Genomic DNA, 72089 nt, shown 5'->3' on the forward strand with positions numbered 1-72089 from the left:
CTTCCTCTAATATTCATGGTACTATTTTCTTTGATTATTTTTGAAACTTGCCATGTAGTGACAATCAGTATCCTATCCCATCTTGAGGTCTATGGACATGACCTATAAACAATGATAAGACCTGTAATAATTTTCTAAAGAGGAAATAGTGGGTTTCATGTCTTACTGGTAACCAATAGTTTTGTAATTGAACTTAAAGCCTACTCAACAGGAAGGAAATCATTCCTGGTACTGGAAACCTAGGCAATTACACAGGAATAGTGAAGTCATGGATCTTAGAGGAGAATCTACTACAGTCGCTTTACTAGACTTGCATGATTACTAATTGCATGCAAATGTTATCCTTATATCCACAGATAAGTGTAGTTTCTATCCATCATCAAAGAAACTTCTATTTGCATTGGTTGAAGCCATCACAGAAAATCACAAGTGGTCACATTAGAGTACAACTGACCTTGCAGTGTCCAGCCCCCGATGGATACATAGACAAGACAACTCTTCCAGGTAAGGCTCAAGGGATTTCCCAGAATAGGGACAAAAACATTGCAAGACCTGGAGACCAGAAAGCTTACTTGTGTCTTGTAGAAATTACAGGAACGCTATATTCAAAATAGAATTTAAAAGAAAGATTTAATTCATTACTTTGTTCCTTGATCTTGACTTCATCTGGTACTTTTCTTTGTGCCAATATATAAATCTTCTTTATAAGCAAAACAATTTTGTTTTATAAGATGAAAAAATCAAACATAATTTCATGACTAGGTCATTTACATTTTGAGTATGTTTCATTGTTTATATAATTATTCTTTAAATTTTAAAATAGAGTGTGTTTCATTGTTTATATAATTATTTTTAAAAAATTTTGAATAGTATTTGTTTCCTTGTTTATATTATTATTCTTAAAAATTTTAAATCATATGTTTTATTCCTTGGAAATTTCATGAAAATATGCAATGTATATTGATCACATTCACTCACCACTGCCTGTTTCTACCTCACTTTAGTATTCCTCATCTTCTCCCCTCTGAACTTCATGTTGTGTTTTTATTTTATGTCTTGTTATGTATGTTATGTTAATGTTAAATTATTCTTAGGTGTTTTAAATAAAACCAATATTATTATTTCACTTACATTAACAGAACATGTTAGAATCACCTTTTCTTGAGTATATGAACATTTCTAATAAAAGGCAATTATGCTCTTTGAAATAATATTTAATCTTCTGGACAGGAAAATTAGCATTAAAGAATCTTTCATGTTACTTAAAAGCAAGCTACTTAAATGTGAATTTTTAAAAATAAAGTGATATTTATTTTCAATCATATCTCTGAGCATTTTAGTTTTTGCCTTATACAACAATTCCTTATGAACCATTTTTTAAAATATCAGAGAAATCATGAGATAACGCATATGTGTCCACCTAATTTAATCGTACATTTTCATTAAAATTATGGTAGCTGAAATCATTTCCTGGAAATTGACTAATACCATTTCCCAGTTATTTACACAGTAAAATAGCTTTTCTATAGGAAATCAAAGAACACAGTGTCCCTAACCTAAGGAAAAGAAAGAAATAATTTAAAAACATGCAAAACAATTTTTGAACCATCTTATTTATTAGTGAATTAAAATCAGTAGGTGGGGGCTGTGATGAATAGGGAGCTGGGTTAGGAAGATGGCAAGTTCAGTTCATATTATTTAGTGATAGACTCACACACTGGGAATACAGAGATAGACCTTCAAAGTAATTATTCCTCAAAAGGGATTAATTTGGCATTATCTCCAAATAATTAACTCCACAGTGAGACCTTATCTTAAAAGTAAAAGCTCTACTTAAGAAGCTGAGGCTGGAGGATTGTCACAACTATCAGTTAAACCTAGGTTATATAGTGATTACCAAGCCATCAAGAACTTCATTCCATGACTTCATTTCATAAACATTCATTTTTACAAGTATAGTGAGATAAGGTACTAGGTTAAAAATAACCATTTTGGAGACCAATGAGTGGCACAGGGGTAATGCCTTTGCTATGTAAGCATCAGAACATGAGTTTGGATCCTCAAAATCTACATTACAGCTGGATATAGTGTGTCTGTAACCTAGAGATGCTGATCCTGGGATCTCACTTAGTGGTCAACCAGCCAAGCAAAAACAAGGAGCTTCAGGTTCAATAAGAAGTTGTATCTCAAAATATAGGTTAATTCATCAAGGAAAGACATCCTGATGTTAACCTTTGGCCTCTATACAAGCCTATATGGGTAGGCATATACTTTCATCATTGCCCTCCATACATATTGAAATGAAAAATGCTTTCAAGACCTTTGTAGAAGCACTGTAGCAAATGTGAAATAATATTGTATCTTATGACAATCATTACTTTGGAGATAATGCCAAATTAATCCCTTTTGAGGAATAATTACTTTGAGGGTCTATCTCTGTATTCCCAGTATGTGAGACTATCACTAAGATAACATCTGAATATCCAGTAGAAACATTACTCCTATTTGTTATCTCAAAAGCTATAATGTTCTATATCAATGAATCAAATGAAACTCTGTACAATATGTGACTTTTGAGTGAATATTGGAATAATCTTTATAATTTATTCCTTTATTTAGTATACTTGGGCATCACAACATGCTTGTAAGGCCAGAGTTATCTACTGAGCCTTCTTGCCAGCCTTAGTTTTGGGATAATTTCTTTAATGATCTATGAACACCTAGATGTAAACTTTATTCAGGTATTATTAATTGCTATAGTGTCTATCAGATACTAAACACCACTTTACTGCTTTTTTAAAATTTATTTTCATTAGTTATCCTGCTAGGAAAATTAGTATAATTATAAGCATTTTTCTATATTTTGAAAATATAGAGAAATTATATATAGTCATGTAAGAATCTAGAAATTATGGAGAAAAGTTACAAGGAGATCATATATATATATATGATGTAGTTTGATAAGTCTTATTGAATAATTACAATACAGCAAGTGAACAAATTGATGATTTGTGAATAACATATAGGCACATAGAAGATATTTAATAATATTCAATAATAAATAATTGCTAAGGGAGACTAGAGAAATAGTTCTGAGTCCTTGCTGCACAAGTATCCTTTATCCTGAGTTTAAGGTCCCGGTAGCTGTGTAAAAAAGCTGGGTGTCAACATATGTAGCTATAACCTCTGCCTGTGGGGGCGTGGAGTCAGGAGGCTACTGGGGTCTTGCTGAACACTAGCCTGGATTTAGATTAATTAAAAGACCTTGTCTAAAGTAACAAGGTAGAAAGTGATAGAGCAGGACACTGATCTTCTTGTGCATACACAACATGCACTCACAGATGGACAAGAAGTAATTTATTATACAGAAAAAGAAAGTGAGAAATGATACCTGGTATACAAATTTAACAATTTATTTAACTTAATACACAGGAATAGGGTTGGAAGAATGATACTATAATGGCCCAAGCCCAGGAAAATTCAAAATTGAAAATTTTAAAACATGCTTTCTTTTTAAGCATATTTTTATATCAATTAGTTTCCCTTTCCTTATCAAACCCCTCTAAACCCTCCCATATATCCCTGTCTTATTTTGTTTCAAATTCATTCATTTTTAAATGAATTATTTATGCATATATCAATATATACATGGACTCCTCTAGAGGAATAGAGGAGGATTGAAGGAGCTGAAGGGGAGGACGACCCTACAGGAAGATGAGTGGTCTCAATGAATCCAGAGACCTGGGAGATCCCAGAGACTAAGCCACCAACCAGGCAGCATTCATAGGTGGGTCCAAGGTCTCTGGTACATATGTAAGGACTGCATGGTGTGGCCTTAGTGGGAGAAGATGCACCTAATCTTGGAGAGACTTCAGACCCCAGGGAAGGAGGATACACAGGGTGGGAGGAGAGTGGGAGCATCCTTTTAGAGGCAAAGTAGAGAGGGAATGGAGTGAGAAACTGTGTAGAGGAGAACAGGGGAAGGCAATTACTGAAATGTAAATAAATAAAATAATTAATAAATATGTATGCCTAAATTTCTATTATTTGCAAAAACTATATATAAGCATATAATAAAAACAAAATTTAAAGTAAAATTTCTACTTTTAAAGACTTTAGATTTTTTATTTTTTAATTGACACATACTTTTTAATGAGCTAAACACAGGTGTGGTAGTTTGACTTTGCCTATTCCAAGGAGTGGCAATATTTGAAGGTGTGGGCTTGTTGAAGTAGGAGGGACACTATGAGCTTGGGTTTTAAAATCCTCATTCCTAGGTGCTTAGAAGTCAGTCTTCTTCTAGCTGCGTTTAGATGAAGATGTAGAACTTTCAGCTCTGCTTACACCATGCCTACCTGGACACTGCCATGCTTTCACCTTGATGATAATGGACTGAACCGCTAAAGCTGTAAGCCAGCCCCAATTAAATATCAAAGAGTTGCTTTAGTCATGGTATCTGTTCACAGCAGTAAAACCCTAATTAAGACAATAGGTTAATGTTAGCAGGAGATAATTTTAAAATGATTGTTTGGCAGTCCATAGATAGCTCACTGAATGAAGATGTAGGGGAATTTTAATCCAACCACATGGTTACCATGGCACCTTGAATATAAAGTCCTAGACCATTGTGACCCTACTGGTGGTATACAGACATGCCCTTAATATATATCTTTAATCCTTCTTGCTGGAATACTGATTGGTCTTTAGTACACACCTTTATCTCAAGCAATTAAGTCTAATTGAGGGGGAGACAAAGTGACAGATCAGAGAAAAATTTAACAGAATGTATCAGAAATAAGACAGCCCAAGTCTCGTGAGAACATACAGGAAAGAAAAACTACTTAAGAACAGAGATGGAGAGAAGAGAGTTCAGTTCAGTGTGGTACAGTTCAATTCCTACAGTTTATGGGTAGTTTGTCCAGAAGAAACTACAAGTTTCTACCAATCTTCAGGGGTCCTTGGAGGTGGTCAGAAACCACTAGAATATCACAAAAATTTCTTTGGTGCTGTTTTAAGAGTTCACAGTAAGCTATGATCAGTGAAGAAGGCAAGGTTAACTAATGCCACAATGTCATCAGGAAAGACTAACATCAGCAAAGCCCAATAAAGATTAGTGAGGAGTGGCAAGGTGAACCATTGCCACCCCATTGTCCACTGTTTGTTGGGTTAACTTATACCCTTTTCAAACATCAAGTGTCTTCTCAAGCATCTGCTCTAGCAAAACACCACATACCCTTTTCTAGGTAGCTTCTAGGAAAACACCACATGTCTATTGTCAGCAAAATATTGTCCTGCTTGTCTGCTTCAGCAAAACACCCTCTCATAAGAAAGTCTCCAAAAAACATTACATGACACAACTGAGTCTCCAAAGAAATGAGAAATTTACATTACACACACACACACACACACACACACACACACACACACACACATGCATACATATCACAGCACAAATAAATGTGATACAAAAATTAATATACTGTAGAATTATTGTGTTTGATATAGTAAAAATACTAAGGCTGCATTTCATTGAGATATATACACGAATAGAAGATTTATGCTGAAAATCATAATAAATGAAATATGTATTTTATTTAAAGAGAGGATTGTCCTATGTAGCCCAGGTTCACCTCAGATTTCTGATTAGAATATACAAAAGTTTATAAATGTTATTCCAAGAATCAGATAGCAGCATCAGGTCACGGGGCATCTCCTATCAATGCCTCAAAATTTCTTGACACCCAAGACACCAGCCTTGTGTCACAGAAGGGATTCCACAGAAGCCAGACTTGGGGAGCTCATGTAGACTTTATTTTTGATGGCATGGGATGAACCCATAAGCACCCTAAGAAGGCTTTAGTACTAGGAACTAAGTCCCAAACAGTCTGGACCATAGATATCAGTTCCAGGAGTGACGAGATGTCGATCTGCCAAGGACCCGGGCATTTGTGTAGTTGGTAGAAGCTTAACATCTATTTTTATTCTAATAATACTGGCTTATATTTTCCTTTTCTCTCAGCTGTCATCCCAACAACTGAATCTAGTGTGTGTTCTCCCTATATCTTTGAGCAGCACCCCTGCTTGCATACTTATCTATTGATATCAACAAAAAATTTGATTGAATTTTGAAATATTTAAAAGTATGATTTCTTTTGTTTAAAGATTAGAATATAATGAGATAATCTCTCCTTCCCCTTTATCCATCCAAACTCTCATCTATATCCATCCATGCCTTTTTAAAAGTCATGGCCTCTTTTATCATTAGTTTCCTGTTATCTACAGTCTTATCTACCATAATCATGTGATATACATATAATCTGGGAAAGCAAATCTGCTAATTAGGAATATTCAGTTGATTCTTGAAAATTAAAATTAGAACAGTTAATAACTTGATATAAAACATACTGTATAATTCCAGATAAGCCTAAAGTGGAATTTTCATTCTGTTTATCTAAATACCCTCTAAATACTAACCATAGATCTCTGCTTTTTCTATAGAGTTAGGTTTGCATTAAAAGGTCTCAGTTTTCACATGACAAATCATTTTCACATTTTCTGAAATTAAAAATGTTTTATAGCACAAAAAGATTCACAGATTTTCAAAAAAGTCTTGTTAAAAATACAATGTCTAGAAGTTAAATATATTTATTAAAGAGGACAATAAAATATATATGAAAATACTGCTTATTATCCTTTTAAAGATTTCCATTAGGATACAGAAAGTTAATTTTGAGTCTCCAATAGACTTTGACCTATACCAGAAAAATCTTGTAAAAAGATTTAATTCTTAAAATGCCTTGTTTTCACTGATGGAATGTAAATCAACATACAGGGAGGTTGATATCTGAGCCATATATCATATATGTACTTCTGTTCATATATATATGTGTGTGTGTAATAATAATAAAATAAAAGAGACTATGAATTTGAGAGTGAGAAAAGAAATGGGAGGATTTAGAGGAAAAAAGGGAAAGAGGTGTTATAATTCTGTTTGGATTAAAATGGATAAAACTAATAAATACATCCAGTTATCATTTTCTTTTATATTTAAATTTTGTTGGAAACTATAATATAATCACATCAGTTATGTCTTTCCTTTTCTCTTCCCATACATTTTTAAATACCTCCCTTGCTCTTTCAAAGTTATGGTCCCTAATCCATATATATATATATATATATATACACACATATATATATACACATATATAAAATATATGTATATAATGTATAAAATATACACATATATTTTATGTGTATGTGTATATGCATATATATGTATATATATACATATATGTATATATATGTTTATATGTATATATATATACATACACATATGTATATATACATATATATATATGCATATACACATAAAATACATATATTCCTAAAGGCATATATAATTATATTTTTATTCAGGGCTGAACATTTGTAATTGGCTAACCAATTGTTGTGCCTTTGCTCATGGAAGATTATTTCTCCAGATCACAACATTCCTTGATTACTGTAGTTCTTTGTTTAGTGGTTAAGCAACCTGAACTTTCTCACTTCAATGTTAGCATGTCTATTGATGTTTCCCTTATTCAGTTCATGTTGGTCAGACTTATAAATATTTGTCTTTATACTCACAGATCATTATACTTGATCTTGTTTAAGAAAACATCTTTTCAACATGCAGAAATATTTACAAAAAAGTATGGTGGATGAAAATCAAAAAATTGTGGTGCACAGACCCAATAGTTATATCTATAGCAGAACTGCTGTGCCAAAGGCTCAAGGCTACTTGCAGAAGAGAGGATGTTTGTAAAAATCAGAGGAAAAGATAGTTGGCTATAAGACTATGCCTCCCAGAAATGCCATTAGCTGCACCCATGAATTCTCATCTACTAGGCTGTCTAAGTATTGTTGGTATTTAATAAACAATCAAAATACTTTCCAGCTAACTTAAATGATATCTTACATCAAACAAAGAGAATTAAGAAGGTTTCAGTATATATATGTTTCTATATATATATATATATATATATATATATATGTATATATATATATATATATATGTTTCAAGGTACACAAATATGATTAAAATATTTCTTCTTAAAAAGATAAAATCTATTTGCAAAATATAAATGGAACTGCACCCATAAAAAATGAATGCTGGGCCAGGGTAGAGGAATACTGAGGATTCCCCACCTGCTCAGAGGAGAAAAGAAGGAGGAATGTGGGAGGAATAGTTGTAGGGGACAGTCAGGGGGGAAGAAGTGAGTAGGCTATAAAGTGAATGAATAAAATAATAATGATAATATTAATAATTATAAAGCAAGAAAATGAATGTTTTTTCATGGAATTTTCAACAACTTCTGAAAACTTTTGTTTATATAGGGGTATTGAAAATGATGGACAAAACCTGGTATAATATTCTCTTAACTTTAGTAAAATAAACATGAAAACTGATAAAATTCTAGTTAAAATTATATTACCTTATTTGGTCACGGTCATAAGTATATGATAATATAATAACTTTTACATTATACTATGCATCATATATCATGTAAATGAATTTTTTTTACTTTTAACTGGAATTTAAAACTGAAATTTTGTTGCTTTTTTGTTGGTGTTAAGGACTTAAACTCAGTCTTTCTACATCCTGTGAAGACATTCTAGTTTTTTGTTATGTTGTAAGTTATAACCTGAATTCTAAGACTGGAGAGACACTGAAAATATATATTTAACCTCTATATAATTAAGAACATACATAGGTTAAATATGTCTTGGAAAATAGAAAAGAAACTTTCTTGCTCACATCAAATTTTTTTTTTGAAAAAGTAGCTTGAAATGATGTATGGTGAAAAGAAGAACAAACAAATGAACAAAAGGAGAATCCTTTTCAAAATTCTGCTAATATATGAATCACCTTACTTCATTTCCTTCATATAATAAAATAATATTGTCATTTCTTTGAGAAAGATGCAGTTCTGTGGATTGTATTAATGAATGCCTTTTTCACTTGCTGATTCCTCAAGGTGTAGATAAAAGGATTCAGAAGTGGAGCCACTGAGGTATTGAGCACAGAAATTCCCTTAGAAATAGATACTCTCTGCTTGAATGAAGGTTTAACGTACATGAAGATGCAGCTGCCATATGAAAGAGATATTACAATCATGTGAGAAGAGCATGTAGAGAAAGCCTTCTTCCTCTGTTCGGTTGAAGGAATTTTTAGAATTGTCAGAGCAATGTAGATGTAAGATATGATCACCATTACCAATGTGAGTAAGAGTGTCACCAAAGCAGACACAAATCCCATCGTCTCCAGGAGCTGTGTGTCTGTACAAGAAAGCTGAAGGAGTGGAGTTGTGTCACAGTAGAAATGATCAATGATGTTAGAAGCACAGAAGTCAAGATCTAAGCCTAACATGAGTGGTGGAAAGATGACAAAGAAGCCAGCAAGCCAACAACTGAGGACCAGCTGCACACAGACCTTATTGTTCATGATGGTCATATCTGTCATAGGACATGGCTGCCAGCAAATAAAATTCTGATGCTCCAAATAAGAAAGCAAAAAACACTTGAGTCAAACAATTACCATAAAAAATGGTTTTGTCCCCTGTTGCCATGATAACAAGCAATTTGGGAATGCATGTAGTAGTGTAGGAAAACTCTAAGAAAGAAAAATTCTGAAGGAAAAAATACATGGGTGTCTTCAGGTGAGTATCCACCAGTGTGAGTGTGATGATGGTCAGATTCCCAGTGATGCTGAGCAGGTAGGTAAGAAGCAGGAAGATGAATAACACAACTTTCCACTGTGGATCATCAGTCAAACCTGCTATAATGAAAACTGTCACCCTTGTATGGTTCTTCATTGTGACCCTCTGTTAGCTGGTCTAAATAAAGTGTGGGGAAGGAGGTTATAATAATGAACTATAATAATGATACGTAATGCCAAAGTATCATCAACATTTCAAAAGCCAGTTTTCAGACAGAGCAACGTCTCTAAAAAGGGATATATTGGAAAAATAGTTGTTTATAGATTTACAGTATCTGGGAAAAAGTAAAAGATATTAATTTACCATCTTAATTATGAATAACATAATGATATTATTTATTTATCTCATATAAATTCACATGGTGAAATTAAAGGAACTGAGAAATACCTTTTTCTTCTTTGCTTAAACCTTAAAATTCAGATGTTATTTTGTTTCTGTTCTTAATTTTGATTGAATAAAATATTAAAAGTTTGCATACAAATCCAAAGTCACTTGAATAACATTAGTGTGTATTTTCAGCTCTCCCCCTCTCTTCTTTCCTGATCCTCTACACATGAACATACACACATGCACACACATGCATGCACACACACACATACACACATACATGTCATCTTCAGATCTTAATATGAAATACTATCATCAATTACTGTAACTAATTCTGTTAAAGGATATCAATAGTTTTGTGACTGTGGTCTTATTTCAGAAGTCTAAATGAAACCTAGAAAGTTCTCTCTTTGCACTTTTAATATAATTCAATTGCTTTAATTTCTACTGTTACCCTATACTCTAGCTACCCTCTATTCCAACATCAAGTCAGTGGAAATAGTCTGGCAAAGCCATTGTTATTAATAAAGTGTTGTGGTTTTCTTCTGGAGTGGCAGTATTGAGAATGCAACAAGTGTTATAAATTAATATTGGGGTAGAAAAACACCAAGAAATATAAACATAGAAATATGGTTATTTGTGGATTTTAGGGATGGCAGACAATATTAAGACAAAGCCACATGGAAATGTACTGAGATAAAGAATTTTAGAGATGAATCATGAACTCGGGGGAAAATGTCAATGAATCTGAATTCCTAAGTAGGAGAAACAAGTATACAATTTTCTCCACCATTTACTAGTTCTTATACACTTCTCTTCTTTGATTAAATGTTTAAAACACCAATAATTTTTATATCTGTGTGGTCTGAAAATCAGGAGCTGAGTTTCAAAAGCACAATGTATTGCATAGCATGTTTTAGGAAACCTAAAATCTCTGGCTACCCTTCAAGTAAAAAGATGTTAAGGAACTGAGGGCACAGATCATTATTGCAGTCCTTCTGTAGCCTGTGTAAGGTGCCAAGTTTGATACTTCTCATGGAGAGAGTGTGCACATACCTCCAAAGGGCTTATTATCAAGTAGATAACTATGAAGTGTATCTTGACAGTGGTATTAAGACATAAAATTGTGACTTGGGCCAGGGAAACGGGTTAGTGCCTTCCTCAGCCATGATCAGAAAAACTTCCTCCTGCAACAGATGGGAACAAACACAGAGACTCAGAGCTAGACATTATGGATAGAGTGAGGGACCTAAGAACACTCAGCTCTAAATGAGATGTCTGCATCAAATCACTTTTGGCAGAGCTCAAGGAACCTCAAGAAAGTGGAAATAGAAAGAGTGTAAGAGCCAGATGAAATGAGGGAAATCAGAATAACAAGGTTCTCACAGAGACTCAATTAGCAAGCTTAGGCCCTGCTTGTGTTTGCAACAGATCATCTTTGTATATATATTATGACTTCAACTGTTGTGTTTATAGAATTCCTGAGTGTAGGAACAATGGTATCTCTGTTTCTTGTACCTTCTCTTGGTCTCATTTCCTTCTGTTTGTTTTGTTCAATCCCAATATGTTACTATTTGTTTCATCTTTTTATATTTTATTTCATTATAAAAAATAAAAGTTACCCCTTCCCTGCAAGAAATATAATTGCTGCCGGGCGATGGTGGTGCATGCCTTTAATCCCAGCACTTGGGAGGCAGAGGCAGGCGGATTTCTGAGTTCGAGGCCAGCCTGGTCTACAGAGTGAGTTCCAGGACAGCCAGGGCTACACAGAGAAACACTGTCTCGAAAAACAAACAAACAAAATTTATATATTTGCTAGGTTTATTCACAGGAAACATACTGAAGGTGAGAATTAAAAGTAATGATAGTTCTACAGAAAATTTTTTCCTGGGGAATCTTCATTATCGAACACATAAACAAGTTAATTTTTATGATAGTCATGACAATATCTGATAATACTTTCTGTCTTAAGACTATCAAGATGATCACTTACCATCTCTAAAATGTTCATTAATATTAACAAATAAAATATTTTAATACTAATGTAAGTACTAAAATCGGTATTCAATGATAAATTAAGCTACTTTTTAAAAATATCAAGCGATGTTTCAAGGAAAATAAATTGAGACATTATCATAGGTGTAAGGTTAAGAGAAGATACTCCAAGAAGAGGAAGTAGCACATACAGAAGAAATGTGAGAGATTCATCATGTCCTTTGGAACAAGGAGCAGAGGTGATGCATCCACAATAACAAGCAAAAGGAAATGTTATTTCTGTAGGACATTTCTTTCACATTCAGATGATAGTGAAGATATCTCTTACACAGTTCCCAGATTTACACAAATAGCCTCATGACTCCAATGACAGCTAAAACACAAAAATTAGAAATTAAACACTTAAGAACATACTTTTATTGTACTTTGTTCAACAGTTACATTCATAAACTATTCCTGGACATACTATCTCCAAATACATTTTATGCTAGAAATTGAATCTATGAGTGAAACTTCATCTAATTATGTTAGCAATTATGAGTATCAACTTAATAAAAAAGAATTTCATTTTTAAATTTTTTGCTATTTCATGGTCTGCTTTCTTCTTGTTCTCTTGAGTAAAATTCAAATTGTTGAATAAAAATATCATAAAGCATAAAAAATACATTTTACAATAGACATGGCAGGAATTTTACTCACTTTGATCTGTTTATATTTAAAATAGATTCATCAAAAATCTTTAAAACACATATATTACTTGAAACATAAGAAGATTACCTTAAAGGAACAAATGTACTGTCATACTTAACAAGGTGATCTGAGTCTTCCTCTTTAACTGTCCTACCGTAATGCTGACTTGAGCACAGGCACTCTTTGCCTCTCAGAATCCATCTGACTATACACCAGAGTCTATGATTTGTTTGTTTTTCTCACTGTGAAGGTAATCTTCATTGTCAATATATTTTAAGTCACTTCCTATTCATTACTGACATGGCCACAAAATGAATTATTCATGCTATTTGAGAGTTTTCCTGATCCTGTTGCTGAAAAAAAAAAATTGAGACAAGAGGGAATAAACATTCTCATGAGATTTTGATAATGTGAGCTTTTATGCTATCCAAATGTCTCCCCCACACCCAAAAACGTGTTTAAAAAGATGCCCCTTCAAAGATTACTATAAACAATTCCCCCCAAAACGCCAATGCACATAACCCTAGTAAGTGCTCAGAAACTTGAAATACCAAACCAAACAAAAACTATTATTTTTATGAAACTTAAGTAAAGCTGGGCTCCTTAAGGTACATTTACTCAAGATCAAGTAATTTATAAAGCAACCGGTTTTGTTTTAGCTGATTTTTAATATTTATTTTTTTCACTTCATATTTTATTCTGCACCCCCACCCCCGTCCAACCCCTGAATGTTCTACATCCCATACCTTCTCCCTACCCACTGTCTCCATGAGGATGTCCCCAACCGCCACCCCACCTGACCTCTAAAAGCCCTGGGGCCTCTTGAGAATTAGGTGCATCCTCTCTGATTTAACACAGACCCAGGAGTCCCCTGCTGTATATGTGTTAGGGGCCTCATATCAGCTGGTGTATGCTCTCTTTTTGGTGGTCCAGTGTTTGAGAGATCTCAGGGTTCCAGATTAATTGAGACTGCTGGTCCTCCTCCAGGGTCACCCCCCTCCTTAGCTTCTTTCGGCCTTTCCCTAATTCAACCACAGGGGTTAGCAGCTTTTGTCCATTGGTTGGGTGCAAATATCTGCATCTGACTCCTTCAGCTGCTTGTTGGGTCTTTCGGAGGGCAGTCATGATATGTCCGTTTTTGTGAGTGCTCCATAGCCTCAGTAATAGTGCTAGGCCTTGAGACCTACCCTTGAGCTGCATCCAACTTTCTGCCTGTGCCTGGACCTTCTTTACCTCAGGCTCCTCTTCATTTCCATCCCTGTAGTTCTTTCAGACAGGAACAATTACGGGTCAGAGTTTTGACTGTGGGATGGCAACTTCCTCCCTCATTTGATGGCCTGTCTTCCTGCTGAAGGTGGGCTCTATAAGTTCCCTCTCCCTACTGTCGGGCATTTCATCTAAGGTCCCTTCCTTGGCTGGTAGCCCCATCCCAAATATGGTGGTTCCATAATAAGAGTCTCATTGATCTTTAACTGGTGACAGAGAGCAGAAGTAAAGGAAAGAGTTGTGATAATTCATCTACTTCTGTGATAAAGGGATTAATTTACTTCAATGATCCAAGCTTATTTCTCAGTCCCACCTCCCAACACCTATGCATTGAAGAACTAAGTTTCTGACATAAGAGTGTCAGAGGACCAACTCAAGTAGTAAATGATCATTTGTGTTGAACTTTCCCTCCAAAGGTAGACCAGACTGATTTCAGTTTTCACTTAGGTCAAAGGATGCACACATCTTCTTCTGGAATAGAATCTTACATTTTCAATATATTTTTGTTGACCTCCCACTTGGTTTTCTTTTTACTACTACCCAGGAAGATGAGTTGAGGAACACATTACAACTACACTCACTGACCTCTGTTACTTGTGGTTCATGTATCTGGAAAGAATTGTCAACCTGCTGATATTATGGAGAGATGAACACATCATTCACATTAATTTCCAGTTCCAAAATTATATAAAATCCTCCAGAAAAACACTGGCAGTAACAGAACTGTTGATTTTTGTGTGTGTAATCATTCTCTATTCTGAAACTTCATAGGGATGGAACCATGAGGTGTATCTTATTTTAATACTCTGAATTTTAATTAATAACATATTTATAATTCATGTCCTTCTGTATTCTTTTTATTTAGTTAGTAAATAGATCAACATAATTATTAATATTTTGAGTCTTAAAATAGTACATTTGATTTATTACATATACAAAAATGCTATTATAGTTGTAAGCTATCAATATATATATATAAGCGAGTGGAAGAATAGTTTCACAGTCCTACTCAGGAACATCATTTTTTTATGTCAACTGTCTTATGTTTTTATGTTAACTGTCATCCAAGTATACAAAGTAAACATCTCTACATGGAAACATGTATCTATGATTCATTAATAATCACAGTTAAACCAAAGATTAAAGATTCTATGTTTTGTATTATTCCTTAATTTAAGCTTTGATTTTTGACACTCAGTAATCTGTATAACCTAATTCATATTACTTAACTTTTTCTTTTTTCTTTTCTTTTCTTTTTTTTTTTTTTTTGGTCTGCAAAAGGAAACAACTAAAGAATTTCTACTATGTACATTGAGGATTTAATTATATAATTAGTCTAGAATATATTACTTTACAATAGGTATCATGTAGGATTCATCTTTTAAGAATTTCATATTAAGGATCTCTGTGTGTGTGTGTATGTTTGTGTGTGTGTTTGTGTGTGTGTGTGTGTTGTCTGGGTGCATTTGCAGACAATCATGAGTATGTGTTTATACTCATGTGTGTTCAACTCAGTGTGTCCTTGTCACTCACAACCTCATTTTGCTGGTGATATTAATATCCCCACATATGTCTATCACTTCACTTATTGAAGAACATATGTATTAATTATGTATTTTGAATCTAATGATTCAAATGTCTTCTAATTTCTATGGAGACATTTATGTATAGATTTAAACATTTGGTAAATAATGGGCACAGTGATATTTTTGTTGTATATAGAGACTCCATTTACCTCTTTAAGAAATTACTAAATTGTGGTAGGCAGTGACTATATTATATTCGTTTTTAAAACTGTTACAGTTTGAATATAAAATATTTTCTATAGACTTCTGTGTGAAAACCTAGTAGATACAGATTTTGGTCCATTGGTGAAGGTTTTCTAAATAGGTTTCTGATGCAGGTAAGAGGTCACTGGAGGGATGTCATTATGTATATCCTGTGATGTATAGATGTATCTTTGTGTGAGTGTGTGCATGTATGTGTGTGTATGTGTGTGTATAGTGTGGTATATGTGGATGCATGTGTTTTATGTGTATGTGTATAATGTAGTATGTATGTGTTATATGTGAACATGACATATGTGTGCCTGTGTGAGTGTGTATAAGCCAAAGAGAATGTTGGGTCTTCTGCTCTATCACTGTCTGACATGGCATTTGATTATCTTCAAATAATCAAATTATCTCTGAAGTGGCATTTGATGCTTGTAAAAGTAACAAACTCCAGTGATTCTCGTATCTATACTCCACACAGTATTTGTTCCTCTGTCCCCTAATTCTGCGATTATGTTCATTTGATCAAGTGTCCATGAACTAACCCCTTTAAGACTATGAGTTAAAATAAGTGGCATTTCAATATCAGGATTATGTTTACATAGGGCATATTTCATACAGGAGAATTTAGCACTATTCAGCTGCTCAATTAAAACAACCCTAATTGATTTAGGGTTGTTTTATGGCCATAATAGCTTCTGTTTAAAGGATACAGAAAAGCATGTTTGTCACGAGGATTATCTGCTAGGTATGAACTTACTAATTTTATGATTCTAGATATATACATTTATTACTTTTGAAGAACAATCTCACTGAATATGAAGTTCTTACATGGTGGTTGACTTTCATTTAAAAACATTTTTTTCATATTTATATATTTTCAACATGTATATAATTTGGAAGACACTGGATTTTGTATTGCTGTTTAATTGACTGAATTTTAGATACTTCTCTTAAGACAAACAAGAATATCTTATTTGTTTAGTATAATAAACATGATTTACATCATTGTTATTAAATAAATTTCAGACTCTTTAAAGTTTGAGCCCTATTATTTAGAGTTCTACTTTGATTTCTCCAGGGAGCTTCATCATTGGGAATTTTAATATCCTAGACAATTAGAGTATTATTAAGATCAATATGAGAATCACCATCAATTAGATTTTTATCATTATTTTTATGCAGTAATAAAAAGAGCTTAACTACAAAGTACCTTAGTAAACATGTTTATAATCATTTACAAAACCACAAAGAAAAGGCAAAACATTTCTCCAGAGTGTCATGTCCCTTTAATCCTACCTAGTACATAGAGACTAATTTAATTTTCTAATACTTGAATTTTAAATTTCAGTGGTTAGTAAATTTGGCTAACATGCAGTGGTGAGAAAGGGATGAAAAAAAAAAAAAAACCTCCTGACATTCCTAATACTGAAAATTGACTAAATCATAATTCAGTAATGAAATTAGCATATTTTCTGTAATGAGTTTTAAATAATATACTTCTAATATTATAAACAATAAAAATAGACATTGATTGTCAAGAAGCAGTTTTAATTTTTTGACTCCTATACAAAGCAAAACTTTTAGAGCTCTGTTTGCAGAAGTGGATGAATGAACACATGAGCAAAGGAGTTCTCTTTCAAAGGTCTGTGATTTGTTGGGGAAAACTAGTTTATTTCAGATAATCCCAGAGCAGAGGTCTTATTTCCCATAGAAATTAATGGATCTTAATTCTAGATGTGTTTCTCTTGGGCTGGTCCTAAGTCACATGTACTTTTCCAAAGGAAAACTGACTCTACCTTGTTGGACAACATTTCCCAGCAAGCATCTGAAATATCTAAAACAATACGATGAGTTAGAGACTTAAGCATTCAAATGACCATGAATTTTAAAAGGACCTACAAATGTAGGATTGTTTAACAAAAAAATGCCAAATGTATCTTGTCACAATCTATCTCCAGCTCTGAGTAGAGCAGGTGACAGAAACCATGACTGACCATGTATGAAATACGTTTTTTTTTTTTGTCTGTTTGTTTTTGTTTCTGTTTTTCAAAAGAGAATGGGCAAATTCTAACTGTTCTGTCCACATACTGCTTTGCTTATTGTCAAAGACCCATTTCAGAGCAAGTAATTACCAGGTCAACATTAATATGCTTTTCCTAGCTGTGTTCTAAAACAGAAGAAAAATTAGAACATTGCCTTCCAGAGTCTTTCTCTTTATGCTGTTAATTAACAGTCAATGAAATGATTTATACAAAATGGAAAGTGGGGTGATAAATTGAGACTACTGTTTGGGAAGGCCATTGGTGGTTAAAATTATGGTCTGACTTGGGGTCTGTAGTTGATTTTACTAAGAGTTTAAGAACAGTCTATATGACCGCAAAGATTACTGGAAAGATTTCTTCAAGACAAGATTAAAACCTATTATCAACTACCTTTAACATTTCTCTGTACTAGGCAGGTTTTCAACTTCATATTAGTTCCTTAAATATTCTTCTGGCAACTCTCAGGCTTTAGCTCCCTTTATTCCTCTTCACAGGAGGTTGAGTGTTGGAACCTAAAGAAAAGTAGGTAAATTGAGTCCTAATTTCCAGCTGAAGTGTGTACTAAGATGAACAGCAGAATGTTGACTGTATATCTACACAGTTTCATTCTTATTCACTAAAGGCAATTTTGTGGGCATTTTTGCCTAAAGAATTGGCCTATCCAGTTTAATTTTCAAGATATGATGATACAGTTGCTCATGACTAATTGCTGATTATCAAGCAGATATTCTATTTAATTTTTCTATAAAGGTATAATAAAAAATAGAGATTTCAGAAAATGTAACTTCTTGTCTCACTTATACCGATTGAACTCATGATTCATTCTTCTAGATTGATTGTTCAAGAAATGAAATTAGCAGTTATTGAGATAAAGAGGGGAAAGTTGGCCATGAGAAGATCACAGTGGCCACACTGCTACAAAAATCAGAGCAGATGTATGAAAAAGTGTAGGAAACTGAAACTCATAAACTGAAGAATGCAGAAAGCTGGAATCTTGCATTTTATGAGAGTTCATAAATGTGAGTCTAATGCACAGATACCCAAGAGTTCCAGATTGAAATGGATAGTAGTATACAGTGACTGGAATAGTCAGAGGGAACAATTCACTATAGTACACTCTAGTTACATGGGTATAAACTTATGTCTAAGCATTGTTTTAAAGTGATTGTATAGTAGTATTTTAAGATATATATTATTTATAAACACTAACAGAGGAAAAATTGATAACATTTTATTTACTAAATTTTGTTTAATAGATAGACATTTCTCCAAAACCAGATACAAATTAATAATAAATGGAAGAATATCTATTTTTGTGTTACCATCTTCTTCAAAATTTAGAAATTGTAATCCAATATGCCAATTGTAAACAAATTGTGATGTTGAATTATCTTAAAGCAATATATTATCTAAGTTAACAAAATTACATATCTTCCATTAATACACTTGTACAAGAGAATGATTTCAGCAACATTCCAACTACCTGGCATATTTTATGTCACTCACCACAGACTCTTAAATGTTTTCCTGGTTAGTGCTTCAATATTTATCAAGAGTGATCTTTCATCTTAGACTATTATTTTCATTATTCAAAATATTAAAATTTTTAATTTGTTATGGCAACTTCAACTATTTTTATGTAATGAATAGCTTTTCTCTGTCCTTTACAATGTACAAAGTAGCCCAGCGAATTTTTTAAATCTAACAAGTTTCAGTTGAATTAAACATAAAAAGCTACAAGAAGAGAATTTATCCATATACATAAAGCTTAAGATTCTGGCTTTGAGAAGGTAGTCACATTCTAAAGTTAGGGAGATTGCTGAAATTATATAAAATGTAAGCATCTTTAGAAGACAATCGTAATGTGATGTAAATCCTCAATGAATGAAATGGGTCACATCACAATCAGTGCAATTGAGAATTGCTATATGTTTTCTCATTAGTAGTTTACAAGCATGTTATTTATGTCTAAAACTTGTGTCACTGTTTTGTAGAGAACAAAATCTATAAAGTACATGTTTGAAAGCTTCCTTCACCTGCTGATTCCTTAGAGTGTAAATGAAAGGATTTAGCAAAGGGGCCACAGAAGTGTTGAGAACAGAGACACCTTTATTTAAAGTCACCCTCTCCTTGGCTGATGTTTTCATGTACATGAAGATACAACTCCCATAAGTAATGGATACAACAACCATGTGTGAAGAGCAGGTGGAAAAGGCCTTTTTCCGTTGTTTAGCTGAAGGGAACTTTAGGATGGTTTTGATGATGAGTGTGTAGGAGAGAATCACTAAAATCAAGGTGATGACAAGTGTCATGACAGCTAAAGCAAAATCCAATAACTCAATAAAATGGGTGTCTGTGCAAGACAGCTGTAGGAGAGGGGAAGTGTCACACAGGAAGTGGTCTATTGTTTTGGAAGCACAGAAATCCAGTTTGAGTCCCAAGAGCAAAGCAGGGAATACAACTAAGAACCCAGTCACCCAGCAGCTGAGGACCAATAGGTGGCACACTTTGTTATTCATGATGATGGGGTAGTGCAGTGGTCTGCAGATGGCTACATAGCGGTCATAGGACATGGCAGCCAGGAGGTAAAACTCTGTGCTTCCTAGTAAGAAAAAGAAGAATAATTGAGCTGCACAAGCATTGTAGGAAATTGTTCTGTCTCCAGTGAGAATGCTTATCAGGAACCTAGGAATGCACACCGTGGTGAATGAAATTTCTAAAAAAGAAAAATTCCGGAGGAAGAAATACATTGGAGTCTTAAGATGGGGATCCAGTAGAGTGAGAGAGATGATCATGAAGTTCCCCAGGAGGCTCAAGATGTAATTGAAAAACAGAAACAGAAAAATCGGAATTTGTAGCTGAGGGTCATCTGTCAGACCAAGTAAAATGAACTCTATCTTTACTGATTGGTTCTTCATTTCTGTTTTATTCTAATAAATATATAGAAAATATGAAACTAAAAATACATCTAGAAAGCATATTTCTTCTTTCTCGGCCATAGAAACTTAGTATTAATAACTTTAACCAATGCATGAATATTTTATGTAGCAAGTCCCAGTTCTTCCCATGAACATTTCCTCATCAACGTTACTTGACTGACAAGAACTCATATGCTTCTCATGTGAAGATGTGAGTCAACACCTGCTCTGATTAATGAAGGCATGTTAGTCATTTGACACATGGGTTTTCAGTTTCATGAATGTTCATCTCTATCTTTTTTCAAATATTTTTAAGGACTTATTCAATATTTAGCATTGTCTAATCTCAGTATCACAAGTTAGTTCGCACCTAAGTGAAAAAATTATTTTATAAAATGCTTATATTCACAGTGGCTTCAATAGCTAAAAATACCATCTAATTGAACAGGATTTTATATACAACAGAAGAGAAAATTTCTCAGACATAAGCAACTGAATGGGAGGAATTTCCAAAATAGTAGTCAGATAAAGATCCCTGATGAGAAAGATGATGCCCACACATTGATAGAATCTTGAAAGAAATTGAAACTAAACAAGGTATTACCAATCTCAATAGTGTGTCAGGAATGCCGATTTCTATAAGAAATGATGTTTGTGAGACACAGTTCTCCACTGCTAACTTTTGGCTCAAATAATACTGAATGGGGAAGAAAGATCAGTCCGGGCAAATAACAGTTCTATCTAATGTGTGCAGCAATTAGAAAACTAAACTTCAAGATTCACACAGAAATCACTTCCTGTCTTAAAGTTTTATATGTTTGTATATACTGTTTGTAGCTCTGAATAACAGAAGGTTTATTGTAAACATAATAATATTTTATTTAGAGATTGTTTGTATTTGTATTCCTGATAGTTCATGTTATTTAAAAACATAACATTTTAAGTCTATGAGTGTAATCACTATTTCTTATTTTTGTGATGATCTGGAAAACCCATAGAGTCAAATAATACACTTTATTCATTTCTAATATGTGTGAGTTAAGGTAGACTATCCTTTATTGATTAATTGTAGATAGTCTAAAATAAATCCCCAACTACATATTTAGAGCAAGATCCATTTGGCTTTTAAAAACCCACATTTGTTGAAATGAGCCTTGATTATCTGAATGACTATTTTATTTAAGAAGTAAGAGCTCAAATGACTGGACATCTTGTTTATTTCTTGGTTGTGAGTACGAAACCAGGACTTTCACATGCTAAAAATTTTGAGCTATGGAGCTTCACTCTCAGCACATAATTTCTCAGAAACATATTCTGAGTTTCATATAGTTCAGAGGGAATAATTTCTATTTGGTGCCCTTTTGAAGTCATCTAATCCTGATGGCATTTTCCTGAAGTGCCTGTCTCTCATACCATATTTTATTCTGAATTTTATTGATGATGAAAATAGCTGGAAATAGCTGATTGCCTTCTTATAAACTAAAAACATGTAGGATCTAGTGACGTGATTTAATAAACAGAGTGGAGGCAGAGATATATAAAATGCCTTTAGGTCATGGTATGAGAAATAAAATTTAAAGTAAAGGGGAATAAACATCAAAGAAGCCCAAAGGTAAATGATATATCTTTCTACATTAGAAAAATTCATACTAGAAAAACTAAATGACTAAAACTTTTGTTGTGTATAGACAATTTAAAATATTATCATAAAACATTATTATAGAATATGCCTTTATTACGAAGATTCATTTTTTTAAATTACAAGTAAGAATGTTAACAACTTTTAGGTCTAGAAGAACAAAAGAGTTGTCATAAATTTCAATTACCAGTAGATGATGGAACTGCTGATGAGATAAAATTTGAATATATGGACAACCTAACAGAATAATAATGTTCACATATCAGGGCCTTACAATTAAATAAATAAAAATACTTGTTTTTTTGAACTATAAATATAAAAATTACTATTATCCATATTCTGAATTTGTTTCTTGGGTAGGAGATTTTAAAGATAATAACTATTTTCAGATTGTGTTTGAGGCACGAGGTGAATTGAAGACAGACTGTTTTCAGAAGACATGGCTCTGAAATTTCAGTTTCATCAAGACTTTAGACAGGCTTTGTAAAAGAATTCTTACTAAAGCCAAGTTACACACATTTCTTCTAATAAGATTTAGAAAAAAATCTAAGGAAATTCTCTTTGTGGTTTACTTTTACTTTTTAAAATATTTAAAATTGAAATTTAAATGAATGTTATGTAATATCATGGCTTTTACACTAAGGACATTAAGAGAAATATTTCAATGACTTAAAATTCTAATGCAAATAATATTTTTAGAAGCAGAATACATGAAAATACAAAGATCCAAACAAACTGAAGAGTCCACCTAGGTTTAGGAACAAGAGGTTTTAGAAGGACTTACCTGATACATATAAAACAAGTTGAAGAATTAGACAGTATTCTAAATGGGAAAATAAAAAAACAGTAACAGTTCAACATCATTTACTGAAGATCAAATCTGTATTTCTTCTATGTGTTTTAAAACTATTGAATGCAGAATGCCTAGTTCATAGGAGCATGTTAGATGACTGTGAAATATTACAAATGTTCCCATTAACATAAATCATCCCAATGGCAACACGGGTGCAAATACACCATCATGGAATGGAATTCCATTATACCAAACTAATGATTTGTCCTGCCTCAACAATCACATTTATATTCAGTCTCATGCTTAAAAACTGTCCCTGCAGAATAAAATGACACAACTTAATAAATGTAATTATGTTTAGTTTATTCAATGAAGTAATAGAGAATATTAGAAATACAATGGTTTTTTCCATTTTACAGCATGATTGTATTGACTAGTAATGTTGCATAATTATCCACAAATCAAATGGTAAAAATATCAACCCTTGTTGTGTTCAGCAGATTTCTTAATAGGCTCTCTGCTCAGATTTAAGCAGGTTTTCTGCACCTCAAAATAGATCATCATCCTTCTGAATACAAAGCACAAATAATCCATTCTCCACATGCATCTCACTCTACTACTAAAACAGGCCAAATAAATGTTCTCTTAGAAATATTTTGACTAATTTATTTCACATTTATATGGAAAATCTATCACATCATTCTCTAGTCTATACTTCAAAGCAATTCAACATTTATAAACCTTGCTGAATGTGACATACAATGTTCTTTAGAATGTGACAGTCTAATGAGACCATGGAGTTTTTGTTTCTTAGTGTCCTACAGGAAAATCTCACAAGAATAGAGAATTCTTAGTATACTAAGATCCAAGTACATGATTTCCTGTGGAATTCATCAGTTGTATATTAAATGAATGGTTTTTATAAAAATAAATGTCTAAACACACACACAAATACACACACCAAACACACACACACACACACATCCATACACACATGGCACCTCTTTACTTCCTTAAATCATTGCTTCCAGAGTATTGATAGTAAATTGTTCTACTATTTAAATAACAGAAATACCCACATTTCAAATTATAGTTGCATAATTCTATATTATTTCAAGTGGATATTTAAAGTGAAAATATTTGGTGAAAACAGAGTTTAATGTGTTGGTGTTTACCTTTAATCGTAATGCTAAGAAGGCAAAGGCAGAACATATTGTATTCAAGGCAGGCCTGGTCTACATTTTATATCTCAGATCCTATACTGAAGATGCATAGGCAGACCAAACCCATTGTCTATGCCTTCAAGCTTGTGAATGTTAAAAGTACACAGCCTCAGTGCCATAAAAAGAGCTAGAACATTATATAATGTTGCAGTCTAATTAGCTCACCTACATCCAAGTTTAACTGTTTCTACTTCTGTGGCAGGATCTATCACTTCTTAGTTCATTCTTCAATCACATTCTTCCTGATTTAGTGCCAGAAAGCATGTTGCTCTCAGTTATTGTAGTGATTTGAATGTGCTTGGCCTACGGGAATTGCCAATATTAGGCGATCTGACCTTGCTGGAGTAGGTGTGGCTTTGTTAGAAAAAGTGTGTCATTGTAGGGGTGGTGTTTGACACCCTCTTCCTAGATGCCTGGGAGACAGTCTACTCACTTCTCTATTCTTACTATTTGTAGCTATTTGTAGACTTGGTGTTTGCATAGTGTCCCAGATTTTTTGGGTGTTTTGCGTTTTATCTATTTTTAGATCTAACATTTTCTTTGACTGAGTTATCCATCTTTCTATTTTGTCTTCAACATCTGAGATTTTTTTCTTCATTTTTGTAATCTGTTAGTGAGACTTATCTCTGAAACTTTTATTTGATTTTCTAAAATTTTCATTTATAGTTTTAACTCAGTTTGGGTTTCCTTTAGTGATTTTGTTTCTACTTTCATGTCTTCAACTCTTTTCCTAATTTTTTGTACTGTTTGTGATTATTTTCATAGACTTTACTGTGAGATTTATTTATTTATATCTTCTTTCAGGAACTTGAGTATATTCCTAATACCTATTATGAAGTTTATGTCTTATATTACAGGTAAATTGCATTTCTCAGGGACTACTACAGTAGATTTGTTGGGTTCTTCTGGATAAATATTATCTTGGATATTAATGATTGCATTTTTGTACTTGTGTAGAATTCAGGTTTGTAATGATTGTATTTCTAGGTGCTAATATCTGTGCTTGTCCTTGTTGTATGGGTGTTTCATGCTTTGGTTGCCATTTCCCCTTTTTTGTCTTAGGAGAATGTGGTGGCTGTGAATTGCTTGATAGAGAATTGTTCTAGGATATTGATAGGTGTGGCAACTAGGAGCTAGTAGGATTCTAAGCACTGGATGCCAACAAGAAGTAATGAGGATGGGCTAGAAGTGAGGTGGGGATTAGATGGTCCACAGGAAGGAGTATTTCTAATTTGCAGTCTGCAAGAAGGTCTGTAGGAGTCTCCAGGGAATGGTACCAGAGAAGGAGAACAGATCTTGCATATGGTCTGTTATAGGCTTGGGGATGAGAATTTATATTAGAGTACAGAAAAAAGAACAAAGATCATATTCCTTTTCCATAGAGAATTTAGGATATCTAAGTATGTTCTCGAAAAAGTTCAAGTTAGCTTTAAATCTAATTTCTCATACATTCTATTGGCAATTTTCAGGGTCCCCTCCACTCTGCTTCAAACCAGGTTGAATTTTGAAACCTGTTATAAGCAATGTAAACAAAGTGAGTCTTAATTTTCAGCTGAGGTAGGGTCTAAAAGGAGTCACAAAATTTGGAATATGCCCTTTTCAAAGTTTTCAACCCTATTCACAGAGAAAATTTGATAAGCTTCCTTGCCTTGAGAATGGAATCCCCAATATCAATGGAACTGTATTTTATTAGAAATTGCTTCTTAATAAGCAGGTGTTCATTTTGTTCTATAATGGCAAAAAGAAAGACAGAGGCTTTCATAAACTGTAGTTTGTTCTCACACATTGAGAATTATTTATTCTTGTTGGCTGAGTGCTCAGGTAATGAAATTGGCAAACTATTGAGATAGTGAGAGGAAAATTGGGTATGAAAAATAGCATAATGCCCATGAAGATCAGAACATATGCATGGAGAAGCATGGGAAAATGAAATACACTCTGCTGTAGGAACCAAAGAACAAACATACATTGCCTCTGTTCTGTTTCTTTCCTTTGAAAGTTCAGAATGGTGAGATGAATTTAAAGTTACCAAAAACTGCCAATTAGAAATAGGTCATGTCACAAAGTGAAAAGGAAAAGAAATAATTTATTGTCGTGGCCTCTTTTTATACGTGGGTGTGTGCACGTGTCCAATGCATTGCTTTACAATAATTTTACATTATTGTTTTAAGATATGAATTTATGATCATTATATAATACAAATTAATTAGGACATTTAAATTTATGATTTTTAATTGATAGTTAGAAATTTCTTTATACTAGCCTATTAATGAATGGTAAATAAAATTGTCTTGGCTGATTACCATCTTCAACACTTATAATTATAAACCAATGAAATTATTAGCATAGAACTCATAGTTTAATTGTTTTAAGCAAATATCATTTACTTTATCTAACAAAAGACAATATTCTCAATCTAGTTACTTGTACAAGTAATTTTTTTACATTAGAATCCCAACTATTTGGCATCTTTTATATAACTCACCACAGCACTCTTAAATATTTTCTTCATTTAGTTTTCAAGCTTCATCATAAGTGATGTATCTATCCTGGTATGTTACAGTCATCATTCAAATTACCAAAGTCTAACCATGCTCTGACAATCTCATTTACTTTACATTATACCATTTTCTATTTGTGTCTCTTACAATGTCAACAAGTAAAATAGGTTAATTAACTTGTTAAATATAGCAAGTTTCTGCTAAATAAACTTTTAAAACAAAAAATATGAGAAGAGAATTTATCTGTATGTATAGAATTCAAGAATCTGATTTAAGAAGCTTTCCCACCCCCTATTTAGGAAGATGTGCTGGAATGAAAGACAATATAAGCATCTAAAGAGACCAATGTTATCATGACTTAAACATTCTGTGAGTGAAATGCCTCAGATTACAATCAATGCAATTGAGGATTGCTGTCTATTTTATCATTGATGTTTTAACAGCTTGTTGTTTATGTCTACACCTTGTCTCATTGTTTTGTACAAAATCTATAAAGCATATGCTTGAAAGCATCTTTCACCTGCTGGTTCCTTAGGGTGTAAATGAAAGGGTTTAGCAAAGGGGCCACAGAGGTGTTGAGCACAGCTACACCTTTATTTAAAGTCACTCTCTCCTTCGCTGATGTTTTAACATACATGAAGATACAACTCCCATAAGTAATGGAGACAACAACCATGTGTGAGGAGCAGGTGGAAAAGGCCTTTTTCCGCTGTTGAGCTGAAGGGAACTTTAGGATGGTTTTGATGATGAGTGTGTAGGAGAGAATCACTAAGATTAAGGTGATGATAAGTGTCAATATAGCTAAGACAAAAGTCATCAATTCAATTAACTGTGTGTCTGAACAAGACAGCTGGAGGATAGGAGAAGGGTCACAAAGAAAATGATCTAATGTCCCAGAAGTACAGAAATCCAGTTTGAGGCCCAAGAGCAACGGAGGGAATACAACTAAGAGCCCAGTCACCCAGCAGCTGAGGACCAGTAGGTGGCACACTTTGTTATTCATAATGATGGGGTAGTGCAGTGGTCTGCAGATGGCTACGTAGCGATCATAGGACATGGCAGCCAGGAGGTAGAACTCTGTGGTCCCTAGTAGGAATACAAAGAATAATTGAGCTGCACAAGCATTGTAGGTAATTGTTCTGTCTCCAGTGAGAATGCTCATCAGGAACCTAGGAATGCACACCGTGGTGAATGCAATTTCTAAGAAAGAGAAATTACGGAGGAAAAAATACATAGGAGTCTTGAGATGAGGATCCAGCAGGGTGAGAAGGATGATCACTAAATTCCCCATCATGCTCAAGATGTAATTGAAAAATAGAAAAAGGAAAATCAGAATTTGTAGCTGAGGGTCATCTGTCAGTCCAAGCAAAATGTACTCTAACTCTCCTGACTGGTTCTTCATTTCTTGTTTGTTCTTGCAAATCTATAGAAAATATAAAAATGGTATCACATCTAGGAAAATATTTTTTTACCTTAAAAATTCTACATTCATAGCAATGTGCAATTATTTTAGACATCAGTATACAAATCCTCCTATGAACATGTCCTTTAACACAATTGTATGCAAGAACTCAGATTCTACTATTATAGAGAATTGAGCCAACCCCACTGTTCTGTTAATGGAGGTTTGTTTTTCATTTGAAATATAGGTTTCAGTTTCATGAGTTTTCATTTGTGGTTATCCTTCAAATATATTTTAAAGTACATATTCAATATTTAACATTGCTTAATTTCATTAATATCTCATTATTTGGCATTTGAGATAAAAAATGATGTTATCAAATTGTGTTATTTATAATGGCCCCAATAACTACCAATCATTTCCTACTGGATAGCATTGTACCTGTAGTAGAAAAAGAAATTTCTCACACATAATCATTATAAGGGAGAAAATTCCAAAATAGGTTTAGGTAAGCAACCAGCACAGTGAAGAAGATAGTGACCAGGTTGCAGTGGTACTACAAAAATAATTGGAAAAAGTAGAAACACTCCAATTCCTAGGGTGTGTCATTAGTGATATTATCTGTGAGAAACACTGCTGGTGCTGTACAGATTCCTATTGGTGACTTCTAATTCAAACCATGGCCTAATGGGGAGAAAAGATGGGTCAAGAAAAATGACAGTTGTGTCTAATGTGTGATACAGTTAGAAATGTGATTTTTCAGACACACATGACAAACCACTTCATTTCTAAAAGTTGTGTATGTTATAAACATATCATCTACATCTCATGGTAATTAAATATTTCTTTAAAACTTAGCAATAAGGTTTTAAGCCTGTAAATATAACCAGTATTTATTATGTGTTTTGTGTCTAGTTAGCAAACCCATAAAAACCAGATAATGCACACTATTTTCATAAAATGTGTTAGAGTTAAAATGCATAGGCAGTGCAAAAGGACTTGATATGTTAAAAGCATGAGCAAACAAGGAGTACAAGATTAGATGTGTAGGAAAAGAGGAGCTAATCTGAGAGGAGAGGAGAGCAGGCTCAGTGTAGTCAAATCCCAATTCATCTTGTAAAATTTTCAAAGAAATAATTAAAAATACTTCAACTAAAAAACCAATATATTAATTTCTGATTAATTTTAGAAAGCATAAAATGAAACCCAACCACATATTTACAACAAGCTCCATTTGGCTTTTATATCACACACATATAAGATTAAACCTAGAAAAATATCAACTATTTGACGTTTGGCTACTCTATTAAAAAGAGTAACATTGAAACATCAGACTCCTGTTTTCTGTTCCTTGGTTATGAGTATAGAATTAAGCCTTGCACATGCTAAGCAATTCCTGTGCTATGAAGCCTCATTTCTAGCACATAATTTCTCTTAAGGCTAATGATCATGAATTTCACATGGCTCTGAGGGAACAATTTCTATTTTGTACTCTTTTGAAGACTTCTAATCTTTCTCTCTGATGGCTCATCCCTGAGGTATCACTTCTTTCAGAACGTATTTTACTATGAACCATTTTAATGATAACATAAATGTCTATAAATACCTGATCAAATTGTAGTGACCTAATATATATGTAGGGTCTAGTGACATGGTAAAAACAAAGGAGTGAAAATATAGAAATATAAAGTGACTTATGGGAAAGCAAATTATTTGAAGGAAAGGGAAATAAACATCAAGGAAGCCCAACAATAGTACATTTTTTCTTAATGAGGAGAATTGATACAAGTGATATTTAAAATATCAAAACTATGGTTATAAACAAGCACAAATAAAATCAATATAGTAAAACATAAGATACAGCATGCTTGAATTATGAATGTATGTGCCTTTGCTCATTTCTTAAATTGCAAATAAGAACATTAATATATTTCAAGTCAGCATGATCTAGACCAGTGGTTCTTGACCTTCCTAAAGCTGCAACACTTTAATATAGTTCCTCAGGTTGTGGTGACCTCCAACCATACAATAATTTGTGATGCTACTTCATAACTGTAATAGTGCTACTGTTATGACTTGTAATGCAAATATCTGATACTTCTGATGGTCTTAGGCAACTCTGGGAAAAGATTGTGAGTCAAATTACCGACAGGTAGAGAGCCTCTGACCTAAAGGGAAAGATTAAGGCATGACTTTCAAACCCACAGTTGATGGTGGGACTACTGCTGAAATCAAATATGAATATACAGATGGCTTTAACAAAATAATATTATTAAAATATCATGTCACTTTAAAGTTAATAGAAATAATCGTTTTTTTTCTAAGAGCTATGTATGTAAAAATACACTTATTAATATTCCCCATACATAGCATGGAGCAAGTAGCTTTAAATATTACAAAATAAATTCAAGAGAGTATTAAAATATTAAAAATAAATATATTGAGACAGATGAAGAAATGAACACAGACTGTTTTCATATCTCTGAAATTTCGGTTGCATAAAGACTTTGGACAGGGTTAGAAGAAGAATTCTTACTATAAGCCAAGTTACACATTTCTTCTAATAATATTAAGAAAACCATCCAAATAATCTCTTCCTGGGTTACGTTAACTTTTTAAAAAATAGTCAAAATTGAAATTTATATTGATGTTATGTAAGATTATGTCTTCTATGTTGAGGATATTACGAGAAATATTTTAACTATTTCAACTTCTAATGCAAATAATTTTGTTTAGAAGCAGAACACATGAAATACAAAATGGCAAAAAGAAAAGTTGAGAAGTCTTCCCAATGACAGGAGATTTTAGCAGATCACATCTGATACAAATAAAAGGAATTGAGGGGACAGGTGTATCTCTGATTTTTTTTTTGCATGCTTTTGGATTCTTTTCCTTTTATTGGGTTGTCTTGTCCAGCCTCTGTATGTGAGCTTTTGACTTGTTTTATTGTATCTTATTTTGTTGTGTTTGCTATCTCTTGGAGTCTAGATCTTTTGCTGAAGGGGAATTTGAGGGGAGTGCAGCTAGAGGAGAGAGTAGGTAAGAGGAAGCTGGGAGGGGGAAGAGAGGACTATGTGGTTGGGATGTACTGTATGAGAGAAGGTATTTTCCCTTAAAAAGATGTTACAATATACCATTAAATAGGGAATTGAAATATTAGGTTATAGATCTAGACAGGTAAATCTGAGTAAACCAACAGACAGCAATAGTTCAAAACTGTTTTCTTTAAAAACAATGTCTTTATTTCCTGTATTTGTCATTTCTCATCATTTATAAAACTATGGTATGAAACATACCCAGTTCACAGGTGCGTGTTATATAGCTGTGAAATATTACACAATGTCCCCATTTGCAGAAGGTGTCCCAATGACAACATGGGTACAAATACACTATCATGTAAGATAATTCCATTGCACCAAAACACTGACCTGCACTGCCTCCACAATGACATTTACCATGGATTTTCATGGTTTGAAAAGACTCCACAGAATAAAATGATACAAACTAATAAATGCTCTTATCTTCAATTTGTTCGATGAAATGTTACAGAGTATTAAAATTCAAAGTTTCTTTCCATGTTACCCCATGATTATATCGACTACTAATGATGCACAATTATTGACAAATCAAATATAAATGGTAAAAACACTAACCCTTTTATTGTTCAGCCACCTTCCTAATGGGCTCTCTGTCCAGATTTGAGCAGGCTTTCTACACTTCAGAACAGGTCATCATCCCTCTGAATAGCAAGCAGAGATGATCCGCTCTTCTGTACATGCACCTTACTCTACCACAAAATACATGCTGAACAAATGTTCTCTTAAAAATATATTTGACAAACTTATCTCACATTTTCATGAAAGTCTACCACATCACTCTCAATGTTGAAGTTTCCTGTAGTTCATGTGTTTTAAATATCAATGAATGTGACATAAAGTGATATGTGAAAATTACCAATCTCATGAGGGTATGGAGGATATTTTTTTTGTCTGATGTCTACTGTAAATTCCCATAACAAGAATTCTCAGGGTAACTGAGATTCATAAACATATTTCTTAAGGGATTGTTAAATTCTGTGCCACAGAAGTTCTTTTTCTAAAAATAAACCTTAACCAAGCATGTACATGCTCACATACTCAGACACATAAAAACAGCTATTAGCTTTTCAACATTGTTTCCAGAGTATTGATAAATAGATTGCTATAAAATTTGAATATTATGACATATCCACACTTGAAATTACGGTCACAAAGATCTGTGTTAATTTCAGGTGGTTATGAAAAGTAAAAAGATAAGGTGAAGAAAGAGTCAAGGGTTTTAGTGTTCACAGATTTTTTTAATTAATGAATTTATTTATTTATTCAATTTACAACCCAGTATCAGACCCTCTCTCCTCCCATTACACTCTCACACAAGATCCTCCTCCATCACCCCATCTCCTTCTCTTCTGAACCCCCTAAGGTCACCCCCCTTTTCTCCAGAACATCAAGTCACTTCTGGACTAGTCTCTTTCACTGAGAGCAGACAAGGTAGCCCAGCTAGAGTAACTGGATACACAAGCAGACAACAAATTCAGGGACAGCCCTTCTTCAGTTGTTAGGAGACCTGCAAGAAAACCAAGCCACACTTCTGCTACAGGGGCCCTAGGTCCAGCTCATAGTTAATCTTTGGTTGGTGGTTCAGTCTCTGGGAGCCCACAAGGGTCCAAGTTAGTTAACCCTATTGTCTTTCTAGGGAGTCCCTTTTTCTTTGGGTCCCTCAATCCTTCTCCCAACTCTTCCACAAGAGTCCTCTAGTTCCATCTAATGTTTGGCTGTGAGTCTCTGTTTCCATTGGCTTCTGGGTGAACAATCTCAGAGAATCTTTATGCTAGGCTCTGGTCTGCAAGCATAACAGAGTATCATTAATAGTGCCAGGGATTGATTCTTGCCTGTGAGATGGGTCTTTATTTTGGCAGGTCATTGATCGGCCACTCTCTCAGTTTCTGCTCTATATTTGTCCCTGCACATCTTATAAGCAGAACACATCTTGGTTTTGTGAGTGGGTTGCTGCCCTTATCTCTCCTATGGGAGTTCTGCCTGGCTACAGGAAGTGGCCAAATTAGGATCCATATCCCCTACTACTAAAAGTCTCAACTATAGTCTACCCAGTAGCACCTTGGGGCCTGTCCCCATTCCTCTGTGCCATCCTATGTCTGGCACATCTTAGAGAGGCACCTCCATGCCCACCACTAAGTTCTGTTCTCTCCCCATGGCTGTCCCTATATCTCATCCAAATTCTGCGAGCTCCACTTCCCATCCCATCTCCTATCCAATTCACCCCCTTTATTTACCTTCAATATCAATTTTATTTCCCCTTCTGAGAATGATTCAACAATCCTTCCTTGAACCCTTCTTATTTGGCTTCTTAGTACTGTGGTCATCCCGTATTTTATGGCTACTATCCACTTATAAATGAGTACATATTACACATGTCCTTTTTAGTCTGGGTTACCTCACTCGGGATAGTATTTTCTAGTTTCATCCATTGCCTGCAAAATTCATGATGTTCTTGTTTTTAACAGCTGAATAATATTCCATTGCATAGATGAACCACATTTTCTTAATCCATTCTTCTGTTGAGGGACATCTAGGTTGTTTCCAGTTCCTGACTGTTACAAACAAAACTGCTATGAGCATAGTTGATCAAGCATCCTTGTGGGATGGTGGAGCATCATTTCAGTATATGCCATGGAGTGGTATAACTGGGTTTTGGTATAACTGGTATTCTCAGTTTTCTGGGAAACTGCCAAATTGATTTCCAGAGTGATTATCCAAATGTGTATTCCCACCAGCAATATAGGTGTGTTCACCTTGCTCCTCATTATAGCCAGTACATGTTGTAGCTTGAGTTGTTTGGTGCTGGCCATTCTAATGGGAGTGCAGAGGGATTTTAGAGTTTCCATTGTTTGGTTTTTAACTTCATGGTCTAAAATCATGTATTGTAAGATGTGTGAGTTCATTTCTGGGTCATTGAATGGAAATTCCAATGATCACCATGTCTGGTACCAGTACCATTCAGTTTTTACTACTGCTAAGTAGAACAGCTTCAAGTCAAGAATGGTGATACTTCCAGAAGTCCTTTTATTCTACAGGCTTGTTCTAGTTATCCTGTGATTTTTGTTTTTCCATATGTAATTGATAATTATTCTTTCAAGAACTGTAAAGAATTGTGTTGGGATTTTGATGGAACCCCACACTTGTTAAGCCTACCAATCCATGAAGATGGAAGATCTCACATTCTGATGTCTTCTTCAATTTAATTTTTTAAAGACTTGAAGTTCTTGTTATATATCCCTTTCATTTGCTTGGTTAGAGTTACACAAGATATTTTATATTATTTGTGTCTTTTGAAGGGTGTGGTCTCCCTAACTTCTCTCATGGCCTGTTTATAATTTTTGTAAAAGAGAGCTACTGATTTTCTATGGTTAATTTTTATCTAGGCACTTTGAAGAAGGTGTTTACCAGTTGTAGGAAGTCTCTGATGGAATTTTAGGGATCACTTATGAATTATATCATATCATCTGTGAATAGTGACATTTTCCTTTATAATTCTTAACTATTTGATCTCCTTTTGTTGTCTTATTACCATAAGTAGAACTCAAGTACTATTTTGAAGAGAGAAGAAAAGTGAACAGTCTTGTCTTGTTCCTGATTTTGGTGAAAATGTTTTTAAGTTTCTCTCCATTTAATTTAATGTTAGGTGTTAGCTTGCTGTACATTGCTTTTATTAGGTATATGTATATGCTTTATATCCTTGATCTTTCTAAGACTTTATGATGAATGGGTTTTATATTTTGTCAAAGGATTTGTCAGCATCTAATAAGATAGTCCTGTGTTTTTTTTTCATCCACCTCTGTATTTGTCAGACTCTGGCAGAGCCTCTCAGGAGACAGCTATATCAGTCTCCTGTCAGCAAGTACTTCTTGACATCCACAGTAGTGTTGTGGTTTGGTGTCTGTATATTGGATGGATTCCCAGGTGGAGCAGTCTCTGGATGGCCTTTTCTTCAGTCTCTGCTCCACACTTTTTCTTTGTTTTTTCTTTCCTGAGTATTTTGTTCCTCCTTCTAAGACAGATTGCAGCATCCACACTTTGTTCTTCTTTCTTCTTGAGCTTCTTGTGCTCTGTGAATTTTATCTTGGGTATTCCAGGCTTTTGGGCTAATATCAACTGATCAGTGAGTACATTCCATGTGGGTTCTTTTGTGACTGGGTTACCTCACACAGAATAATGTTTCCTAGTTCCATCCATTTACCTAAGAATTTCTCGAATTCATTATTTTTACTAGCTGAGTAGTACTCCATTGTGTAAATGTACCACATTTTCTATATCCGTTCCTCTTTTGAAGGACATCTGGATCATTTCCAGTTTTTGGCTATTATAAATAAGGCTGCTATGAAAATAATAGAGCATGTGTCATTATTATATGTCAGATCATCTTTTGGGTATATATACCAGGAGGGTTATAGCTGGGTCCTCAGGTAGTACTATGTCCAATTTTCCGAGGAACTGCCAGACTGATTTCTAGAATGGTTGTACCAGTTTGCAATTCCACCAAAAATGGAGGAGTGTTCATCTTTCTCCATATCCTTGACAGCATCTGATGTCATCTGAGTATTTATTCTTAGCCATTCTGACTTGTGTGAGATGGAATCTCAGGGTTGTTTTGATTTGCATTTCCCTGATGACTAAGAATGTTGAACATTTTTTAGGTGCTTCTTGGCCATTCGATATTCCTCAGTTGAGAATTTTCTGCTTAGCTCTGTACTCCATTTTTAATAGGGTTAATTGATTCTCTGGAGTCTAACTTCTTGGGTTTTTTGTATATGTTGGATATTAGCCCTCTATCAAATGTAGGATTAGTAAAGATCTTTTCCCCATCTGTTGGTTGCTGTTTGGTCCTATTGACAGTGTACTTTGCCTTACAGAAGCTTTGCAATTTTAGGAGGTGTCATTTGTCAATCGGTGATCTTAAAGCATAAGCCACTGGTGTTCTGTTCAGGAAATTTCCTCCTGTGTTCATGTGTTCAAGGCTCTTCCCCACTTTCTCTTCTATTAGTTTTAGTGTATCTGGTTTTATGTGGAGGTCCTTGATCCTCTTGGACTTGAGCTTTATACAAGGAGATAAGAATGGATCAATTTGCATTCTTCTACATACTGACCTCCAGTTTAACCGGCACCACCTGTTGAAAATGGTGTCTTTTTTCCACTGGATGGTTTTAACTTGTTTGTTGACCATAGGTGTGTGGGTTCATTTATGGATCTTCAATTCTATTCCATTGATCTACCTGCCTGTATCTGTACCAATATCATACAGTTTTGATCACTATTACTCCATAATACAGCTTAAGGTCAAGGATGGTGATTCTCCCAGAAGTTCTGTTATTGAGCATTGTTTTTGCTATCCTGGGTTTTTTATTATTCCAAATGAATTTGCAAATTGCTCTTTAATATCTATGAAGAATTAAATTGGAATTTTGATGGGATTGCATAGAATCTGTACATTGCTTGTGGCAAGATGGCCATTTTTACTATATTAATCCTGCCAATACATGAGCATGGGAAATTGTTTCATGTTTTGAGAGCTTATTTAATTTCTTTCTTCAGAGACTTAATGTTCTTGTCATACATATATTTCACTTGCTTGGTTAGAGCCACATTAAGATATTTTATATTATTTGTGACTATGGTGCAGATGTCATTTCCCTAATTTCTCACAGCCTGTTTATCCTTTGAGTAGAGGAAGGCTCATGATTTATTGAGTTAATTTTTTATGCAGTCACTTTGCTGAAGTTATTTAACAGTTGCAGGAGTTCTCTAGTGGAATTTTTGGAGTCACTTATGTATACTGTCACATCATCTGCAAATAGTGAGATTTTGACTTTTTCCTGTCCAATTGTATCCCTTTGACCTCCTTTTGTTGTCTAATTGCTCTAGCTAAAACTTCAAATACTGTATTGAATAGATAGAGAGAGAGTGAGCAGCCTTGTCTAGTCCCTGATTTTAGTGTGATTGCTTCACGTTTCTCTCCATTTAGTTTGATGTTGGCTACTGGTTTGCTGTATATTGCTTTTACTATGTTGAGGTATGGGCCTTGAATCCCTGATTTTCCAAGACTTTTACCATGAAGGGGTGTTAAATTTTATCAAATGCTTTTTCAGCATCTAATAAAATGATCAAGTTGGGTTTTTTTTCCTTTGCTTGTTTATATAGTAAATTATGTTGATGGATTTTTGTATATTGAACCATCCTTGCATCCCTGGGATGAAGCCTACTTAATTACGATGGATGATCATTTTGATGTGTTCTTAGATTTGTTTTGTGAGAATTTTATTATTTTTGCATTGATATTCATAAGGGAATTTGTTCTGAAGTTCTCTTTCTTTTTTGAGCCTTTGTGTGGTTTAGATATAAGGGTAATTTTTGCTTTACAGAATGTCATTGGTAGTGTTTCTTTGTGCAGGATAATTTTTTGCTGCATTGTATTTGCAGTAAAGCTCAGTGATTGGTCAGCTGAAGAGTGGGTGGAGCTAAGAATGGGAAGGAGGAAAAAAGAGGAGAAGGAGGAGAGCTAGCAACCATGGAGGAAGACTGATGGGTTAAAAGTAGCCTTTCTCTCAAGGTCCAAGAGTGAGCCACTTGTCATTTCAAGGATGTTTGTTCCTTGTTCCCTTCAAGGACAGGAGCCATCTGTACCATAGGAATGTTAGTAATCTAAAAAGGAGATGTCAGCCTCTGTGTCACAGAGGCTGGGGTATGTTGCTTTTTGTCTGTTTCCAAAGCTGGCATCTGCTGCCCCCCAATGGGGCAGGGGATTCCTTGGGAGAAGGGGGTGCCACCATGAAAAGAGGAATTGCAATAGTCACTAGGCTGAGCCCTCTCTGTTTGCCACCTCTGAAAGGCCTGAGGCATCTATGCTGGGAAAGGGGGGAAGGGGAGGAGAGCTCTAACTGCTCAAGCATCAGGAAAGTGCAGAAGCAGGTTTCCTGCATCTCTTCAGTTTATGTCAAGATAAAAAACACAAAAATATCTGATTTTGAGGGAAGTTGGTAATATAATGTATCATATTCTTTTAAAATAGGAAATCAAAATAAAACCTGAAAGGATCTTAAAATCTATTATTTACCACAAATTTTCAATTAAAAATAGAACAACGTCATCAGTTAATACATATGTAAAAGTACCTATGTTATAACTGTGAGGAAATATATTGAAGAAGACAATAGTGATGCCCATGATCATTGGTTTTGGTTGGAAAATGTAGGAGGATAAGAACTTCAAGTCAATCCTTGCCTGAATAGCAGGTTCAAGGCCACCTGCATTTTGTCACTAGGCCTCTACTGTACCTTTACTTCCATGTTTTAAACTGATTTGCCTTGAGATAACACATATTCTGTGTCTCTATGGCAAATTGTCCTCCACCCTCAAAGTGGAGTCCCAGGCTGCATTGGTGTCTCTCAAGAAAGGCACAGCCTAAAACCCGACTACTGTTTTACAGATGTGGAGTAACTCATAGTAGCATGTAGTCTATCTCAATACCTTCCTATGAAAATCAATGTGAGAAGACAACTATATTTTGTTGTTAGATCTCATTCCTTCAAAAATCCCTAGCTAATTACTTACAGATAAATTCGGCAATCTCTTAGAATGTATGTCACATAAACAATCAATTAAATATAATTGCTGGAAGTAATATTCTAGTTGTAAATGCTAGTGGCCTATTATTATTTATCCCAGAGGTTATTACACATTTCCATGTTTTGTAGACTATTTAAAGTTATGTGTTGCAAACATAATATAATTGCTGTTTCCTCCCCCAAGGAAACATAATGCTAAGTTTCCCTTCCTTTGGGAAATATTAGAAAAGTTTAAACAATTTTATAGCAATGAATCACCTAGAGGTGTCTTGTTTTGATATATTAAGGAATATGTCAGATTCCTAGATGTTGGATGGGGACCATATAAAGAAGATGTTTGACTGCATGATTTGAGATTAAATGTCAGGAGTCTTGTGAAAAAATGACGACGTGTGGGAGGAGAGACATAAACACATATTTCTCTTTTTGCTACAGGACCATGGCATGAATTTGGTTTAAGAGAACTAAGCATATTATTGTGTTCTTGATACTTAAAACTGGTAAATATATTCAAGTTGTTTATAAACAATATTTCAGCTTTATTTACTGTCTTCACACACAGTTCTATATATAGCTTGTATAATGAAAGATATTAGCTATTAATGTGGAAAATGTGGAATATTTCTTTAATATTTGAGCATCTATTATTTAGACTGATCAAGTCAAGATTCTGCTACTGATATAGATTTTTAAGATAGTTATAAGGGGCAAATTAAAATATCTGTATATTTCAGTTGCCAATTATGAATTATGGATACAAGATGTAAAATAAATTATGTTCTTGCTGCTTGATGCTTAAGTAAATTTCAAAAACTTTTTCAGCAATTATATACATATTGACTAAAACTACTATGCTAGTTTTATTTCAGATATCAAGAATGAAGGTTAAAATTTTAAGAACGCTAATAATGCAAGGAGACAAAATTTATGGTGGAGTCTTTTTAAAAAGAATATTTTTAATTGTTTAAAATAGAAAAATACAATGACATTTACTGTTTTGTTTAGAAAATAGTAATAGAAACTGTATTGTTTACATTTGTACTTTGATGTCTAGACTATTTATATAATTAAGTTGATCACTGATTTCCACAATAAACAAGTATTTTATTTTATAGAAAGATGACATAGGAAAAGTATAATGTCAATAATGATGTATTAGAAGAATTTATATTCAATTCTTACATTTTATAGAATAATACAAGTATTGGATGGTGTCAGAATGACATGGAATAATCTTCCTTTAAATATAGAAAATGTATCTTCAGAGATATGAACAAATGTAAACAATATAAGACACAGAAAAAGGAAGATAGAGAAATAAAGGGGCATAAACACATAGACACACAGACAAACAGACACACACATACAGAGAGAGATGGGGGTGGGAGAGAGATATTGAAAGGGAGGGAACTATACTTGTCTTGTGACTCATGTTTGTATATCCATGTTTTCTATGTTGATTTTATCAGTTAGATTTCTTGTAGACAAACATCAGAGATGAGGAACAGAACTTCAGTGACATACTTCATTCTTCTGGGTCTGACAGACGATCCTGAGCTTCAGGTTGTGATTTTCTGTTTTCTGTTTCTCACATATGTGTTGAGCATTACTGGAAATTTAACCATCATTACACTTACTCTGCTGGATCCCCACCTGAAGAGCCCTATGTATTTCTTCCTCAGGAATTTCTCTTTCTTAGAAATTTCATTTACCTCTGTCTGTAACCCTAGGTTTTTGGTCAGCATCTTAACTGGGGACAAATCTATCTCTTATAATGCTTGTGTTGCCCAATTATTTTTCTTTATCTTCCTTGGCTCAACAGAGTTTTTCCTTCTGGCATCCATGTCCTATGATCGCTATGTGGCTATTTGCAAGCCCCTGCACTATACAACCATCATCAGTAACAAGATCTGCCACCAGCTCATACTCAGCTCCTGGCTGGCTGGTTTCTTGGTAATTTTTCCTCCACTGGCCATGGGCTTAGAGTTAGAGTTCTGTGACTCCAACATTATTGACCACTTCACATGTGACTCTGCTCCTTTGCTGCAAATATCCTGCACAGACACAAGCACCTTGGAGCTCATGAGCTTTATATTGGCTTTGATCACGCTTATGACCACGCTGATGCTGATAGTTCTCTCTTACATCTGTATTCTCAGAACTATTCTGAAATTTCCCTCAGCCAAACAAAGGGAAAAGGCTTTCTCAACCTGCTCCTCACACATGATTGTTATCTCCATATCCTATGGAAGCTGCATCTTCATGTATGTGAAAACATCTGCTAAGGCTGGAGTTGCTTTGACAAAAGGCGTGGCTATGCTCAACACCTCTGTTGCCCCCATGCTGAATCCTTTTATCTACACTTTAAGAAACCAGCAGGTGAAACAAGCATTTAAGGATCTTGTGAGAAAAAAACTTGCCTCAAAATACTGATCTGACATATCTTATAGATGAGACATTTATTATATGACAGTCTGTCTTTAGGCTAGCAGGGTTTGTGTATTTAAAGCACTTTAGACATGCAAAATTCCAGTCTTTTTATGAATAGCAAAATAACACCTAACTTTTTTTTTTTTTTTTTTTTTACTATCTGTCTCACCATTTGTGCTATAAAGTATGAAAAGTTTTATTTTAGTCAAACAATCTGATTTACTAAGAATTATTTTCCAGGGTTATACCCAGCAAAAACCCCAATCTTTAAACTGCATTTTTTTTTCAGAGAGTTCTAAAGCCTATAATAAAATGAGACCTAGAATCTGTAACCTACTCTCCTGGCCTGTCAACATTTTTCAGTTGACCCTGTTTACCCTGCACTAACTATGCTGTTTAAATTAGCTCAGGGGAGGATACCCCAAGAAGATACCTGGAGTAATAGCCTCATCTGGCTATGTGCTTTTCTATGTTTAATGATCTCCAAAGCAAAAGGAAGACTCCAAATACTGGCCATATAAAGTCAATTTTAAGATTTTTTCTAAAAAGACTCAGAAATAATTTTCTCAGGAAAAGATATAAAATGACCCATATTGGAGAAAGTTCCCCGCAAAAATGTGTCATGTAAAAGCCAAAATCCAAAAGTTTTAGACAATGAAGAAAAGGGATTATAACAGTCTGCTCAGCTTTGCTGGAACGGTGTCAAGTAACTGTGCTGGCTGTATGCCTCTTGCTGGTTCCCTATGATGTGGCTGTGCCAATTGAGGAGTACAATATGAGAATTACCAAGACATATAAACAATACATTAAAACTATGGAGTTCTCAATAAAGACGAAAGGAAAACAAAACAAAACACAACATTAAGAAGGAAAAGGGAGATAACAAATTTTTGTACTGAACATGAAACAATTTAAAATTTATTAAAACCATTTAAAGATGCAAAATAGAATTCTATTTATGGTGATGATAGCAAATTAACAGAAAAAAATGTTTATTTTGCAAGTTATTGTTTTAAAAATATTTTCATATTTATTGTGATTTTTATTTTTATAGTGGTTTAAAGAACAGAAAATAAAATAGAGCATTAAGAAAAATACATTAATTATTATTTTCTCAGGGAAGAAAAGGAAGTGAAAGTAATGTGATTCTATTTCAACTAAATATATTCGAAATAGAATAATTTCATGCTTGTCAAAATGTTCTAATTACAGTTACTACTAAAATAAATTGGAAATAACATATACATTTTTAAAAAATCTTAAATGGTGGAAAAACCTCAGTCTATGGACTAATCCTATTGTTTCCAGAATAATGACTCTGAGACTATTCATTTATTAGTAAATGACTAAGCCATGAGCCTAGGGTTGATAGTTACCTCTGTTTAGCTCCATACATCCAATTTCCTCAGACAAATTTCCCATGTCTGACTCTAAGAATCTCTCTCTCTCTCTCTCTCTCTCTCTCTCTCTCTCTCTCTCTCTCTCTCTCTCTCTCTCTGTCTCTCTCTCTCTCTCTTACAAACACACATTCCCACCTAAAATAGCTAGAAAGTATCCTCTCATACTCAACACCTTTAGCTGGTTTTGGTGGGAAATAACACAGTCTCACTGCTCTTTGGCTTTTCTTGATTAAAACCTTTTCTAGCTATGTGCTCCAGGCACATGCTACCTGATTCAGACTCCTGAATGCTAGGATTACAGACACACTCCATTGCCTTTTCAGAAAAGGGGACACCTTCCATGGATATCAACCCTCCTTGGCCTATCAAGTTGCCTTATAACTAGGAGCATCTTCTCTTATTGAGGCTAGAAGAGGCAGCCCAGTAAGGAAAAGGGCCTCAAAGGCTCCGGTCCCTCTCATGGAATGAAATCTCAAGCTGGGCTAGTCATTTTTTGCCATTCCTCAAATTTCTGTTCCTTCTTTACTCATGCACATACAGGCAAAACAAATTATAGGTTGAAGGTTTTATGGCTTGGTTAATGTCCAAATGCCTTCATTGGAAATCTTGCATGATTACAGAAAATGTCTGGTTCAGGCTCTGTATGCCCAATTGCTAGGAGTCTTAACTAAGGTCACCCTCATAAATTCTTGGGAGTTTCCATTGCACTAGGTTCCTATCTCATTTCAGAGATACTCCTATTACAGTTATCTCTTCCAGTGGTTGCTCTATTCCTCCTCACCACCTGTTCACTCCTATTCCAATTCCTACTCCTCCCCTATTGGGCCTCCTTTTGGCCCTGATTTGGGCCTTGTAGACAAACCCGAGCCTGGTTTGAGTTTTGAGACCTATCTCAGACACTTTCTTACTGGGGTGACTCAACTAGACCCATTTGGTCCTGTCTCTGCCCTACTGTTGCTGATCTAGAGCTTTGCCATTGGCCCTGTCAATCACCCCATTCCCTCTGTCATCTCACCCCACCAAAACACCCCTCCCTATGCAAGTTGAGTTCCTGCTTAGACAAGACTTTAGGCTGGGGTGTGTTTCTTTTGGGCCATTGACACTCCCATCTGCTCAGCCCCTGGACCAGCAATCTCTCTCCTCTCACCTAGGACTGCCTGCAAGGAGCCTACACTCCCCTGTCTGCTCTCCTTCCACCATCTTCTTGAAGTCTTTTCTGTTTCCCCCTACTCAGTGAGATCCAACTATAATCTCTTGGGTACTCCTTTTAACTTAGCTTCTTTGGGTCTCTAAATTGTAGCATAATTATCTTTTACTCTAGGGAAAATATTCACTTATTAGTGATTGTATACCATGTTAGCCTTTCTGTGTTTGTATTCTAAGTGAAAATAACCAAATTTAACAATATAAGATTTAAAAAGATAAAACATAGTGTTACGGCCCAAGCTGCCCCACATTTGGGGGCCAAAATGTCTCAGACCACTCTGTCAATGTTGGACCTGCACTGCCAAAAGCCTTAGAGGCTAAATTGTTAGAGCCTGCACTGCCCCAAGCTGCTTCAGTCTGAGGGTCAGGGTTCAGCAAGAGAGAGATTGAGGACAGACTCGAAGAATGGAGACCAGACAGTGTGATTCATCCCATTTATTCTTCAGTCTCTCTTCTTCTCTCCAAGTCCCTAGTTTTGAGTTCCTAGTCCCTAGTTCCTAGTCCCTAGTGCCTCCAAGTTCCAAGTTACTTCTCCAAGTGCTAAGTGCCTAATGTCTAATAATAATTCTTCTGAGTTCTCTAGTCCAAGTGTCTTCTTCCTCAATTCCTAATTCCTACTCCAAGTTGTACTCTAAGTTGTACTCTCTAACCTAATTCCTAGTTCCAAATTGTACTGAACTGTACTCTCTAACCTAATTCCTAGTTCCAAGTTGTACTCCTGAGTGCCTAATAATTTGTTGCTTTCTTCTGTCTGCCTCTCGCCTTTTATATGTCTCACTTCTAAGCCACACCTGTAAGACAGGCCTTTAAGTCATGCCCTTAGGTCTTTTCTCTAAATCTAATCTCTAAGTCCCACCCTTAAGTCACACACCTTTAAGTCTCACACACCCAAGGGAAAATCCTGGGTATCTAAAGCAAAATGTTATCAGAGTGTGCTCAGCTGTTGTAGGCTATTGTAATAACGTCTCTTATCAGGGTATATGGCTCAAGATGGCTGCAAGGATAATAGCCACCTTCTGTCGGCTCCCCACTACATAGTACATCACATTGAAGTTGGCCATAGCAAGCAAACAGCACAAAAGAAGCCTAAGAGCAGGAACAAGAATCAGAAATCTTCTTGTTTCCACTGAGGAGTCCCAAAAAATACTATGGTGAAAGCTAAAAAACATATGAAGAAGGCCTTATTTCATCATCAAATATGATGTTTTAAAATTTTTTTTTTGGTTTTTTTTTTTGCTTTTTTTTTGAGTTGTGAAAATATTTATTAGATATTTTATTTACATTCCAGATGCCATCCCCTTTCCCAATTTCCCCTCCCTAGAAAACCCCTATCCTATCCCCACTTCTCCTTTTTGCTTTTATACTATTTTTTAATGTTAATAAAAGGCTTTATAAGTTTGGTAATGCTCAATAACAAGATGCCCATGAAATTAGAAGTGTAACCCAATACCCAACCTAGATATATCAACTATCTTTGACAGGCAGAGACACTCAAACATCTGCCTCCATGTCCCCCCCTCTCTTGTCACCCTACTCCTCCTCTCCTTCTCCTCCTCCTCTCCCTCTCCTACTACACCCATCTTAGCTCCTCCTAAATATCACCATTCCTGTTAAAATAAAACCTTTCTCTTAAAATACAATTAGACCATAACAATATCAATTTGTGTCAGTAAGGTACAAGATAGACCTACTACCCAGTCCATCATTTTGTTGACTAAACAGAACCTCTGTCATCCCTCCTAACTAAAAGACTTCATTCTGAACCTGGCTTTTTTTTTCTTGGCTTTAGAATGAATGTCAGCTGAAAACCATCCTCTCAAACCTTTTCTCTCAAAGTAAATAGCCAGTATTGGCTATGAGACTATAAGTCTTCAGCCCCGTCAGAAATCCAGAATGACTGAGTTAACTGAAATTATGGGAAGCACAAAGAATAGCTTCTAAAACTAACCAAATTATAGAGACCGCTGAACACCTGCACAGTCCCTATACTACAGAACATTGGAGCATCCAATTTTCAGCCTTCTGGCGTAGGATCATCTGACAGACAGAGTGATGCAGAATTATTAAGGGCTGATTACTCTGTATTTGCAGATATAACCAGTCGACTATTCCACCAGTGTGTCCTTTTCCGGACAGTGATTTGTCTGTAGATGAAAAGAGGCAATTCTTGCCTAGTGGCTGTCTCACCACAACAGAAATAACTCCAAAGATGCTCAATTTCTTCTTAGAATCTAAGACAGGAAGCTGTCAGGAGAAGACAGGTATCTAATCAAAATGAACATTAATACAGAAATGTTTGTAACATCAATTCTATGGACTTCTGACTTTTGAAAACCAACTATCCATGTAAGGCAATCTGGACTGTTGTCTGTTAACTCCTCTCAGCTATTTCTAAATAAAATATAGAAAACACACTAACAATAAACTCAGAGCCATGAATTTGCTATAGGCCCTTAACTCACAGGCTAACCATCTCAAATCAGTTAGAAAAGTGAAAGAAGGACTGGGTCTAAGTCTTGTATTCCTAAATGTGTTATATAGGCACAATGCCTATGAGAGTAACAATATTAATCTCACTTTTATATCAATAAGAAACTCATACTGAAAACCTTAAATTTGAAATCAAAGTAAATTTTGTACCATTTAAGAAATTATAACTTCATCTTAATAACAATTATACATATTTCTACAAATAGGTTATGGCTATGCAATAAATCCTAGCTAATCCTCCCTGTTCCAACAAAACCACTACTTTTCCCTTAAAAGACAGCTCAATATTAACCACGTCAGTCCCCAAGCCCAGGGAATAAGGGTGTTACTCTTCATTAAGTTCTTCAAGTGGATTATGGGCATTGAGATATTAGCAGAGGGGTGGGGGAAGAGTAAATTGATAAGCCTCTGACACTGTGTCTTCACTGCATCCAGCTAGAATTCCAGGACATCAGAGGTTCCAGCAGGTCTGCTCAGCTCACTTGATGAGTAGATACACCAAAGCTGTGTATTCTGCAATAAACAATTCTCAAAACAAATTTTAGTATCAAGAAAATTTTTTGTTTGAATTCTGGAATTTAGTCTTCTGGAGGCCTGTCTAATCCATATAATCTTTATATATATATGTGTAGGTTAAGAAGAAATATCAAAGCAATAAGTCATTGTATAAAAATTTTAAAGATGATTCCCAACCTGGAGCACTGGTACCTTCCAGTCTGGGCCTGAGCCCTGAGCAGATCCTGAGGGGGAACTCTGCCCCGAATCTCACAGAACCCAGAGGAAGCAGGGCTTCCAGAAAGTCTAACCTGGGCAGTATCTTAGGTAAGCAGACAGCAACACACACCCAATCAGAAAGTAACTGGGACCCACAAGGACCCAGAAAGTCACTCCTGGCCAGGAGCACTGGTTCCTTCTCTGGTCTGAGACCAAGCACTGAACAGAACCTGGGCAGCAGCTCTGCCCCAATCTCACAGAATCCAGAGGAAGCAGGACTCCAAGGAGCTCTAACCTGGGCAGTATCTTGCTTAAGCAGACAGCAATGCCCACCCCAAACAGGGAGTAAGTGGGAGCCACAAGGACTTAGGAAGTGCTCCTGGCCCAGAGCACTGAACAGATTTTGGGCCCAGCTCTTGTCCCAGTAGTAACACCCACCTCACACAGTTCTCATACAACCAAGATACTAGGAAAGACAGTCTTCAGTCAGAGACAGGGCAGGCAGCACTAAGGAGCTCCAGATGGCAAATGGCAAGCACAAGAACCTAAGCATCAGCAACCCAGGGTACTTGGTATTATTAGAACCTAGTTCTCCCACACAAGAAAGTCCTGAATTCCCCCATATCACTAGGAAATCAAGATTCAGATTTAAAATCACTTCTAATGATGATGATAGAGAACTTTAAAAAGGACATAAATAGCACTCTCAAAGAATTTAATGAGAACACAGGTAAACACATAGAAGCCCTTAAAGTGGAGACACAAAAATCCCTTAAAGATTTACAAAAGAACACAACTAAACAGGTGAAGGAATTGAACAAAACCATACAGGACATAAAAAGGGAAGTAGAAACAATAAAGAAATCACAAAGGGAGACTACCCTAGAGATAGAAAACATAGGAAAGAAATCAGGAGTCGTAGACACAAGCATCACCAACAGAATACAAGAGATAGAAGAGAGAATCTCAGGTGCAGAAAATACCATAGAAAATATTGACACAACTGTCAAAGAAAACACAAAATGCAAAAAGTTCTTAACACAAAATATCCAGAAAATCCAGGACATAATGAGAAGACCAAACCTAAGGATAATAGGTATAGATGAGAGTGAAGATTCCCAATTTAAAGGGCCAATAAATATCTTCAATGAAATTATAGAAGAAAACTTCCCTAATCTAAAGAACAAGATGCCCATAAACATACAAGATGCCTATTGAATGCCAAATAGACTAGATCAAACCTCTGAGGTCCTGGAATTCCATTTGGATGCAATTAAGACACAGCATCAGAGGCTTATCAATCTACTCTTCCCCCCACTCCTCTTCTAATATCTCAATGCCCATAATCAACTTGAAGAAGCTAATGATGAGTCAGCGTCCCTATTCCCTGGGCTCGGGGACTAAGGTGGTAAATGTCAGGCTGATTACTTCCTTTTAAATTAGATTAGGTATATATGATCACTCATTCTATCAGAAAAAAAAAATATCTGTAGGAGTCTCCAATGGTTCACCAGGTGTTTTTATTAAACTATGGCACAAGCTAACCCTGTTTAAGAAGGCTGTACTGTCTGTCTAATCTTTCAGTGTTTTGGGTTTATTAAATATTAAACTAGTATAATTGCATATAGCATATAGGCCCACACACATACATACAAACACAGAGAGTGAGATAAACAAAATAGCCTCACAGACACTCTCACACATAGACATATATGCAAGCATTCACTCATACACACAAACACACATGCTGAGAGAGAGAGGCATATTAACAGAATACATACACAGAGGCACACACACAAATACATACACAAACATACACATACAATGAACAACAGACCCTCAGAAACATACATGCATGCGACACGCTACCTCGCCGATAAGGAGCACGTCACATTCAAGATTCTTCTGACAGCGTCTTTTATTGTTTCAGCTCTTTTAGTTAGAAGGATGCAAGATGGAGAACAAAGGAAGGACCCCAAGCCCCAGAATGTACTGACTTATATACTATCAAAGAGACATGATCTGTCCTCATTGGCTTACAGACTGGGGTCTCATTTACATATCCACTGATAGTACTATCAGCGGGAAAATTCGCACCTATGCGTGCGGACAGCTGCAGACACCAAGGCCAAGAAGAACCAGGAACAGGAAGCCAGCGCCATCTTCTAATGGCGAGCGTATAGCTACTTCAGCAAACGCAGCATGGCTCCTAACACATGCACACACACAGATACACGTAAACAGGCACAATGAACATGACATGCACAGAGGCACACACTACAAACACATGTGCACACATACACAAATATGCGCATACACAATTACTATGTGTCTGTTTTTGTCTTTCTTCCTAATTTAGAGATTGAATTTCTATTCTAAAACTGTGTTGCAATTTTTTTTTGTATTTATTCTATTTATCCACCTCTAACATCTCAGAATATCATGTTATATAACAATGACTTCCAGGTAAATATGTAACAAACTTTTATCATGTGTCACTGCATAAACATCTGACATTCTAATTTCCAGCAGGAAGGCACAGATGAAATTTACAAGAGGAGGAATTCAATCACATCATAACAAACAAATCAATATTCTTCAAATAAATCTCTTCTTTTATGTAATATGGCTTGAAATGCAAGTGAATTCATCACTTTGATACCTGTGCAAACATATCTGTTCATCAAAATCAGGGCACCAGCCTGAGATTGTCAGGCCTATTGCTTACTAAGTCTCCCCCTAAGTATATCACTTGACCTCAATCATTTGAATCAGTTTTTCAAACCACAAACGATGTTCTTGTTGCCAAATATATATGTACTGAATGGAGATTATGTAAAAACACAAACAAAATAAAATAATTTTCATGATATTTGAAACATAGTTGAGGACCTCACTCAAGCAATTGGGTCAAAATGAGAATGAAAAGAAATAAGGAAATAGAGATCAGAAACCCAATTGTTATCAACATAAAATGCTTGGATAAGAATACAATAGCTACAAACTCTCAGTCATCTTCACCAAAAAAGCTAGGAAATAGTAGGAAGCCAGCTGGGAAAAAATGACTTCTTGTTCTACTAATGACTTCCATCACTCTTAGCTACTGGAAAATTGTTGATTTTTCCTTACTATCCATGTTCCCGATTCTACAAACATTTTTCTTATGTTGAAAGTTACCAATAACAATGATAGTATGCCTGTATCTACAAAATTGTTCTCAGAATTAACACATAAATAAGCAAGGTTTTTGGCTAAAGGATCCACCTGCAGGAGCAGGTTTAATTATGACAGCAATTTATACTTGGAAGCCTAAATAAATGAAGACTTAAATCACAAAGGTATGTAAGCATCTGCAATACTGGCTCCCCACAAGCACACCAATTTGTAGATATTCACACATCCAACTCCGTTTACAAGCAATATGAAAGCCACGTTGAGAATAAGTGACTTAGTTTACAACATAAGACACATTGAAAATAGCATGGAACAAACTTGCTATATCTATCCCCTTCCAAGACTGAGAGGAATGTAGAGGAATGTCCTCTATGGAAGAACAGGTATTAAGTCTGAGACTCATATTTGAGACACAACAATAGGCTTGTCATGATTAAATCCAGAATCTTGGTGAGTACAGTTATGCTTCCACAGATCAATCCATAAATTCAACTACCAGAACTAAATCCCTCCATTGTCCTTTCCCCAGGCTTGGACAACAGAGGGGAAAGCAAAACATCAGCTAGAGCAAAGAATGAAAGCTCCCAAGGACTATGCTTTGGATTCAAAACCAGGCTTCCCTAAGGAGATGCTCCTACAAAAAGAAACAAAAACCTTTCATTCCTAGGTCAGAATTTTAGTTTGGTGCTCTAACTGGTGAACCCTGAAGCTCTCGGAACATAGATATTTTGGCTTCGACTATCTTCATTACTTTCACTTAATGAACATAGACCACTATTCCTTTCCCAAAGATTATCCAGGTTGTTGTAGCTTTTAAACTTTGGTTTAATCAAACTTAGCATTACCCTAGGCAGCCAGAATAATCTCTAGTCTCTCCTCTAGTTTTGGACAGCACAGCTATTTTCATGTCAGGGAGGAAATCTGTCTCTAGAGCTATCCCACACAACACTTAAACAAATTGAGGTAAGACTAATCGAAAACATTTCCAGTTGTGCTATGAGCCTGCATACACGCTGAAAATATAGGTTCTTGTGATTGTGAGATTCATGAGAATCTTGCAATCCAGGTTAGCAGCTGGGGATCAAAGAACTGCTATCAGCATTAGTACCAAACCTAAAACCTCCCATATGAAGTCAACTTTCTATGTACTAAATAATATTTTATTATCTATATAATTTAAACTTTATTTAATGCAAATAGTAAACTACTATAGGAATTAACTATGTGTTTTGATTATCAGGAAATAGTGCTTTCATAACTTGTTCCAAATATCACTTTATAAATTAACCCATGAAATTATTTTTAAGGAATAAGCTTTTCTGGAGTACTTTTAGCCTGTATAATTATCAAAAGCTTTTAAAGAATATAACTGTATGTTTCTATAAGTAACAGTTCCTTAATTATTTATGTCTATTATATTTGTTTCTATATGCTTATAGATCAAATAATTTTGGATTATATATTTAAACAATAGAAGGATATTTTGATCTTGTATAAAAGAAAATTAAAATAAAAATATACATGGTAAATTAGTTTCTAATACTGGGCAAGTTAAAATTGCACAAATAACTAATTGTAGAAATTCATTATTAAATTTTCTTTTCTGCTTTAAGTAAATCATGTAATTAAGTTTTATTTCCTTTATGAAGCAGAAAATATTTTTCTAAATACTGCTCCAAATGCTTGTTTAACTTGCTTATTCCTCAGTGTATAAATGAACGGATTCAACACAGGGGCAATTGAAGTGTTGAGCACAGCTATTCCTTTGCTCAAAGTCACTCTTTCATTTGCTGAAGGCTTTATGTAGATAAATATGCAACTCCCATAAGTGAGGGAAACAACAATCATGTGAGAAGAACAAGTGGAAAATGCCTTTTTCTTTTGCTGAGCTGAGGGGAATTTTGTAATTGTGTTGATAATGTGAGCATAAGAAAGGATGACTATTACTAATGTGACAATGAGTGTCGTGAGAGCTAAGATGAAAGCCATCATTTCTAGTAAATTTGTGTCTGAGCAAGATAGTTGTAAGATAGGAGAAACATCACAAAGGAAATGGTCAATGACATTTGAAGCACAGAAATCCAAATCAAGGCCAATAATCAGCGGTGGGACAATAATCAGGAATCCAGTTACCCAAGAACCCAGGACAAGCTGATGACAAACTTTACTGCTCATGGTAGATGCATTGTGCAAGGGCTTGTAGATGGCAATGTAATGGTCATAGGACATGGTAGCCAAGAGGAAAAACTCTGTGCCCCCCAAGAATATGTAAAAGAATAACTGACAAATACAGCCATTATAGGAAATTGTCTTTTCCTGGGTTACAGTGGTGATTAAAAATCTGGGAATGCATGTTGTTGTGAATAAAATTTCTAAGAAAGAGAAATTGCGGAGGAAAAAATACATTGGTGTCTTGAGAAGGGGATCTAGCAGAGTGAGGGCAATGATAGATAAGTTCCCCAGCATACTCAGCAAGTAATTTAGTAAAAGAGACACAAAAATCACAATCTGTAACTGAGGATTATCTGCCAGTCCAAGAAGGATAAACTCTATCTGTCTTGTATGGTTCTTCATTTCTCTTTGTGATATCATTCAAGTTCTAAAAATAAAAAGATATATAAATTAAAATTTACATTAGTATATGTATATCCAGCAAACAAAAAAATTATGGGATCCATATTCTTTAACCAGCCCTTTCAAATATAACATCCATGGATTTTAGAGTTATGGTGGTGACTATATAACAATAATTCTCCAGTATAAGTTCAAAGGTAATAAACAAGTCAACTCACCATTGAAAACTGATCTGAGCAACTTATAAGAGCTTAGGTTTTTTGCTCTTTCATTTTCAAGTTTGACTTAATTGTAACTAAGTATGAATCTGTTAGAACATTAAATATCTTTGCATTGGGAATAAAATAACCCATTAAATATATTACTCTTTTTATCTGAGGGTAATTATGTCAGTATAATAAAATAAAATCTATAGTTTAATTAGTAACCTTTAACTTTCATGCTGAAGTATATGTCTTGTTACTTCTTATAGCTTTTATGTGAAGTACAGACAACATTGCAGAGGAATACAACCAAGAAATCAAAGTTTAAATACAAAATAAATAATAGGTAAATATAAAACAATTGAGAAATATTATTATATATTTACAAAAATAAAACTTGAATGTCAGCATTAGATATAGGTTATACAATATGACCTTTACTAAAAGATAAATTACAATCACGCTATTTAAAGCTAAATAATTCTAAATACTTCAGAAAATAATTTTACTTAGGTAGTAAACTATAGAAACTGTGGGAAAAAATGTATGGGGGGGCTGGCATAGGACACAAAGTCACGCGGGGGGGGGGGGGTTCCTGCAAGCTTCCCACACTGCTGGCGGAGTGTCCTACATTCACACAGCTGCTGCGGGCAGGCCAGCAACTGTAGTTCCAAGTTCCAAAGGCTGTTATTCTGGCGGCAGTCTCAGGAGACATATGGAGTCCAGTTTTCCAAAGCTTTTTTTGTTCATGGCATGGTGAATGGGTGTAGATGGTTTGTGCTCCCCCCAAAAGCCAGGGGAGCCTGGCTTTTATAGAGAGTGAAAAAAGGGGGAGGGAATAACTTAATTAGCTATGCCCCCCAGCCTTTAGATAACTCACTAATATTTTAATCTCTGGAGGTGGAGACCTGCTAATCACACCCTCTACCTGTGTGCTACGTGACTGAAGAGCGCAGGTTGAATGGAGATCAGACCTGAGCCTGGGTTCTGGGGGCATGGCTGAACACTGAACCCAAGAACCAGGATACCCTTCCATAGCCCAACATCCCACTCTTTTTTCTTTCATAAAAGAGGGGCAACTCTGTGTCATCTGTAGTCTGCAACGTACAGGTCAATGAGAGATGTGAACCGCATGGAGTAGTCTGGAATCTGGAAGCATGGGGAGATATATCCCTTCCCTGACAGGCAATGTCCTGTTGGGTCCCTGACTACCTCAAACCCAGTGCTCTACCGCAGAGACCAAACCATCTCTTCACAGCCCAACATCTTATTCTCTTTTAGTGAAAATTTTGGATGAAGGAGTCAAAAGAAAACACTATGCAAGCTGGAGGGTGCAGCATAACTAAGCCAAAGGTAATGGGAGGTGAGGGTAGGGTTTGGAAGGCAGGGGATCATTGAATCAGTTAAATATAGGTTGTACAGTTTAAGGGTAATGACATCTGATTAATCTAAATAGACATTATATTTTCCTCACTAACATGTAAATTTAGCTATATGACGTTGGCAAGAGAGTTCATTTGCAGCTGGAAGGTCTGGAACTGTCTTCTGTAGTTAGCGTCTCTGGATTTTGGCATTTATCTCTGGATCTCAGCATGTCTCTGGGGTCTTCAGTCAGACGAGGTAGCTGGAAGACGACAGCTTTGCAGGTTCCAGGAGGTGGCACTGTCTCTGGATTTCAACGTGTCTTTGGAGTCTGAAGTCAGAGAGGTAGCTGGGAGAAAGCAGCTTGGTATCTCAGGCAGGTTCCAGAGGATGGCATGGACTCTGTTGGATCTGTGGGTATACCTGTAGGATAATCACAGCAGGAAAGCAGCATCTCTGGCAGGGAGATGTCTGTAGAGGCTGGATATTGAGCATTAAATTGCTTGGGAACAAGCACATTATGGTCTGTCATTAAAATCCTAGAAAGGCAAAGGTGTTTGAGAAAATTTTAGTCCTGGAAGGTATCTTTGAGTCTGTTTTTGGATGGCTGAGGGAGAAAAACAATGTTAATTATGTATCTGGGATTGTCAGCAACAGTTTGTCTGTAAAAGAAATTAGTTGTTAATTAAGACTCAAGAAATGGTGATCAGCATGTTGACTTAACCTGTGGATGCAAATTAGATGGCTTTTGAACCTTGAAGAAATTAAAGGTTGAAAAAAATGTTGGACATATATCACGAGTGTTAGAGAGAAAAGGAAGCATTAAAACAAACAAAAAAACAAGAAAATTTTTCGTTGGGAAGCACAAGCATTGTTGCTTTAGGTGTTTCTGTTAGGAAGAAAAGGAAATGTTTAAAATTTTTGGTTGAAAAATAGGTTGCAGGTCTTCCTGTTGGTGAGAAGAAGCAGTGGGGGAGGGGCTTGTTCAGCCATGTGGTTGCTGTTCTGCACGTGGTGGCTGGATGTTTCAGCAGAGGGGCCCCCTGTATTCCCTGTTCTTTTTTTCTTAGCTGATAAAATTTAAATGTAGAGAAGAAGAGGAAAGGCAAACTTTGAAGAAAAGTTTAAAGCAAGAAGCATTGGGGCTTGATAGGAGAGCTAAGAGTCAGAAAGAGCGAGAGTCTGTGTCTATGGGAAAGACACATGGAAGTTGGATTGGAGCCAGGTAGCTTTTGAGAGAAATTGGCAGGCAGCACAAGGGGGGGAGGTGTGTGCAAAGGGTGCAGGTAGAATTTTAGATCCATCGCTTCAGGCAAGCTGGCTGAGCTAAATAGCTTTAGCTGGCTGCAAATGACTGAGGGGAGGGAAAGCATAGGCTGGCTAAGAACACAGGGCTGGATAGCAAGCAGGGTCCTGCACTGTTGCTTCAGGTAAGCAGGCTAAGCCAAATAGCTGTAGCTATTTGACAGGAATAAAAGGGAGATTAGCTGTCTGATGGGGCGCTGGGGACTAGAGTTTGGAGCTGGTGATCTTGAGAGAGAGAGAGAGAGAGAGACAGAGAGAGAGAGAGAGAGAGAGAGAGAGAGAGAGAGAGAGAACAGTCTCAGCAGCGAGAAGGAGTCTCTCAACCAAGGGAAAATGTCTTAGAACGAGGGTTACAGCAGGTGCTGTGGCTTGAAGGACAGTTGTTATCTGTGAAGGAGCCCCCTCTGTGGAGTTGGGGGAATGGGAAGAGTGGGGGGCTAGGAAGGCGCCACCATCTTGCTCTTGAGCTGGAGAATGCGTGAGGAGAGAGACCTAGTCCTTTTGAACTAGGCAGAAGTTAGAGTATGGCTAAGAATCAGAGAGAGAAAGAGCAGGTAAGGTGGACAGAGAGAGATGTTACTCATGGTTTTTGCAAACACCAGCAGGGGGTGCTTTTAGAGCTGGCTCGGCATGCATTGTCCACAACCTGTGGGAAACAATGTATGCCCGTGTATGGGTGCACAAGTTTGTATCTCTGTTGTGTCCTTTGTCTGTGCCGTCCTTTGTCAGGGGTGGATGTCTCAGGAAGACTGGGTCTACCACAGAGGAGCAGAGGCTAAGCAGGTGAGTTCACACAGCACTAAGCTTACTCAGCGAGGCTTGCACATGGGCAGGGAGGGAAGTCAGACTGATTTTAGCAGGGATGGGCACAGAGCTCTTGGTGAGAATCTCCATTCTGGGCCCCAGCCGCCACAGGGATGGACATGCAGCAGGACGGAGACTGTGGGGGCGCATGGCGACAGGTCCATGCGCTGAGATTGGCCACCATCTGCAGGGTCTCTGGATGCCCGGCATAATAGAGGCAGGGAATAGAGGACCGGGAGAGCTCTGGCACCATGCCTCGCAGAAAGTAAACTTACTTAGCAGACTCAGCCAGGATGGTTCTTGTAGATGCGTGGGTGTTCGTGCTGCACATTGGTCACCCCAGCTGTGGGAAAAAAAAAAAAAAAAAAAAAAAAAACGCTGAGGGGGGGGGAAGTACAGCTGCGGGGACAAAGTCACTCAGGGTTCCCACACCGCTGGAGGAGGGTCCCACATTCACACAGCCACTGCAGGGAGGTGAGCTACTGTAGTTCTAGGTTCCAAAGGCTGGAAGTCTGGCAGCAGGCTCAGGAGACATATGGAGTCCAGTTTTCCAAAGCTTTTATTGTTCATGGTGTGGTGAATGGGTATTGATGGTTCTTGCTCACCCCAAAACCAGGGAAGCATGGCTTTTATAGGGAGGGGGAATAAGGGGAGGGAGTAACTTAGTTAGCTATGCCCCCAGCCTTAAGATAACTCACTAATATTTTAATCTCTGGAGGTGGAGACCTGCTAATCACACCCTCTACCTGTGTGCTACGTGACTGAAGGGCACAGGTTGAATGGAGATCAGACCTGAGCCTGGGTTCTGGGGGCATGGCTGAACACTGAACCCAAGAACCAAGATACCCTTCCATGGCCCAACAACAAATCTCAATAAATATGCAAGTAATGAAAAGTGTTGAATACTATTTCAAGAGCAAAATTCCAAAGGACTTTTTATGAACTATATGTTCTGTAAATGTCTAAAACTTTCATGTGCTTGAGACATCCATAAATCTGATATCCTATAAAATTAATAACACTTAAAAGTCAAACATCCTCACAGTAGATTTAATCTATAGTTTGATTATATAATTAGTATAATCTTGACAACATTAGATATATTTTATCAAAAAAAATGATCAAATCTTGTACTGTTAGCTCACATATTTTCATACTAGAAACAACTGCGGGTTTACTGACTGATACATCTAGTCATGATTTCAGCTAAAAATAATGTCTCAATTTAATAATATCTTTATTAAATTTTCATTATTACTTTCAAAAGTTACTAAATTATTTTCAAGTTAACTTGAGGATAACCAAAATTAGGGAAATTCAAAATATTCTATGCGGACTTTTTGAAATTACAGGATTTAGTTATGTTGCAGCTCTTTTATTATGTTTTATCAATCAAAATCATTTTTTGTTTTAGGAAATTTTGTTATTGCATTGCCAAATACAGAAATTTTTCTTGTGTTCTAAATTTTTTAATATTGTTTCCAACTTTCTGCATACCTCTCTAATTTACTCTAAAACTCATGGTAACATTTTCTTTGATTATTTTTGAAAACTGCCAAGTAGTGAGGAAGCTATCCAACCTTGAGGCCTATGGACCTGAACTATCAACAATGACAAGACCTGCAATACATTCCTAAAAAGGAAATAGTGGGTTTCATGTCTTACTAGGAACCAAACATTTTGTAATTGGACTTAAATCTTACTCAACAGGAAGGAAGGTACTGGAAACCTAGGCAATTACACATGAATAGTGAGGTCATAGATCTTAGAGGAGAATCTACTACAGTCACTTTACTAGACTTGCATGATTACTAACTGCATGCAAATGTTATCCTATACCAACAGGTAAGTGTAGTTTTCACCCATGATCAAAGAAACTTCTATTTGCCGTGGATTGAGACTATCACAGAAAACAACATGTGGTCACAGTAGAGTACAACTGACCTTGCAGTGTCCAGCCCCCAGTGGATACATAGATAAGACAACTCTTCCAGGTAAGGCTTATGGGATTTCCTAGAACAGGGACAAAAACATAGGAAGACCTAGCGACCATGAAGCTTACTTGTGTCTTGTAGAAATGACAGGGAAGCTACATCAAAAATAGAGTTTTAAAGAAAGATTTAATTCATTACCTCATTCCTTGACCTTGTCTTCATTTGGTACTTTTCTTTGTGCTGATATATACATCTTTTTTTCTCAACAAAACAATTTAGCATTTCTGTAATCAAATGTGGGTATCCCACTACTTTCAAACATAGGAAAAAAATTTGCTTTTCAACAACTGAATTTGGCAAATAGAAATTATCAATAAGTTAAATTTACTCAAAATATATTGATTACAATCAACAGTTCCAAAGGAATTTTTTTTTCTGTTTTAATAATGTACTAAAACATGTATATCTGATAAAAGTGACTTCTAACTTTTCATGTTTGAATGGCTTGTAACATGACTAGGTTTTCATTAATTAGCCCACTGGAGGACTATGATTTTCTCCAGTGCGGCTTCAGGTTCAAAACCAGAAATTCAAATATAAGTACCTGAATCCGATGTTATGAATTTTATTTTATGAATATAACATTGGTGAAAACTTGTGTTTTATACAATGAAAAAATCAAAATTTCACAAGTCTGTCATTTATATTTTGAATGAGTTTCATTTTATATATAATTATTTTAAAAATTTTTAAATATTATGTTGTATTCTTTGGAAATTTCATGAAATTATGCAATGTATATTGATCACATTCCTTCACCACTGCCTCATTGTATGTCACCTTAGTGTCCTTCAACTTCTCCTTTCTGAGCTTGATGTTGTCTTTTTATTTTTTGTTAAGAGTTAATTATTCTTAAATGTTCTAAAGAAAATTAATGTTAATATTTCACTTACCATTAATTGATTATGTTAGCATCACATTTTTTGAGTATATGGACAATTATAACAAAAAGCAATTATACTCATTGAAATAGTATTTAATCTTGTGGACAGAAAAATTAAAAGAATTTTTAGATCAAATAATAACACACAATTAAGATGTGAATTTTAAATATCAAAGTGATATTTACTTTCAATCACATCTGTGAGCATCTCAGTTCATACCTTAGATAAGAAGGATTCATTTAACCATTTTAAAATAATAGAGAAATCATGAGATAAGAAATATATGCACAACTAATTTAATCTCATACGTTCATAAAAATTATTAAAGCTGAAATCATCTCCTGGAAATTAGCTTATACCAGATACTCATTATTTAAACAGTAAAATAGCCTCTCTAAAGAAATCTAAGGAGCTAGTATCCCTAAGGAAAAGGAAGAATAATTTTAAAACATGAAAAACAATTTTAAATCACTTTACATATTAATCATTGAATTAAAATGTTATATCTAGAAATTGTGCTATACTAGGGAGCAGAGTTATGAAGATGGCAAGTTCAACTCAGATTATTTATACAGTTAGAACTTATTTACAAGTAAATTTTCTACTTAAAAAGCTGAGTCAGAAGGATAGTCACAACTATCAGTTAAAATGATTACCAGAACAAGGACCATGACATCATCTCCAAAATTTTCATTTTTACATGTATAATGATATAAAGTACCACATTAAAATTAATCACTTTGAGGACTAGGGAGTGGCCCAGTGGGGACTTGGTAAGGGGCCTTGCTATGCAAGCATCAGAACATGAGTTTGGATTCTCCAAAATCACATAAGAGCTAGATACAGTATGTCTATTTTTTTCTTTCTTTCTTTCTTTCTTTCTTTCTTTCTTTCTTTCTTTCTTTCTATCTATCTATCTATTTAGTGTGCTTGGGGGACTAAGGTATGCCTGTAAGGCCAGAAGACAACAAAATGTTGCAAAGGGATTAAGATATACTTTGATAAGTCTTATTGCATGATTACAGTATAGCAAGTAGACAAATTGATGATTAATGAATAACATACAGGCACATAGATTATATTTAGTAATTATTAATAATAAATAATTGCAAAGAGAGACTAGGAAAATAGTTCTGTAGGAAAGAGCCATTGCTGTAGAGGATTCTTAACCCTGAGTTTAAGTTCCCAGTAACCGTGTAAAAGGCTGTATGTCACCACATGTAACTATGACCTTAGCCTGTGAGGGCATGGAGAGAGAATGCTGCTGGAAACTTGGTGAACACTAATCTGACTAATTAAGAGACCTCTAAAGTTACAAGATAAAAAGTTATAGAGCAGAAAACTGATCTCCTTGTGGATACCCAACAGACACTCACACATATACAAGCAGTAATTTATCAAAAAAGTAAAAGAAGAGAGCACTGGTTCTTTCCGGTGTGGGACCGAGCACTGAGCAGAATCCCGGGTGGCAGCTCTGCCCCCACTTGCACAGCACCCAGAGAAAGCAGGCCTTCCAGGATCCCTAACCCAGGCAGTATCTTAGGTAAGGAGAAAGCAACAAAGGCCCCAATGGGAGTAACTGAGACACACTAGGACCCAGGAAGTCACTCCTGGCCCTGAGCACTGCTTCCTTCCAGTCTGGGCCTGAACAATGAGCAGATCCTAGTGTTAGGCTGCAGCTCTAACACTAATCTCACAGAAACCAGAGGAAGCAGGCCTCACAGGTGTCGGGAGCCATAATGGGACAAGCTAATAATGAGCAGATGATCATCCTGAAATGCTTGCCTCGGATTATTATATAATCTGCGACGAGTGTGCCCCATTAGCAAGGCTGTGGTGGACGTGATTTTAGGAAAGATTCCTGCTATTAATATGCTTTTCCCATTATTACTATTATTAAACATATGTAACAATCACTAAGCAATAGCACACCCCTTTGTAGCAGATCTCTGCAGATCCACGAAGATGTACTGTCTTGTAGTGATACTATATAGACAAATAGATGACTTCTTAAGTCTTAATGATGATCCTATAAGAATTCCTAAAATTATATCAGTGATTATTAAGTTCTTTTATATCGGGACTGCTATTAAGTCCCTTAGGCATAGTCAAACTGCAATGAGAACTCTGCCAGTCTCCTGAGTGTTATCAGTTAATTGCCCCAAGAGTGATAGTAACTGGACCTTCTCCTGCTCAGAGCACATTCCAAGAGGTCATAAAACCATTAGCCTAGGTTACTAGAGGGAATCCACAATTTATTATAGGTACCAGGACAGAAGAGAAAATATTGCCTGGGTTTATCTATACAAAACTTCACTAATTTCTTAAGTTATAGTTTCAAACTTTCTGCGAACCTGTAGAGCTAGACAGGTGATGAATGTCTAGTTAGATAATTACTCCTAATGGGTATTCATGTAAACATTCTGTGTTGTAAACTTCTATTTCAATTTATGACTTGAATTTTGGTGTGAACTTGTGATGAACTTTGTAACATGTGATCATGTACTCTGAATGGCATATAAATACTGAAGACAAAGAGTTGGGCGGGCGCGAATTAGGAATTAGTTAGTTAGACCCCATCGCCCTTTCCTTTCCCCCTGCCTAGAATTTTTCTCCCTTAGAATTTTACTTTGTTAGAATCTTTTCTTCTTCCCCACTCAGGACCTTTCCACGTTTCCCCTCAGATAGCTTCCATAGGATACTTTTTACACTTAATAAACTCTATAGTAACTTTTCTAAAGTGTCTTTTCTTCCTGCAAGTTAGAGCCCAGCAGTTCCTGCTGAGATAGAACAAAGGCCATGTTGCTTAATCCTCTGCTGTTAGGCTACAGGTGTTAATCACCTAAGCTTGCAGTCTCTTACCCTCAGAAGTTTTTAGGATAGTACAAGGCTATTTACTTAACACCTTACTGGTCTTAGGGCCAGGATGCTGACTGCAGGTCAGCTACAGTAGCATAGGGGCTGCCTCGGAGAAGAACCTGACGGTGGGAGGAGGAGAAGAAAGAAGAAGCAGCTGCATCTCTCCCTCCCCTTCTCTCACCCCCAAGCCGGGGGCGAGGGGGTCGGCTCCCGGCTCCCGGCACACAGGAGCTCTAACCTGGGCAGTCTCTTAGGTAAGGAGAAAGCAACACTGGTCCCAAACAGGAAGTAACTGGGACCAACTAGGACTCAGGAAATTACTCCTGGCCAGGAGCACTAGTTCATTCTGGTATGTGCCTGAGCACTGAGCAGATCTTGGGCCTCACCTCTAACCCCAGTAGTAACACCCACTGCACACAGTTCTGATACTACCAAAATAATAGGAAAGAAAGGCTCCAGTCAGAGACAGGGCAGGTAGCACTAAGGAGATCCAGATGGCAAAAGGCAAGCGCAAAAACATAAGCATCAGCAACCCAAGGTACTTGGCATCATTACAACCTATGTCTCCCACACAAGAAAGTCCTGAAGTCTCCATATCACTAGGAAAACAAGATTCAGATTTAAATCACTTCTAATAGTGATGATAGAGGACTTTAAGAAGGACATAAATAATACTCTCAAAGAATTTGAAGAGAACACAGGTAAAGAAGTAGAAGCCATTAAAGAGAAAACACAAAAATCCCTTAAAGAATTACAAGAGAACACAACCAAACAGGTGAAGGAATTGAACAAAACCATCCAGGACATAAAAATGGAAGTAGAAACAATAAAAAAAAAAAAACACAAAGCGTGACTATCCTGGAGATAGAAAATCTAGGAAAGAAATCAGGAGTCATAGATGCAAGCATCACCAACAAAATACAAGATATAGAAGAGAGAATCTCAGGTACAGAAGATACCATAGAAAATAATGACACAACTGTCAAAGAAAATGCGAAATGCAAAAAACTCCTAACAAAAAACATCCAGGAAATCCAGAACACAATGAGAAGACCAAACCTAAGGATAATAGGTATAGATGAGGGTGAAGACTCCCAACTTAAAGGGCCCATAAATATCTTCAACAAAATTATAGAAGAAAACTTACCTAACCTAACGAAAGATGTCCTTAAATATAAAAGAAGCCTATAGAACCCCAAATAGACTAGACCAAAAGAAAATACCTACAGTCACATAATAATCAAAACATCAAATATACAAAACAAACAGAAGATACTAAAAGCAGTAAGGGAAAAAGGCAAAGTAACATATAAAGGCAGACCTATAAGAATTACACCAGACTTCTCACCAGAGACTATAAAAGCCAGAAGATCCTGGACTGATATTATACAGATCCTAAGAGATCACAAATGCCAGCCCAGACTACTGTACCCAGCAAAACTCTCAATCACTATTGATGGAGAAACCAAGATATTCCATGACAAAACAAAATTTAAACAGTATCTTCACAGAAATTCAGCACTTCAAAGGATAATGAATGAAAAACTCCAATACAAGGAGGGAAACTACAACCAAGAAAAAGCAAGAAAGTAGTCTTCCAACAACCCCAAAAGAAGATAGTTACACAAACATTTTTTCCACCTCTAACAACAAAAATAACAGGAAGCAATAATCATTTTCCTTAATATCTCTTAATATCAATGGACTCAATTCTCCAATAAAAAGACATAGAATATCAGACTGGATATATAAACAGGACACAGAATTTTGCTGCATACAGGAAACATACCACTGTGACAAAGACAGACACTACCTCAGAGTAAAAAGATGGAAAACAATCTTCCAAGCAAATGGTCCCAAGAAACAAGCTGGAGTAGCAATTCTAAATTCTCCAGCCAGAGAACACAAAAGGAAGGACTCATGGCTCCACCTGTATAGGTAGTTGAGGTTGGTCCTGCCAGGCATCAGTGGAAGTGGACAGCCTTGGTGCCTAAAGTTTGGATTCCATAGTGTTGGGAAATTCGAGAGCAGAAAGGCAGGAATGGGAGGACCATGGGAGCATACCCCCATAGAAATTCCCAGAATTATATGGATTAGACATGACAGAGGCAGGCTGCCAGAAGACTAGATTCCAGAATTCAAACAAAAAATTTTCTTGATACTAAAATTTGTTTTGAGAATCGTATATTGCAGAATACACATCCTCAGTGCATCCACTAATCGAGCAAACTGAGCAGACCTGTTTAAACCTCTGATGACCTGGAATTCTAGCTGGATGCAGTGAAGACACAGTGTCAGAGGCTTATCAATTTACTCTTCCTCCTGCCCCTCTTCTAATATCTCAGCACCCATAATCAGCTTGAAGAACTTAATGAAGTGTCGGCACCCCTATTCCCTGGGCTTGGAGACTGATGTGGTTAATATTGGGCTGTCTTTCTAGGGAAAAGTAGTGGTTTTGTTGGAACGAGGAGGATTAGCTAGGATTTATTGCATAGCCATAACCTATTTGTAGAAATATGTATAATTGTTATTAAGATGAAGTTATAATTTCTTAAATGGTACAAAATTTACATTGATTTCAAATTTAAGGTTTTCATTGGTATGAGCTTCTTTTCTTATTGATATAAAAGTGAGATTAATATTGTTACTCTCATAGGCATTGTGCTTATATAACACATTTAGGAATACAAGGCTTAGACCCAGTCCTTCTTTCACTTTTCTAATTGATTTGAGATGGTTAGCCTGTGAGTTAAGGGCCTATAGCAAATTCATGGCTCTGAGTTTATTGTTAGTGTGTTTTCTATATTTTATTTAGAAATAGCTGTGAGGAGTTAACAGACAACAGTCCAGATTGCCTTACATGGATAGTTTGTATTCAAAACGTCAGAAGTCCATAGAATTGATGTTACAAACATTTCTGTATTAATGTTCATTTTGATTAGATACCTGTCTTCTCCTGACAGCTTCCTGTTTTAGATTCTAAGAAGAAATTGAGTATCTTTGGAGTTATTTCAGTTTTGGTGAGTCAGCCACTTGGCAAAAATTGTCTCTTTTCATCTATAGACAAATCACTGTCCAGAAAAGGACACACTTGCAGAATAGTCGACTGATTATATCTGCCAAGACAAAGTAATCAGCCCTTAATAATTCTGCATCACACTGTTGGATAATCCTGGGCCAGAAGGCTTAAGATTGGATGCTCCAATGTTTTGTAGTATAGGGACTGTGCAGGTGTTCAGCAGTCTCCATAAATTGGCTTAGTTTTAGAAGCTATGCTTTGTGCTTCCCATAATTTCAGTTAAGTCAGTCATTCTGGATTCCTGGGGGTTGAAGACCTATAGTCTCATAGACAATCCCGGCTATTTATTTTGAGAGAAGAGGTTTGAGATGATGGTTTTCAGCTGACATTTATTCTAAAGCCAAGAAAAATGCCAGGTTCAGAACTAAGTCCTTTAGTTAGGAGGGATGACAGATGTTCTGGTTAGTCAACAAAATGATGGACTGGGTATTAAGTCTATCTTGTACATTAACACAGACTGGTATAGTTATGCTCTAATTGTATTTAAAGAGAAAAGTTTTATTTTAACAGGAATGGTGATATGTAGAAAAACTAAGGTGGGAGTAGTAAGGAGAGGAAGAGGAGGAGCAAGGAGAGGAAGAAGAGAAGGAGAGAAGTTAGGTGATAGGTGGTATGGAGGGGGAAATGGAGGCAGATGTTCTCTTGTCTCCACCAGTTAAAGATAGTTGATATATCTAGGTTGGGTATTAGGTTACAGTTGTAATTGTATGGGCTTCTTGTTACTGAGCATTACCAAACATATAAAGCCTTTGATTAACATTAAAATAAATTGTATAAAAGCAAAAATGAGAAGGGGATGGGATAGGGGTTCTCTAGGGAGGGGAAATGAAGAAAGGAGATGGCATCTGAAATGTAAATAAAAATATCCAATACAAAATTAAAAATAAAATAAAAATAGAAAATATTAATAATAAAAAAGTAAAAGAAGCTGAAAAATAATACCTGGTATTTAAATTAAGCAACACATTTAACCTAATACATAGGTATAGAGTTGGAAGAGTGATACTGGCTCAAAGCCTAGGGAAATTCCTAATTTAAAATTTGGTTTCTTTTAACCTTTTTTTTTTAGATTATAATTATGTAGTTTTTCCTTTCCTTGTCAAATCCCTCTAAACCCTAACACATATGCCTGCCTTTTTCTCTTTCAAATTAATTCTTTCCTTTTAATTAATTATTAGTATCAACATTTAGATATTGCTTGTATTTAGTAATATTAAAATATGAGTGCATAAATTTCCATTAAGTTATTTACAAAAAGTCTATATACAAGTATATGCATCCATACAAAATTTAAAATGAAATTGATATTTGTAATGAAGACTTCAGATTTCTTATTTTTTAAATTGATATACAATTTTTAATGACCCTAAACATGGGTTAAGTTTAGCAGGAGATAACATTAAAATGATTGGCTTTCCATAAGATGGCTCAGGGAATGAAGATGTAGAAGACTTTTAATCCAGCAACATGGCTAGCCTGGCAAAGGAATGAATCCAAAGATTTAGGCCTGTGTGATCTGGTTGGTATACAGACATGCCCTTATTATACATCTTTAATCCTTCTGGCTAGAATACAGATCTGCTTTTAGTGCACATCTTTAGTCTCAAACAATGAATTCTAATTGAGGGTCAGATAAAGTAACAAATTAGAGAAAAAATGTGACAGAATGAATCAGAGATAAGACAGGCCCAACTCTCATGAGAACAGACAGGAAAGAGAGGCTTCTTAAGAGCAAAGAGACAGAGAGGAGAGTTCAATTCAGTTTGGTACAGTTCAGTTGAACTCAGCTCAGTTTAGTTTCTGTAATTGAGAGGCAGTTTTTCCAATCAGAGCAACTCAGTGTGAAACTTGGAGAAGTCACTTAGAATCTATCAGGTTAGATAAGAGTTTTATGACAAAAGAGCTCAGTTGAACCAGCCAGCCAGAGTTTTGAAAGAACTAGAAAGAGAGAATTAAAAGTCACAAATACAAAAGGCATTTTCAGCCAAACTTGACAACCAGAGTTTGATTGAGAACCTTTTAGGGGAAGGAAAAAACCAACTACCACTGGTTGTCCTGTACTCTCCATTGTTGAATGTTGTTAAGCACAAACACACACACACACACACACACACACACACACACACACACACGCACATGCACACGCATATGCACATGCACACATAGGCTTTAGTTTTTTTTAAAAAACCTATTATAATAAGGGTTGTTAAATGGCTTGACCTCCCTTCTTGCCTACCACCTACCAGAGGTAGTAGAAAGGAATGGTTGATATGGCAAAAGGGGTTGTGGAACTGTTTGGAAATAGTTCTTTTGGTAGAATTGAGTATTTATTATCAGGATATCAGCATTTAAGATCATGTGACTTAGTAGCAGTTGCTTGATCCACTCTCAAACACCATTTACTAATGATCAAAGGCAGTTCATCCAAAAGAAATCATGAGGTTCTGCCAATAGGCTGAAGTTTGTGGAAGTGGCCATATATCACCAGAATATCACAAAAAATTCTTTGGTGTTATTCTCTCTAATAGGTCATTACAAGCTATGATCAGTAAAGAAGGCAAGGTAAAAAATGTCACAGCATCATGCATGAAGACAAGCATCAGGAAAGCCAAAATAAGACCAGCAAAGAGTAGCAAGGTGAACCAGTGCCACCACATTGTCTGCTGTCTGTTGGGTTACACTTACACCCTTTCCAAAGATCACAGGTTTTCACAAGTATCCTTTCTTGCCAAACAGCACTTACCCCTTTTCCAGGCAGCTTTCAGATAAACATGTCTATTGTCAGTAAAAGATCTAACTACTTGTCAGCTTCAGGAAAACATCCACTCAGAAGACAGTCTTCAGAAATATATCACATGACAAAAATGAGTATCCAAAGAAACCCAAAATTTATACTATGTGTGGGTGCACGCACACACACACACACACACACACACACACACACACACAAACACACACGCACATGGCATGCACTGCATGGATTCATGTATAAACTCAAGTTTTGGGGAACTCATGCAGACTCTTTTTTGATAACATGGATGAACACATCCACACCCTAAAGAAGACTTTAATAATAACAAGTAAGTCTCAAACCGTCTGTCCCATAGATATCAGTTACAGGAGTGACAAGATGTCATTCTGCCAAGAACCCAGGCATTTGTAGAGTTGGTATAAGCTTAACACCTATATGTAGTACATTTAGTAACATATATTAACACTGACCTGTGTTTTCATGTTCTCTCAGTTGTCATTCAAACATCTGAATCTAGTGTTTGTTCTCTCTATCTCTTTGAGTAGCACCACTACTTACATACTTCTCTATTGATATCAACAAAAAATTTTAGTTGAATTTTGAAATCTTTAAAAGAATAATTTTTGTTTGAATATTATAATATTATTAAATCACTGTGCCCTCCTATTTCCCCATCTGAACTGATATATATAGACATAGATATAGATAGAGATAGAGATAGAGATAGAGATAGAGATAGAGATAGAGATATAAAGATATAGATATATATACCCATCCTTGCCTTTTAAATGTCATGGCCTCTTTTATCATTAGTTTGCCATTATCTAAAGTCTTACCTCTGATGGTCATGGGATATACATATAATATGGAAAAATAAAGCTAATAAGAAGAAATTTCCAATAGAGGCTTGAAAATTAAAATTAGTACAGTTAGTAACTTGATATAAAATAACTGAAAAAACTGAGATAAGCCTAAAGTGGGATGTACATACTGTTTCTCTAAATACTAATCACAGATCTCTGCTTTTTCGATAGAGTTATGTTTGCATTCAAAAGTCCCAGCTTCAAAGTGGCACAAATAATTTTCACATTTTCTGAAACTGAAAATGTTTTACAGCACTAAAATGTTTACAGATTAAAAATACAGTGATGATAAATTTAATATATTTATAAAAGAGTTAATAAATAAAACATCTGTTAAAATACTGTGTATTATCCTTAACTTTTAAAGAGTCTCATTAGGATACAGAAATTTAATTTTGAGTATCCAATAGAGTTTAACTTATAACTAAAAAAATCTTGTAAAAAGATTTTATTTTTGAAATGCTTTGGTTTAATTACTGGGATTTATGTGAACATACAAAGATGTTTTTATAAGTGTCATTCTGTAAATGTACTTTACATACAGGTCTGTTTTGTACAATATATAATTAATTTCAGCAGCTATAGTTATACACTTGTGCACATATATGCATATGTAATAATAATATAAACAGAGGCTGTGAACATTTGAATGGGAAGAGAAATGAAAGGAATTAGAGAAAAAAGTGAGATGGGAGTGTATTTTAATCTTGTTTTGATTAAAATGTATAAAACTAATAAATACATTGAGTTAGCATTCTTCCTTTTATATTTTTGAAATTATAATATAATCAGATCAATTATGGCTTCCCTTTTCTCCTGTCATACATTTTCAAATAACTCTCTTACACTCTCTAAAAATTATGGTCTTTTAATTTTTACATGTACATCATATAAATATTGGAATTGTATACATATACATATATAAATACATCATGAAGTTTTTACTTCAGTATTAGCAAGTCTGTTGGTGTTTTTCTTATTCAGGTCATGTTTAGTTAGACATATTGATCAGACTTCTAAATATTTGCCTTTGTATTCATAGGTCACTATTCTTGATCCCTTTTAAGAAAACTTATCTTCTCAACGTGCAGAAACTATTATGGAAGACAAAGGTGGATGAAAATCTAGAACTGTGGAGCCCAGTCCCAGTGGATATGTCTACAGCAGAACTGCTACACTTAAGGTTCAAAGTTTCATGCAGAATAGAGGACAAATATTCATAAAAATCAGAAGACATTGAAGTTTACTATAAGACTGTCCCTCCCAGAAATGTCAAAAGCTGTGCTCATTCACTCCCACCAACATGGCTGCTTCAGGATTGTTTGTGTTTAGTAAATATTTAAAAACAATTTCCAGCAAACTTAAAGAATATTTTACATCAAAAAATTCATCAATTAAAAAATTTCCAAAAATGCATATATATACATGTATATGCACACATATATATATATATATATTTCATTGCTAAACACATTTGCTCTTAAAAAACAAAAAAATCAACTTCTAAAGTATAAATGCAAATTCAACCAGAAAGAAATTAAGTGATTATTTTTGATGGAAAGTTTGACAACTTCTGAAAACTCTTGTATACTGTGAGTATCAAAAGTGATGGAAAGAAGCTGATATAACATTCTCTTAAGTAAAATACACATTGAAATTGGCAAAATACAAGTTGATATTATTTTACCTTCTTTGTACATGGCCATAAATATGTGGTAGTATATATTTAAAATATAATAACTTAAACATTATACATTTATTAAATATAATTTGAAATCATTTTTAAATTTTAAGTGAAATTTAAAATGAAAATGTGTTAGTTTTGGTGAAGTTAAGGAATCACATTCAGGTTTTCTGCTTTCTGTGTGGGCATTCTAGTACTAAGTCTTATTGCAAGTCACAACCAGAATTCTAAAAGATCACAAAGACATTGAAAAATGTACATTCAACTTCTATATATCTATGAGAATGGGTAATTTGAATATCTCTATTGGAAAATATAGAAGAAAATTGCATGCTCACATCAAAGAATTTCACTGAAAAAGTAGCTTGAAATGATGTATGGTCAAAATAACAAATGTCAAAAAGGGAAAATCCTCTTCAAAATTCTGCAAATAGGATATGAATCTCCATTCTTCATTTGCTTTATGTAATTAAATAAAATAATCATTTCCTTGAGAAAGATTCAATCCTGTGTACTGTATTAATGAATGCCTTTTTCACTTGCTGATTCCTCAAGGTGTAGATAAAAGGATTCAGAAGTGGAGCCACTGAGGTATTGAGCACAGAAATTCCCTTGGAAATAGATACTCTCTGCTTGACTGATGGTTTAACGTACATGAAGATGCAGCTGCCATATGAGAGGGATATCACAATCATGTGAGAAGAGCATGTAGAGAAAGCCTTCTTCCTCTGTTCGGTTGAAGGAATTTTTAGAATTGTCATAGCAATGTAGGTATAGGATATGATCACCATTACCAGTGTGAGTAAGAGTGTCACCAAAGCTGAGACAAATCCCATTGTCTCCAGGAGCTGTGTGTCTGTACAAGAAATCTGAAGGAGTGGAGTTGTGTCACAGTAGAAATGATCAACAATGTTGGAAGCACAGAAGTCAAGATCTAAGCCTAACACGAGTGGTGGAAAGATGACAAAAAAGCCAGCAAGCCAACAACTGAGGACCAGCTGCACACAGACTTTACTGTTCATGATGGTCATATAGTGCAGGGGCTTGCAGATGGCTACATACCTGTCATAGGACATGGCTGCCAGCAAATAAAATTCTGATGCTCCAAATAAGAAAGCAAAAAACACTTGAGTCACACAATTACCATAAGAAATGGTTTTGTCTCCTGTTGCCATGATAACAAGCAATTTGGGAATGCATGTAGTAGTGTAGGAAAACTCTAAGAAAGAAAAATTCCGAAGGAAAAAATACATGGGTGTCTTCAGGTGAGTATCCACCAGTGTGAGTGTGATAATGGTCAGATTC

At 35.5% G+C, this 72089-nt stretch overlaps 5 protein-coding genes and 1 pseudogene across 7 annotated transcripts in view; 1 reads left to right on the top strand and 5 right to left on the bottom strand.

Annotated features, from left to right (window-relative positions):
* Nucleotides 1-8944: 8944 nt before the first annotated feature.
* On the bottom strand, nt 8945-9854 carry LOC143435749 (olfactory receptor 6C74-like; annotated as a pseudogene).
* A 7435-nt stretch (nt 9855-17289) lies between these two features.
* On the bottom strand, nt 17290-24707 carry LOC143436437 (olfactory receptor 6C6-like). Of its 3 annotated transcripts, none has more exons than XM_076920807.1 (3): nt 24592-24707; nt 23195-23233; nt 17290-20999 (listed from the first exon to the last, which is right to left on the bottom strand). In XM_076920807.1, the coding sequence occupies exon 3, from the start codon at nt 20769-20771 to the stop codon at nt 19812-19814; it is 960 nt and encodes a 319-aa protein (XP_076776922.1). In that variant the 5' UTR covers nt 20772-20999; nt 23195-23233; nt 24592-24707; the 3' UTR covers nt 17290-19811. The 3 variants fall into 3 exon arrangements, with proteins under 3 accessions (XP_076776922.1, XP_076776924.1, XP_076776923.1); XM_076920809.1 differs by lacking the exon at nt 24592-24707 and adding an exon at nt 24379-24523 and having other exon boundaries at nt 17290-20455; XM_076920808.1 differs by lacking the exon at nt 24592-24707 and adding an exon at nt 24379-24523.
* Nucleotides 24708-26248: 1541 nt separating this feature from the next.
* LOC143436438 (olfactory receptor 6C6-like) lies at nt 26249-32197 on the bottom strand. The gene is made up of 2 exons (XM_076920810.1): nt 31983-32197; nt 26249-28350 (listed from the first exon to the last, which is right to left on the bottom strand). The coding sequence occupies exon 2, from the start codon at nt 28327-28329 to the stop codon at nt 27397-27399; it is 933 nt and encodes a 310-aa protein (XP_076776925.1). The 5' UTR covers nt 28330-28350; nt 31983-32197; the 3' UTR covers nt 26249-27396.
* Nucleotides 32198-39196: 6999 nt separating this feature from the next.
* LOC143436439 (olfactory receptor 6C76-like) lies at nt 39197-42599 on the top strand. The gene is made up of 2 exons (XM_076920811.1): nt 39197-39507; nt 40477-42599. The coding sequence occupies exon 2, from the start codon at nt 40505-40507 to the stop codon at nt 41438-41440; it is 936 nt and encodes a 311-aa protein (XP_076776926.1). The 5' UTR covers nt 39197-39507; nt 40477-40504; the 3' UTR covers nt 41441-42599.
* A 9463-nt stretch (nt 42600-52062) lies between these two features.
* Nucleotides 52063-53013, bottom strand: LOC143435750 (olfactory receptor 6C70-like). Its single transcript, XM_076919205.1, has one exon. The coding sequence runs from the start codon at nt 53011-53013 to the stop codon at nt 52063-52065; it is 951 nt and encodes a 316-aa protein (XP_076775320.1).
* A 16555-nt stretch (nt 53014-69568) lies between these two features.
* Nucleotides 69569-72089, bottom strand: part of LOC143436440 (olfactory receptor 6C74-like) — a 6184-nt gene continuing 3663 nt past the window's right edge. Inside the window, exon 3 of the mRNA XM_076920813.1 lies at nt 69569-72089. This exon is cut by the window's right edge and continues 137 nt beyond it. Within this exon, the coding sequence (XP_076776928.1) occupies nt 71267-72089 (823 nt within the window). The 3' untranslated portion in view covers nt 69569-71266.

Source organism: Arvicanthis niloticus, chromosome 22, assembly GCF_011762505.2.
Source record: "Arvicanthis niloticus isolate mArvNil1 chromosome 22, mArvNil1.pat.X, whole genome shotgun sequence".
NCBI lineage: Eukaryota > Metazoa > Chordata > Mammalia > Rodentia > Muridae > Arvicanthis > Arvicanthis niloticus.

Excerpts from the sequence above, each read along its gene's own strand:
- LOC143436437 (XM_076920807.1), bottom strand. The coding sequence starts at position 20,771 with ATGAAGAACCAATCAGTAAAGATAGAGTTCATTTTACTTGGTCTGACA.
- LOC143436438 (XM_076920810.1), bottom strand. The coding sequence starts at position 28,329 with ATGAAGAACCAGTCAGGAGAGTTAGAGTACATTTTGCTTGGACTGACA.
- LOC143436439 (XM_076920811.1), top strand. The coding sequence starts at position 40,505 with ATGAGGAACAGAACTTCAGTGACATACTTCATTCTTCTGGGTCTGACA.
- LOC143435750 (XM_076919205.1), bottom strand. The coding sequence starts at position 53,013 with ATGATATCACAAAGAGAAATGAAGAACCATACAAGACAGATAGAGTTT.